At 53.4% G+C, this 70,710-nt stretch overlaps 7 protein-coding genes across 7 annotated transcripts; 4 read left to right on the top strand and 3 right to left on the bottom strand.

Moving 5' to 3' along the window:
- Window positions 1-3,994: 3,994 nt before the first annotated feature.
- Window positions 3,995-5,936, bottom strand: MIND_00119400 (Chromatin associated protein; the record flags this gene model as incomplete). Its single annotated transcript, XM_037358130.1, has 5 exons — window positions 3,995-4,258; window positions 4,305-4,829; window positions 5,157-5,268; window positions 5,317-5,418; window positions 5,512-5,936. 5 exons carry the CDS (start codon window positions 5,934-5,936, stop codon window positions 3,995-3,997), a joined length of 1,428 nt encoding a protein of 475 aa, XP_037226040.1.
- Window positions 5,937-30,705: 24,769 nt separating this feature from the next.
- MIND_00119300 (Chromatin associated protein) lies at window positions 30,706-31,948 on the top strand (the record flags this gene model as incomplete). Its single annotated transcript, XM_037358129.1, has 4 exons — window positions 30,706-31,034; window positions 31,128-31,229; window positions 31,278-31,389; window positions 31,733-31,948. 4 exons carry the CDS (start codon window positions 30,706-30,708, stop codon window positions 31,946-31,948), a joined length of 759 nt encoding a protein of 252 aa, XP_037226039.1.
- Window positions 31,949-31,989: 41 nt separating this feature from the next.
- MIND_00119200 (WD40 repeat-like protein) lies at window positions 31,990-32,534 on the top strand (the record flags this gene model as incomplete). The annotated part of the gene is made up of 3 exons (XM_037358128.1): window positions 31,990-32,159; window positions 32,206-32,266; window positions 32,319-32,534. The coding sequence occupies 3 exons, from the start codon at window positions 31,990-31,992 to the stop codon at window positions 32,532-32,534; spliced, it is 447 nt and encodes a 148-aa protein (XP_037226038.1).
- A 7,423-nt stretch (window positions 32,535-39,957) lies between these two features.
- Window positions 39,958-42,393, top strand: MIND_00118900 (Chromatin associated protein; the record flags this gene model as incomplete). The annotated part of the gene is made up of 7 exons (XM_037358127.1): window positions 39,958-40,360; window positions 40,409-40,826; window positions 40,938-41,045; window positions 41,093-41,204; window positions 41,608-41,786; window positions 41,834-42,125; window positions 42,178-42,393. 7 exons carry the CDS (start codon window positions 39,958-39,960, stop codon window positions 42,391-42,393), a joined length of 1,728 nt encoding a protein of 575 aa, XP_037226037.1.
- Window positions 42,394-42,902: 509 nt separating this feature from the next.
- Window positions 42,903-45,626, bottom strand: MIND_00118800 (uncharacterized protein; the record flags this gene model as incomplete). The annotated part of the gene is made up of 1 exon (XM_037358126.1): window positions 42,903-45,626. One exon carries the CDS (start codon window positions 45,624-45,626, stop codon window positions 42,903-42,905), a length of 2,724 nt encoding a protein of 907 aa, XP_037226036.1.
- A 5,558-nt stretch (window positions 45,627-51,184) lies between these two features.
- Window positions 51,185-51,577, top strand: MIND_00118700 (uncharacterized protein; the record flags this gene model as incomplete). The annotated part of the gene is made up of 2 exons (XM_037358125.1): window positions 51,185-51,477; window positions 51,529-51,577. 2 exons carry the CDS (start codon window positions 51,185-51,187, stop codon window positions 51,575-51,577), a joined length of 342 nt encoding a protein of 113 aa, XP_037226035.1.
- Window positions 51,578-53,583: 2,006 nt separating this feature from the next.
- Window positions 53,584-53,838, bottom strand: MIND_00118600 (uncharacterized protein; the record flags this gene model as incomplete). The annotated part of the gene is made up of 1 exon (XM_037358124.1): window positions 53,584-53,838. One exon carries the CDS (start codon window positions 53,836-53,838, stop codon window positions 53,584-53,586), a length of 255 nt encoding a protein of 84 aa, XP_037226034.1.
- Between the last annotated feature and the right edge of the window lie 16,872 nt (window positions 53,839-70,710).

The raw sequence follows: 70,710 nt of genomic DNA, 5'->3' as shown, positions 1-70,710 counted from the left end.
AGGATAAGGTATAAGCGTCTTAACTATTTCGTCAGGTGGAAAGGCTACGATGCTTCACACGACTCGTGGGTTCGGTTCGACCGTGTCTTTGCGCCAGACAAGATTGCGGACTTCTATCGGAGATACCCGGGTAAACCACGGCACATCGCCTCAGCAACCTTCGACTCGCTGCCCTTCCGTATTATGCGTCGGGACGCCGCATTCAAAGGGGGGGGTGATGTCAGGGGAACCCCCGCTTCGGCCTCCTTCGGACCCTCCGAACGCATCCGAGGCGCATCCGACCGGCGCCCCCTCGGACGCTCCGACCCACCCCGACCATCGTCCACGGCCTCCTTCGCCCGCACAATCACCGATCCGTCAAGACCCTCCCAACGATCACCTTGGGACAGAGCCTGCGACGCCGCTCAGGCCTTCTGCGCTCTACGTCGGCAGTTACGGACGACCAGTATATAGTTGGCGCCCTAGCAGGCGGACCCTTAGAGTTTCTTCTCTTTGGATCCTCCCCTGCTAGGTCGGTCCCTCCGTGTATTTCCCGTAGCTTTTATTCACGCTTTGGATCCTCCCCTGCTAGGCTTTCGTCGGAGTCTCCAGGGTTGCCCTTACACTGAGCTGAGTACACACCATAAGTAATCGTCTTCTCTGCTGTCGCCACTTTGATGGGTATCCAGTGCTTACGTTCCTTCCAGTGGACGACCGACAACAATGTTCCCTTTGCTTCCCCAAGATTTGCAACCCGGTCGAGCCACGGCTGATACCGACTTTTTTCCTTCCCCGAATCCATGTCTCTATTCCAAAACGCCAGATTCTCCTGGAGATTGACGGATTCGACAACGTAACGCTCATCTCGAGCCTCGTCCTTCGCCAACTTATCCACAAGCTGCCCCAACATCACATTCATCAAGCCTGTATTCATCCAGCGCTCAGACAATAGACGTGTCAAGTCTAACGTCGTTGTATTGGAGTCGGCAAATGTCAGGACAAGGCTCTGCCGCCAGGGAAGGACTGCAAAGAGCGAGCAAGCTCTCTGGATCTCGGCCTTTAACAAGATGCTGGTCTGCTTGGTGAGCCATTCCTCCCCCGCTTTCCAGTCCTTCTGCGCATCTGACATTTTGGCGAGGAGTGCCCAGATTGTTATGGTGTACAATGGCCATCGTTCCGTTGCTTGTTGGGGGTCGCAAATGGAAAGCTTCCCGTCAAGAATGGCCTGCGGCAAACCAGCTACGAGCTGGTTCACGAGTTCACGAGGAGGTGGAGATATGTGGAAGGCGAGTGCAGGCTCAGCCACGTTGGGTTGCTTGTTGGACCACCATGATGAGACTTTGGAGAAGACAATGCCGTTGGGTATTTTGGGTAGTGGGAAGCGGAGGAACGATTGCACGGGAAGTGTGTCCTTGGGAATGAACTTTTGAAGCTCGAGTGGGATTGCCTTTTGTGCACGGATGTACTTGTCGACAAGAGCTGGTAGCTCTTTAGAAGCTTGCTTGCCCCGCCCAATATATTCCCGAATAATCTCATTCTCAGACGTTGGAGACTCCTTATCCGTATCGGAAATCTCGTGGAGCGTGCGTGCACTACACACATAGCCAAATGAGGGGGTCGACGAGATGAAAATTTAAGGTGAGAGTACGTAATAGGGGTGCGGGTCAAGGCACCATTTGGAGTGAAAATAATCATAACAATAAAGTCAAAGGGCTGAGGTAGGCTGGGGTTCGAACGCACAAGATCTTACAAGATACACCAAGGACCAAAAGCGTAGTTTTTACCCAGTATTTCCCCCAAACCTTCCAAAAATTGCTCATTTTTACCCAGTATCAGACCTCAGAGTTGGCAGCAAATTTGAGCCATTTTTACCCAGTTTCCCCCTGGCATTTTGAAAAATTTTCCAACTTTTTACCCGGTCGGGCCTTCGGCATATAAGGGGGTTGTCGGGGGTCCTCTCCCAGGGTGCATGCGGCCTGTCACCGGCAGCCGGCAGTCGGCGTCCTTCCCGTCTCCCCATCGCAGAGTCATCCCATCGCCTAGCAGAAGCGGAATCAAGTGCAATGTACGCACCGCCACGCGATGGGCAGATGCTGATGCATACTTAGGCCTGGATGTGGATGGATGGACGCCGGCGATGCGCGGGGAAGGAGGGGTTCTGCCCGAGGCAAACGCGGACGCGGGACGGACGCCGGGCGGGGGGAGAGCGGCGTTGGCGCTCGGGGCAGTCAGAGAAGCAGCTACTTAGAAGCGGTAGGATCGATCGATCGATCGAGGGTGGGTAGCGCGGGGTGCGTGTGCCTTACTTACTAGCAGCACCACACGAAGGCTGAGCTACTTACCTTACCTCGCGGCGAGCGTATCGGACACGCCCAGCAGCGACCTGCGCGGGGCCCTGCCCCCGACGCGCGCGGACGTGCGCGCTGTCATCCCACGGCATCCCCGGAAGGCTATTCCCGGCGGCAGTGGGTGGCGTGGCGTGGGTACGCATCGCGTGGCGTCTGGTGCCAGCGTGGCGGTATAAGACCCGCGGGGCGTGGGCGTGGGCCTGCCCTGCCTTGCTTCCTCCGCCCACCTGCCCTCCGCTGACGTAGCACCTTCCCGACTTCGACGAGCGACTAGCGACGAGCGACGATACGCGTAGCAGCCACCGAGAGGATAACGAAGAGAGAAGCGACTAAGAGAGAATGGCAGCAGAGAGAATGTCAGGCGGGATATACAACGTGTGTCTCCTCTCCCTTCTTCCCCACCACCATAACCTGTCCCCAGCACCGCACGCTGCAGCCCTCAGGCCCCGCCGTGCCCCTCCCCGCGCCCGCCGGCGCCGGGCGTCGGGGCCGTGTCCACGAGCGCGCTGTCCCCGCACCTCGCCGAGCTCGTCTCCGGCTTCGTCGGTGGCGTCAGCGAGACAAGTTCGCGTTGATCTGCATCAGACGCTCTTTCCATTCCAGATAGGTCTTGGGCAGGGCAGTGCCTCCCACATAGATTGGAGCAGTAATCTCCGTATTGACTAACTCCTCAAGGAGCTGGATTAGGAACGCATCATATGCACAAGGCTTGGCATTGGGACTATAGCCTGCCTGTTCTGCTAGCAGTTCGAATGACTGGAAGAAGTCGGTCAGCGACATCTTATTTTGACGAGTGGTGGTCAGCTTCAGATGTGCTGCCTGTGTGATGTTTGTGTCCTTGAATGAGAGTTCCAGCTCCGTGATGAGATCGTCGAATGTATAGGTGGCCGCAAGCACACCATTCTTAAGGGTTCACTTTTTCCAATTGCGCACCCAGTCCAATCCAGGTGCACAACTGGATTTGGTTACAGAGTATGATGGAACTGCTCTTCATGCTGCTGCATTTCGGGGACACACAGAGACTGTGCAGCTCCTGCTTAACTCAGGTGCACAGGTGGATCTGGGTGCAGGGCGCCTGGGAACTGCTCTTCAGGCTGCTGAATATCAGGGATGCACAGAGACTGTCCAGCTCCCACTTAACTCAGATGTACAGGTGGATCAGGTTGCAGGGCCCTATGGAACTGCTCTTCAAGCTGCCGCATATTCTGGAGACACAGTGACTATACAGCTCTTGCTCACCTCAGGTGCACAGGTGGATCTAGTTGCTGGGAAGTACAGAACACCTTTGCTGGCCGCCTTATATTCTTTCAATTCCCCTTGGAGGCCCCTCAACACTACTAACATCTATCACATTATCTCCACTCTCCTCATTGCTGGTGCAAAAAGGAAATATCCAGTCATCTACAACCCAGTAACACAAAACACCATCTGGTCTCTTCTCTTGAGACCACATAAGGGAAACCATATCTTGACACCAGACACACCATTGATCTGCACTATATGTGATTTGGCCTGTGGTATGGCTTTCCCTGGCACTGCGACAACTCATCCTGATGTGTACAGTAATGATGATGATAATGATGATGATAATGTGGATTAGGGCTTGGAACTTATAGTGACCACATGTAAATGAAAAATTTATTTATACTGATGTTAGCATTATCCAGTCAAGTCAATTCCCAATCCAATACGGCATACACCAAATACCCTCCTCCTATGCATAGCTCCACACCCGCGCCAAGCTGTCCCCGCTCCCGGTGGCGAGCAGGTTCGCCGGCGGGGCTGAGGTCGATCGAGATGACCGAGTTCTTGTGCCCCTGGAGGAGCGCGTGCACCGCGCCCGCGCGGTCCCAGAACTGCACGCCGCGGTCCTTCGAGCCGGACACGATCCACTGCGCGTTGTGCGAGACGGCGACGGAGAGCACGTAGTCCTGGGTGGTCATTAGTATTTAAAGAGAAATAAAAAAGGGAATGGACCTTGTGCCCGAGGAAGTCCCGCGTGCAGACGGCGCGGCCCTCCGGCGCGACGCCTGCCTCCTTCTTCACCTTGCCCCCGCTGGAGAGGGCGGAGACGTCCCAGTATTTGAGCGTCTTGTCGAGGCTGCCGCTGATAACGCCCCGCCCGTCCGGCGTGAAAACAACACTGTACACGCTGTCCCGATGGCCCCTCAACCTCTCGAGCAACACGCCCGTATCCGCGCGTCCCATATTCTCACCACGTTGTCCAGCGACCCCGCGGCGACGTGCCGCCCGTCCGGCGACAGCGCGACGCTCGTGGACGCCCGCGTCCGGGCCCTCGCGCGCGCGCCGTCGCGCTGACGCCGGGCTCGTCGACGGCGAGGACGAGCGGCGGCCCGCCGTCCCATGTCCCACACGCGCGCGGTCCGGTCGCCCGAGCCGGACACGATCCGCCCGGCCGTCGCGCGAGAAGTCGAGCGAGTAGATCTCCTGTGTGTGCCCGGAGAATATCTGGGCGACGGTGCCCTTCGCGATGTCCCAGATCTGCGGGGCGGGGCGGGTTAGTCAAGACTCGGGTGCAAGCAAGACATAAATAAGGAAAGAAAACACGCCCGCGGGCCGCCCACGACATCGCCCGACACTGCTGCACCGAGCTCGGCCAAGCCTCCAATAACGAAGGCAAGCAAGGCGGACACGACGAATGCCGAAAGGAGGGAACGTCGCGGACAGGCCGGGCGCGGAGTCTGGAAGCGCCGGCCAGACCATCACGATTGAGTTGATGCAGAGGAAGAAGAACAATAGCGGAATGGGAAAAGGGAGGGAGAGGAAGTGCCAATGACAAGGAAAGAGATAATAGAAGAATTGACTCACCCGTATCTTCCGGTCCTCCGCCCCCGTCGCCAGAAATCGCCCGTCCGGGCTAAACCGCACGCTCCGAATGTAAAGGTCCCCAGCCGGCCCACTGACGTCGTCGACCAGCACACTGTCCACACATCAGCGCGCGGAATAATAAGGAAAGGCAGCCACGCACCTCGTCTTGCGGCCCGTCTTGACGTCAAATATCTGCGCCGAGCGGTTGCAGCCCGTCGCCAAATAGCGTCCGTCCGCGGAGAATTGGACACAACAGACAACTCTGTCCACTTATCAGCGACACATACGAAAGAAAGGAAAGGAGGAACGGAGGGAAAGGGTCCAAGAAAACAAATGTGGACAGCAAAGTACTCACGTCGCATGCGCAAACGTATGCAACAACTGCACGCTCTCCAGCCGCCTCGGCCTAATCCGCGGGTTCCACACCGCGAACCAGTCCGCGCCCTCCTTCTTCATGTCTGCGGGGAGGCTCGCGACGTCCAGCCCGTCGACCCACGCCGGGAACGGCTCGTCCTCGCGGTCCCGCTCGCGGTCGCCGCGCTCCTTGTCGGTCTCTTTCTCCCGTTCCGGCGCGGGCATCAACGCGAGCCCAGAAGTAGAAGCGGCCCCAGACCGGAGGAGCGGCATCGGCGGGAGCGGGAGGTGCGAGTGGTCGGGTAAGCGATGCGCCGATGTCGATGCTGCCGTCATCGGGCGCCCGGGGCTCTCGGCGCTGAGACCGGTAGGTGGTGGGGCGGTACGAGAGAGTGCGTGCGGGCTGTCGTGCTCTGACAGGCCCATAAGCGGGGGGAGCGAACGAATGATGACGTAGGGCATATTATGTAGCACACACCTTTGGTGAGCCTGAGTCGCTTGGCGTCGCGCTCGCCCCCGCGGTCCCTCTCCCACTGGTCCCTCTCCCTGTCGCCGTCCCGGGATCGCTCCGTGCGGTCAGCGGGGATACCCGGCTCGCCGAGCCCCGGCCCCGCGCTGCGAGACGCCTGCAGCTCCGCGCGGAGGTGCGCGATCTCCTCCTCGTAGCGCGTGCGCAACTTGCCGTGCTGCGCCTCCAGCTCGTACAGGGTTGACTACCCATGCAGTGAAACGCGGGAGATCCGGCAGTAGGTGGGGAATGTGGAAACCCAACAAACACCCAAAACAACCAGATCAAAGCGGGTGAGGTCGGGGCTCCATGCAAAGTATATGCATGCTGCAATCCATATGGAGGAAGTGATGATGGCAAAGCTGAGTGGAAACCATAGATAGATGGATGGTGGTGGTGATGTAGGTAATGTGGATGTAGATGTGAGTGTGGGTGTAGATGTGAGTGTGGGTGTAGATGTGAGTGTGGGTATAGGTGTAGGTGTGGATGTGGGTGTGGGTGTGGGTAGATAAGACCTGCTCACCATATCATAAGAGGAAGGACCTGCCCTCTCTAACCACCAACCCAATATGCAACTAAACCCCAAACCAAAACAACCTTCTCCTAATATGGTAACAGTCACAGTCACAGTCACATCGAATATATTTGTTGTTGTTGATATATTATTTGTTGTTTTTATTGTTGTGGTGGATAGCACTGAAGCCAGCATCAAGAGCATCAAACAATATGCCATATATAGCAATAATGTTCCAGATATGGGTCGCTCCATCAGGTGAGGGCGACGTTCCATATTAGGCAAGACGCGTCTGAGTCACAATCTTCCGGGGCTCAACCAACTTCTATATCATAGGTCGTCTCGGACCGACGGCGTTGACGTTTGACAGCTGACGTTGACGTTGACAGATGTTCCTCAATAGAATACCCCGCAGCCGCGATCGTGATTCGTAATCTCGCTGAGTCAGATCAAAAGCAGCGCAAGAGGTGAGGAAACCCGAGGGGAATTCACTGTCTATCTAGGTACAAAAGGCCCCCAATATATACATTTTGGCTCGTCACTCCGTCACGGTACTGCGGTCACTCCGCAGCGCCCTCGTCGCTACCACTGCCCCTCGTCGCTGGCGACGTTGCCTCGTCTCCTTGACGGCTTACACTATGCTTAGTGAGCCGCTGAGTAAGCCTTAGCAAGCCTTACTCATCCCACTAGCTTGCCTCCCGCCCTCTTGCTGCGCTTTGCTCTTCGAAGGCCACCACCCGCCGCGTCGCCCGCCCTTCATCTCCCCCAATGAAAAATCTTGAGTGTCCCCACTCAACTTCAGTATTGTTCCATATCTTCAATCTGAGAGAAATATTTTGTTGGCCATTTCTTGTCCGTCTGATATTCCAGTGTTGAAGATCCAAGTCCCAAAGTGCCTTTCAATATATACCCTTCCAAGGTTTTGCTCACCAAGACATTGTCCCATTCCTTGTGCTTTGTTAATATGTTCTTCCTGTTCCATAAGCTGTTGTCATGCTTGATTCTTTGGATCCTTCTTCACTTCCAGCCATTTCTCAATTCATCAACTATTTCATCTTCCAAGCCTATATCAGTCTTCCACAGGCTTTATAGTTTCCCCAGACTCTTCTTTCTCCTGCCACGTCGAGTCCTCTTGGGTTTCCTCCCAGAAATTTCAGGCTCCATAGTCCGTTTATGCACCTGTTCAATTGCCTCATGTTGCTTTTTGCTCAATAATGGAACAAATTTCTGGCTTGCTGCTGATTGATCATCCTTCTGCAAGCCCCTATCCCATTCATCCCGGTAAAAGTTCATTAGCCAAGCATGCTGAACACTTGTTAAGACTCCATCTCCTGGTAGTTCAAGCTGTCCTATCTTGTCTTCAATCCAGCTAATCTTCTCCTGTATTCTGCTGAACAGTTCTGCTGATTGGTCCTGTAGTGAGTTTAAGTCACTTTGGAGTTTTTCAAATGCATCACTGATGTCATCTCTGGTTGAGTACTTCAGTTCTGTGAGTAGCCCTTCAAGACCATATTTGATATTGTCTGAGTGCACCATTTGTTGCTCCACCTGGTGTTGCAGACTTTGAAGTGTAGTGCCATCATACTTCTGGACTTCCTCAATTCTATCCATGGCTTCCTTCATATCATCAACTTTAGCTCTGAGGTGAGAGTGAGAGTCCTCCAGATGTCCCAGTGTCTGATTGATGTTATCCTCCATTTGGATTGGTGTATTCTCCATTTTCATTCTTGAGACTTGGCTGGAGTTCATGTCTGCTATCACAGAATAAAGGCCATCTTCTAGGCTTCCCAATTGCCAGTGCTTATCCAAGTCTGCCTTCAAGTTCATGTCTGGCAGATTTTCCAGCTGTCCAACCAAATATTCAGTAGTCTCATCTCCCTGTGCAAAAACAGTCATCTCCTTCAACTCCTGTTGAGGCTTTCTATGTTCAAGTTGTAGTGCTGCCAGTGATGGTTGTCTTGTCCTCCAAACAACTTTAGGTAGCACATATGCAGCTGGTGGTGGTCCTGGATGATCTACCACATGGTCCACCTTTGGCAATTTTGACCCTGGTCCTAGTGATGAAAGTTTCCCTGAATTCCATTTCACTCTAGACTGATCTGTGAACTTCTGTGGATTCCTGACTTGGTCTCTTGTTACTTGCTTTATGATCTGGGGCCTGATGGTATCATGTCTTGATGGAGCTTCATCAACATCTTTTCTAGTTTCTGCCTTACCAGTGAGCTTCTCTGAATCATTATCATCTTCCTGCATGAATATGTTTCCCATTGCAGCAATCTTTTCAGCTGTCTTCACCAGTTCAGATAATGCAATATTATCTTCATGACGTCTCTGGTTTGTGGGAGGCTGTAGACCCTGCTCTTCCAGAACAAATTGTCCTATCTGCCTATCAAGTACTGCCTGATGCAATTCTTTTGCTGATCTAGTATCCAATGTGGCAAAGTAATACTTGCATGCTTCCCTATTTGTCAAGATAGATGGTTCCTGTTGCAGTTTGTTTACCAGCACCATGAACTGTCTTCCAAACCTGACTAGACGTCCTTCTTCATCAAGCCTGAGTCCTTGATGTTCTGCACATAGCTCCTCCAGTCCATGTAATGTTCCAATTTCTTGTGCTTTCAACTCTGGGTAGAGAGAATGGATCTCTGCCACAAATGCAGCATATGAATATGCAGCCCCATATGTCCTAAGTCCTCTCCAGAACAACCTTTTCCTAGTAGGCAGATAACTTGTCAGAAGCTCCTTCTTCTTCTGCTTATCCTTGATGCTGCCGAGTTCGAAAATGCTGACCATATTGTCAAGGAAATCCACCAGATCATCAATCAAATCAGTGGTAAATTTTGGGCATTGGTCCTCCCATGGCCTTGGAATCCGAAAGGGAGCTACAGCTGAAGAAGCTGGTACTGGAACTGCTGCACTAGATCCAGAGTAGAATTGTCCTTGTTTCAGACGAGGTATCTGTGAGCTTCCAGCCATAAACACAGAGATCATATTGTCCTTCATGTTGTCTTGTATATTATCTTCCATCTGATTGCCCATCAATGGAAAGTGATCTATAGGTAAGGGTTGCTGATCATGTCCAGCATTGATGACAGCAATGTTGTCACTGTGGGTAACCCTGCCAGCAGAGTCACATGGTATAAGGTGTGGTCCCAATTCTAGCTTGTCATTGTCTTCATTCTTGTGGATGAGCCCCTCGCGGTGGGCTCCAGATGAAACGCGGGAGATCCGGCAGTAGGTGGGGAATGTGGAAACCCAACAAACACCCAAAACAACCAGATCAAAGCGGGTGAGGTCGGGGCTCCATGCAAAGTATATGCATGCTGCAATCCATATGGAGGAAGTGATGATGGCAAAGCTGAGTGGAAACCATAGATAGATGGATGGTGGTGGTGATGTAGGTAATGTGGATGTAGATGTGAGTGTGGGTGTAGATGTGAGTGTGGGTGTAGATGTGAGTGTGGGTATAGGTGTAGGTGTGGATGTGGGTGTGGGTGTGGGTAGATAAGACCTGCTCACCATATCATAAGAGGAAGGACCTGCCCTCTCTAACCACCAACCCAATATGCAACTAAACCCCAAACCAAAACAACCTTCTCCTAATATGGTAACAGTCACAGTCACAGTCACATCGAATATATTTGTTGTTGTTGATATATTATTTGTTGTTTTTATTGTTGTGGTGGATAGCACTGAAGCCAGCATCAAGAGCATCAAACAATATGCCATATATAGCAATAATGTTCCAGATATGGGTCGCTCCATCAGGTGAGGGCGACGTTCCATATTAGGCAAGACGCGTCTGAGTCACAATCTTCCGGGGCTCAACCAACTTCTATATCATAGGTCGTCTCGGACCGACGGCGTTGACGTTTGACAGCTGACGTTGACGTTGACAGATGTTCCTCAATAGAATACCCCGCAGCCGCGATCGTGATTCGTAATCTCGCTGAGTCAGATCAAAAGCAGCGCAAGAGGTGAGGAAACCCGAGGGGAATTCACTGTCTATCTAGGTACAAAAGGCCCCCAATATATACATTTTGGCTCGTCACTCCGTCACGGTACTGCGGTCACTCCGCAGCGCCCTCGTCGCTACCACTGCCCCTCGTCGCTGGCGACGTTGCCTCATCTCCTTGACGGCTTACACTATGCTTAGTGAGCCGCTGAGTAAGCCTTAGCAAGCCTTACTCATCCCACTAGCTTGCCTCCCGCCCTCTTGCTGCGCTTTGCTCTTCGAAGGCCACCACCCGCCGCGTCGCCCGCCCTTCAGCAGTCAGCAAGGGAGGGAAGCGGGAAGGTCGAACTCGTTACTTACATAGTCGCGGCGTGATGCCACCGTGACGCGGACTGCCCGCCAGACCCGGAAGCGCCAGGTCATATCTTGAGTAACAGAGCGTCGTTCGAGTGCGTGCGGGCAGCGCTTGACCCACCAGCAGCGCGTCGGTGGTGGAAGCGGAAAAAGAAAAGCCATCATGGCGGGTGATTGATGTGAAGAGCGAAGATCGGCTATAGCCTATCACGGGCTTTTTTTTGCCCTCTTCTTCTCTCCCGCCATCCGTTGTCGGACACGCTGCGCGTTATCCCCCAGTGCCACGACCAATGCGCACGACGGCTTTGCCAGGCGTATACTGTTTAAGTACTAGTAGCTGCCGCGTGCGCGTGTCATGTACGCTCGCGGGGCGCCGTCCTCGCCCCAGCACTGTCATATGTCCCGCTGGAGGAAGACAAGGGTGAGCGACGCACTTGACATTCCACTCACTGATTTGCGCAAGGACTCCGACTCGCACGTCGTGAAGCACATCATCAATCCACGGGCTGTCATCGGCGCCGGAAGGGGTAGGCGTTTGTTCTCCGCTCCTTCCTTCCAGGGCAGCGATGTCCCGTTGTGCCGCCTCCGGCTTCGCGCCGAATAACGCGGCGGCGTTGAGCACGCATGCGTCGTTAGTCAACCTCCGAGCCCCTCCCGAACCGCCCGCAGCCCAAGCAGTTGTTCCCGCCGTTGGCCATCCATGGACGCCGAATAGCGTCCTAAATGCCCCGCCGCCAGTGTAATTGTGCCCGCCGTTGGCCATGGGCTGCAATGGCTGCAGTGGAAGCCCGGGGCGCCCCCGCTGCTCAAGCTGAGCGACCTCGATAGGGCGAATTTCACTATGGACGGCATCCGCGCTCGAGATGTTGGTGAGGCGCCGTTGAAGAGCGGGCGGCGGGCGTTGCCGGTGCTGGACCCTTGGGTGGACGCAGAAGAGGGCGAGGCTAGTGTGGAGGCGAGGCGAGCGAGATTCGAGTAGAGTACGCCAAGCCCCGGCGAGAAGTGTACAATGCGAGTGCGGCGTTCTACAGGATTCAGGAGCGGTGGTGCCGGTGCACAGGCTGGAAGCTACTGGTAAGCACAAGCCATGCTGAAAGATGCATTTGGCGCTAGCCAATAGCAAGCGCGCTCGGTGCCATTGAATGCCGCGGCGGACGGCTGGTACTCTGGAGGCTGACGGACATGGCCCACGACTTTCACAAGAGCCGGCCTTACCAAGCTGGGCGGATGACGAGCGGGATGCTATGCCCAAGCACAACAGGCGAGCGTGGGACAGCAACCGTCCGCCCGCCCGGCCGTCGCAGACCAACCACACCACACGGTCTTCTTCTCGTAGTTAGCGAAGTAAAAGTTGGAGGCCAGCCCCTCCGAGCCTGTCGGTCCGAGCAGCGCGACACGCGGGGCGATACTAGTAGTCGCACCTGTCGCACGGCACTCGTCATAGTCCACGCGTGTGTTCGCAAGTTTTTGCCACGGAGGCTGTTTGCGTGGAATGAAGGTGGGAGAGAAGAGAGAAGATCAAGGCTTACAACATCCAGAATCGCGGATCAGCGTCGGACACTTGTTAGACGCCCGATATTCCCAGTATCAGCCCAATCTATCATCGAGGAAGCGCCGACTCCCACGGCCACTGCATCTTACTCTTGACCACCATCATCGTCTCGCAGCTCACGATGTCTGTTGTCACTATCATGGGTATGTTCTGTGCTGGGTGGTGGACTGCGAGTAACTGCCGTAGGTGGTACTGGTGGGGTTGGAGGCTCAACTGGGGGACATGGAGGTGATGGCCATGGCCCTCAAATTAACATGAATCTAATGGGAGATAATACCCAGTGTGTATTAGTGTTTACATTGCTATATTAATCTAATATGAAATTCATAGCATACATGGTGCAGCAAATACACAGTGTAGGTGTAGCAAGTTTTATGTATCAATAATAATCTATTACAGTCCAAGAAGATATAGAGCTGATTCAATGGATCTCACCAATCAACTTCTTCCTCCGGCATCAGGCCATCTCTGAGATCCGGAAGGAGAATACTGGGGACTGGCTTTTGGAGCATCCAGAATTCTTGAAATGGAAATTAACAACAGGGAGCATACTTTGGTGTACAGGGATTCGTGAGTCTAAAAGACACATTTGGTTACAAAAACTAACTATTGTCAATAGCTGGCATGGGTAAAACAGTGCTTGCGTAATAGTTCTGAATTCTTATAACTATATACACTGAGTATTGTTTGCAGATCCAAAGTGGTAGACTATCTTACCCAGCTTCAGGAGCAGGAGAAGAATTCCAACATTGGAGTAGCTTCAGTCTATCTGAACTACAAAGAGACAGAACTACAGAATGAAAGGAATTTGCTGGCAGCTATCTGGGGACAGCTAACTATAAACAAGGATATGTCGCAGGCCAGAAACCTCCATAAATCCCACAGGAGCAAAGGCACACATCCTAGTTTGTCTGAGATCCAACAGCTTACCTCAGCACTGGTTGCTACCTTCACAACTGTCTATATTGTGGTAGATGCAATGGATGAATATCAACATGGTGAATACCATCCATTACTCACACAGTTTCTTCAGTTAGGAGGAAATGTGAATATTATGATAATGTCTAGGCCTCATCTTATTCTACCCTTGCAACTTTCTGTTGTCAGTCTGCAGTTGCAGGCAGATGAAAGAGACATGAGATCATATATCACAACACAGATTGATCATCATCAAATCCTTAAGGAGTTTCTATATGAGGATATCAATCTTAGAGAGGAGGTCATCAACAAGATGATTGTCAAGGCTAATGGCATGTAAGTCTGAACACATACTACTGTATAACAGGCTTAGATATATATGCAGGTTCTTGATGGTGCAACTACAACTCCAGCTTCTGAGTAATGCTCTGACAGTAGAAGCACTAGAGCAAGCTCTGGATGACTTGCCAGATGATCTAGGTATTGGATATGGCAGAACAATAGATTATATCAAGCTCCAATCAGAAAATCAAGCACAACTTGCGATGCTTGCTCTTGGATGGGTTTCACATGCAAAACGTCCACTGACAGTAACTGAACTGCAAACAGCACTTGCTATGACAACAAAGACTGCCAAATTACCCAATGCCAGGCAATTGATGAGAATTGGCCATATTATCAAGATATGCTGTGGGCTCATTATATATGACAAAGGATCAAATATTGTGCGTCTTGTACACTTTACTACACAGGCCTTCCTGGAGAAGATCAGATCTGCTGAGTTTCCAGATATGCATATCAGGATGACACATACCTTGTGTATCTATTTGCAATTAGTAGATAAGGCAAATGGGGACAATTATCTGTTTAATTATGCCCAAAATCTTCTGTTCCATGCAAAGGGTTCAGCAGAGGTGATTCTTCAGTCAGAGTTGGTTCAATGCATAGAACATATTCTAGTGGAGGATTACATAAATCTTTCGAGCAGCTGGTGGTCAGAACCATGGTACAAGTTAAGGGCTGCCAAATCAACACTAACTCCACTTTCTGTGACAGTAACAGGAAATCTACTCCAATTATCACAATATATTTTAAGTTGTATAATGGGTCAGGATATAGCAATTATTTTTGCAGCTCTACAGGGTTATGAAGAGGCGTGCAGACTACTATTTGCTAAAGACAGAGAAGATGCAGTAGATCTGGTTGATGACTATTATGGGACTGTGTTACATGCAGCGGCATTAGCAGACAACAAAGAAATTGTTTGGTTATGTATAGAAAGCAAGTGTCAAGTAAATAAGATTGGTGGGGTGTATGGAACCGCTCTTCAGACTGCTGCACATAGGGGAAACACAGAGACTGTGCAGCTTTTGCTCAGATCAGGTGCAGAGGTGGATCTGGTTGCAGGATGGTATGGAACTGCCTTGCTGGGTGCTGCACATCAGGGACACCTAGAGACTGTGCAACTCTTACTCAACTCAGGTGCACGGGTGGATTTGGTTGCAGGGCACTATGGAACTGCTCTTCAGGCTGCTGCACATCAGGGCCGCACAGAGACTGTGCAGCTCCTGCTTACCTCAGGTGCACAGGTGGATTTGGTTGCAGGGTACTATGGAACTGCTCTGCAGACTGCTGCATATTGGGGACATATGGAAACAATTCATCTCCTGCTCAACTCAGGTGCACAGGTGAATTTGGTTGCAGGGCACTATGGAACTGCTCTTCAGGCTGCTGCATATCAGGGACACACAGAGACTGTGCAGCTCCTGCTCAACTCAGGTGCACAGGTGAATTTGGTTGCAGGGCACTATGGAACTGCTCTTCAGGCTGCTGCACATCAGGGCCACACAGAGACTGTGCAGCTCCTGCTTACCTCAGGTGCACAGATGGATCTGGTTGCAGGGCACTATGGAACTGCTCTTCAAGCTGCTGCATTCTGGGGATACACAGAAACTGTTCAGCTCCTGCTCAACTTAGGTGCACAGGTGGATTTGATTAGTAGACAGTATGGAACTGCTCTCCAGGCTGCTGCATATAGTCGGGAAACAGAAACCATTCAGCTTCTCCTCACCTGTGGTGCACAAGTGAATTTGGTCGCTGGAACATACAGAACACCCCTGCTGGCTGCCCTACATTCCTTGGATTCTCCTTGGAGCCCTGACATCTATATCCATCCTACTATCTCTATTCTACTCAGTGCTGGTGCAAAAAAGACATATCCAGTCATTTACAACCCAGTGACACAAAACACTATCTGGTCCCTTCTTTTAAGACCACACTGGGGAAACCATATTTTGACCCCTGACAAACCTTTAATCTGCACTCTGTGTGAGTTGGCCTGTGGGATGGCTTTCTCCGACATTGCAACAAACCATCATAATGTCCATAATGATGATGATAATGGCCATAATAATGTGGATTAAACTTGATATGTAATGGAAAACTCATTTGTCACATCATGTAAATGAAAAAATTATTTATACTAGTGTTAGCATTGCCAAGTCAAACAGTGTCATTTACCCCCAATCCTATTAAGCATACACTAAACACCCCACCCCCTACGCATAGCTCCACACCCTTGTCAAACTGTTCCCGCTCCTGGTGGCCAGCAGGCACATCGGGGATTCGCGCAAAAACGGGGGCCCAAAGCAGGACTTATTTGTGGGAAGACCGGCGTCAAATGGGGTCAGCCGATTGGATTTAAATCAAGGCCGCGGATTTCCGCGCACGTGACTCAGAAATTACCTTATTTGGTAATTTCCAAGTCACGTGCACCCGAATCAGGGCCGTAACAATCAGCCCCAGTTATTTGGGCCTGTATCTGCCCCAAATAAGTCCAGCTTTGGGCCGCTTTTTCCCCCCCGAAACGCCGATGTGAGGTCCTGGCCCTCGCGCCCGCCATCCCGGCTCGTCAACAGCCACCCATTTCAGCTCATTCAATGCACAAGATATGGGCTATAGCCTAGAAGGGCAATGCATGAGATATGGGCTATTTTACAAAACAAGGCAGAAAAGCATCATATGACTAATCTTATACCATATATGGAAAGGCAAATCACCTTTTCTTCAGGCCGAAGACCCGCGATGTAATACTGTATACTTAACAGGCTATATTAAAGAAATCAAAAATAATATAGTTAGGGGTGATGTAAGATCAAGGAATCATCAAAATTACTGATCCCTTACAGAAATGGTTACACAGGTGATATATTACCTTAGGTTAACTAATATCATGACTAATAGTATATAATATGACTAGGAATAATAAAAACAAGGAGAAAAACAAGTAAGTAATGATTCTCTTATAATATTCCTGGGCTACAGCCCATATTCTGTGCATTGCCCTTCTGGGCTATAGCCCATATCTTGCGCATTGACATAGGTGCTCCAGCTGCAACAGCGAGGAGGAGCAGCGGCCCGCCGTCCATGTCCTAGACCCGCGCGGTCCGGTCCCCCGAGCCCGAGTCCAGCAGTGAAGGGCAAGGCTAGAGATAGCTAAGATCGGCGAGTGGAGAGACAGGGAAAGCAAGGAGATAGGGATAAATGGAGTAACAAAGAACTGGAAACGCACCCGTATCTTCCTGTCCTCTGCGCCCGTCACCAAGAACCGCCCGTCCGGGCTGAACCTGGGCTTATTACCCAAGTCTGTTGGCCGTCTGCAGAAATCAAGATTTCAAGAGAGGGAGGGAGAGGGAAGAAAATCAGAGCTCACCTGTGTATTGAGTGAATATATAGCTGCCTCTCTGCAAAAAATCAGCCTGATTCATGCACTCGATGCCTCGCAAATACGCATTGACGCAAGCCATTCAAGTTGATTAAAATTCCCTTTTTGGGTTTCAAGACACAAGTCCTTTTGGGGACACCTTCCGCATATGGGCTAAGGTAATTCAAGAAGCCTGATGGCCGCTGCCAGCTCTTCGCGGCCATCTTTCCTTTTCTCTTCTGCCAAGATCTGGTGTCCCGCCTCTGCTCAGCAACCACAACGACCCAGACGCAGGACGACGCAATGCCGAGCCTGCGTCCGCCCGGGCTTGCACCATCAACCTCACAACTGGGCAACAGCATAACTCTTGCATGTCGCCCCAGGCCGCGGCTCACTCCCGCCCTCTCTTGCCGCTACGCTGCCACTCGCAGCTCGACATGCTACCACGGTGCACAATCAACACGACCACAGTCCACTACTGCCGCCCACAGCCTATCAGCCGGTTCCGTGACTAGACAAGGTGCGTTGCCGCTGCTCTCACACTACCCCGCTGACATTACATTGCAGACTGGTGGCTTGAACTGACTTCTGGACCTTTTGCACGCGTCGCACAGGTCCTCTCACCCTCTCCGACCCTCTCATCTGCCTCAAGAGCATCGATTTGTATTCCGAGCCCGAGTTGCTCACTGAAGTTGATGGTCCTGTCGCCTCAACTTGAAGCCCAATGCCTGCCTCGGTGTGGCACACTGCCCTCGAGCCCACCATCCCATCCTGCTGGACTCGATCCCGTCACCCTCTGACTTGAATTTGTCAGCGACCCAAGTCCGGATCAGGGACTTGCGTCCAACAGGCGTGGGTGATGAGCCTGAACCTGACGCTCCGAATGTAGAGATCGCCGGCTGGCCTGCTCATGTTGTCCACGAGCACACTTCTCGGTGTTAACTACCTTTAGATCAGCGAGCGAGGCAAGGAGGGAAGACTGGCCATGCACCCTTGTTCTCGTACTTGTCCCTTTGGGCGTACGCAGTCGTGTGGTCCACGACGAGGCGCTCGTATTCGGCACTGACACGGCCGCGACCCCGGTGGGCGCGGGGGAGCAGCACGGCGGGGCCCGAGGACGCGACATCCAGTGATGACCTGTCATGCGCCCCGTCCCGCCCGACCCCCGACGCGGCGCCGCCGCCTTCCGACACGTGCCCCGCCATCAAACCATCAAAAAACGAAAAAGTTGCGCACGGACCAGGGAGTGCTCGAGGTACAAACGGCTTATTAATACGAGCATTTTTGAAGCAACAGCGAATATAGTTCGTTAACTCACCACCGAGTAATAAATGTTATTAACTCACTCGCGGCGAGTAATAAATGTTGCTAACTCATTGATGCTTGAAAAAAAACTGAGTATATGAAATCAATTGTCCTCTGCTATGTTTAATAGATGGTCCAATGCATCTCCAAGGCCCTCCATCTCTTCCTTATCTGTTTCATCACCCTCATCCTCCTTGTTTGCTACTTCACCATCTCCATTGGACTCTTGCTCTCTCTCTGACTCCTCTGGCAGTCCAACATTCTCTGCACGTATCTCCCACACCACATCTTCAGGAACTCGTCTTTCATCGGAAACTCCTCGGCCAGGAAGTATGGTTCCAGTAAATCCTCTGAGCTTGCTGAGTTTCTGAAGCCGGCCTAAGTGCACTGCTGAGAACCGGCCCTGCAGCATTCGGTAGAGTTGGACTTGTGCAGCTCGTGCTGGTTTGCGCTCCGCCTGCAGTCGTCGTTCGTGAAAGACGAGAAATCTCTCCTCCTCTCTGATATATGTCACCAGCCTCCAGATCTCGTTGTTCAACCGATCCCTCTCCTCCTCCGCCCGAAGTAATTTGAAGTAATGGTCCATAGCTTCACGGGCCCCTGGCTGTGCCCATGGTGCATCTCGTATGTCTTCCCGAGCCAGCCGAAGAAGATCGAAGTCGGCTAGAAAGGCGTAATCCATGACCTCTTCCTCAGACAAATGGGGCCGGCCAAGTGGGTCCGCCGCCTTGTTATATCGATCGACGGCATTGTTGACAGCTCTTGAACGAGCTTGAAGAGCTTTTGCGATATGTTTTCGAAGCTTATAGCCTAGCAATAGTCAGCCTTGATAATACCAGCTGGAAAAAGACTCACCTGTTCCCGCCATATTAATTCGGCCAAGTTCCAGAAGTCGGGCAATGACTAGTCCTTGAACGTGGTCTAGAGCTCTCTGGTACCGCCTATTGGTAACCAGAGTAGCCGCTGAAACCCATTCCGCACATTCAGGAGTCCAACGAACGTCTATCTCCAACCGACGTTCCAAATCCTCCACCACCTCTAGGCACTTGTCTCGATTCTCCGTCGCATGTCGGCGCTGTCGTTCAATCTCCGTTGTATTTTTGACCGCGGCTCGGTAGTTCTCCGTCCCCTCCGGATGAACAATCACGAATTGTTGGGACAAACACTTCTGAAATCGTTCTCTTGAGTTTCAAATCAGTATAAGATCCCACCAAAAGTTCCCTCACTTACTCAGCATCCTGCAGATTTACCAGCTTTTGGTAATACTCCATCTGCAAAGTCTCTTCCTCAGGTTCCTTCAAGAGCTTCTTCAACATCTCCGCCTCCGCCTCCAACCAAGATGGGAAGACATCTCGAGTAGCCACTCCAAGAACCTTCATCGTTTTCTCAAGGCCAGCTTCGGTGTCGAGGATTTCTAATGCGTGCCGGTACTTGCTAACTAAAGTTGAAGCTAGGGCAAAGAGTCAGTCAATGACGGCAGTATGTAAAGGAAACGCACAGAGATTCGCGTAGGCCTCAAAGATATCCGAGTGAGCCATGTACTCCACGATTTCCTGTTGCCGGTGAAAACGAGACATATATCTGGTTGGTCCAGACAGCGCGTTTGAACGAGAGAAGTAAGATTCACACTCTTCAAACGGCTCCAATCCCACGCCCTTCGTATACAGCGGTAGTCGTCGGCATTGACAACATCGGTTGTGTCCGTAGCCATGAAACGCGCCAACAACCGTGTCAAACTTGTGCTGCTTGGCAAGTGGACCCACAATTGGGTGTGTGTACGCCCATTTGAGGAACTTGCAGCCAATGTCGTAGCCTGCCACAAGTCTCTCGAGTATTTTCAGTACCTCGGCTGTGATCGCGAGGCCATACTTTGCACTAGTAAGTAGTTCAGTTAATGAGGCAGGTTGAGTTAACAATTATTACTCACAGCTCCCCACTTCGACCATGTCGCCCACAAAAATTCCAAAGCTGTGTCTGCACAGCGCCACAAATATCCCCTCCTCCTCATATAGGCCCCAGGCCTTGTTAACCACATCCTCCTTCATGTTTTGCCACCCCTCACCACATCCATCCCCTTCTTCGTCGAAATCGGGATCTGGTACAAATCCCTTCATTAACTCGTCGAGACAGTCCTTGCCATAGCGATCGACTAGGTCGCGTGGAAGATAATAGTCCCTCGGAGGCCGCCTGTTGTCTGGTGCCTCTCTTGATGCCCCAGGTACTTGGACACCATCTTCATTCTCCACTTGCTCCCTTCGATCGAATCGCTTTAAAGCGTTGTTGCCATCCATTGTGATGAAGATGCCTGGAATAGCCAACTCGGGCTCACCCTCTACCCGATACATGCAGCAGGGGCATGCGTTCTTCACTCGCCAATTAGGAGTATCCCGCTTCAACTCAGCGGCGACCCGGAGGCGAATGAGCTCTTTCGTTCGAAGAAAGAGGTCGTAGGCCACAGTGAATTGCTTCACAAGATAAGGATGGGGGGGATTCCGTGAAGGTCGCATGTAGAACGAATGAATGCTTGTTTACCCAGGCGGGGACAGCGGAGGTGAGTGGCGTGGAAGAGGTTGAGTAGACGAGTTGTGAACCCAACGGCCGGGCAGATTGGCGAGGCAGGGTATATTCCCTGTCGTACAAGGGACGACGCAATGTACTGGTCGCCGACTATGTAATTGATATCCGTTTTGGAGGAGCCTGTATTTTATTTAGTTAACTCAATCTACATAGTGAAGGCAAAATGCTCACGAAAGACATCGACAACGTGAATTTTAGTCCACTTGAGGACTTGCTTGTCTGTTGGAAGCTGGTATGGGGCGTCGAGGCCGTTCTGCTGGATGAATAGGCCATAGTCCTCCTCGGCGTCAGCAATTGCCTCCATTTGAGGTGTGAAGTGGTCGATAATTTGTTGCGACCGGTGCCGTTGGACTCGACGACGCCTGGGTTGATGGGGACGGCTGGCACTAGATGAGTACTGGGCATTGTGAGCAGGAATGTCGCTCACTTGTGAGTTTCCGACAGGAGAGAGTACATCTCCCTGGCCTCGTCTCCCAGAGCACCCATGGATTCTTCCCCTCCCGCTCCTATTTCTATCCTGGAAGCTCCAGATAGAACGTTGTGCTCGTAGTCGTCGTCGACTTGCATTGGCTCGATGTCGTCCGGAATGTCGTAGCGGCTCTGCTCAGCCATAAGCTCAGCATGAGTTAGGTCTACGAACAAATCAGCATTGCTTGTCTTCTCAAGAATGAACACGACTTACTGGCTCGACGACGACGCGTTCAGCCGCCTCGTAGGCCCTCTGAAGACTGGTGGCCTTCCCGCCAGTAAGGGAAGCCGCGAGAGGCTTGGGTGTCAAGCGACTGGTCGAGCCAATTGATATGCGCAGCTTCCGCGAGGAAGAAGAGCATCCATTGCTGGGTCTTTTTTGGGGGGGCATGGTTAAACGAGAGAGACACGCAGCACGTGAATCGCGTCGCGGAACACGTGCACGTCTCTCTCTCTTGTTGATACATTGATCACACTCGACCCCGACAGTCCCCAACCCGCTTAGAGGTGAGCCACCTCTTATATCATATATACTACTTCCCCAGGTGCCTCCTTTGAGCTCAGACTGGGCTTGGGATGGCACGCTGACGGGTATTACACATCACCATTGAGCTCAAATTGGGCTCTGGTCGAGATGCAATCCTCCCTCGGTTCCTCTTTTTCTCGATGTTCTAACCGTAACTTTACAGGCTAGCAATGCTTTGGACTCCCACCAGAACGGTGAGAGCCATCTCGCCCAAGCACATTCAGAGCTAATGACGGCTGCAGGCCAGAAGTGGGGCCATATTCGCTGAATTCTACCAGTCTTCCACATTTTCCATCCGAGAATCCCTTGTCACCGCCGTCAACCACGAGTCTGATGCACAGTCTGACCATGAACCCGAGGATGACGACCATGAAGACCACTTCCCCCCCCCCTCGAAGGTCCATCCGACCCTCCCCCCCTTGTGCACCCCCCCCCGACCATCTTGCTGAAGATCTAGATGATATACCACCTGACCCGCCAAACGTTTGAAGCGAATCGACATTCACAGCCCACCCCCTCCCAAAGGCCCACTCTCTCGCTCCCACCGACGTTGACGACGACAGCGAGATGAAGAGGTGGCTGTCAATGGCCATAAACCACGATCCGCCGCGTATTCCAAGCGAATTCATGCAGCCTTGGCCATCAATACCGCCCTTAACACCTTGTCAGGGCTACCGGTGGCCAAGGCTGCATATATTGCCCTGCCGGAGTCTGCGAACGAGGCGTATGGGGCTAAGAAGCTGCGAAGTGTAGATGCACTTGTCAAGAACGGCTTCCAGCTTGTTGAATGGAATGGGCGGTTCGTGGTTATTTCGCTCGTTAACTTTTCTTTTTGTTAACTCATCCCAGGGATGCTCGTCCACTCGTAGACGACAGCGGTCGCATTTTCGCAGTGCTTGCTGGCCAGCCTGCTACCCCTGAGTATGCTGCAGCCGTCAATCGAGCACACGAAGCCATGAACTCTGCAGCAGCGGCAGCCCAGTTCCCCCCCTCAATGTGCAAACATCGACGCGGTCTGTTCGCTGCAGTTACTGTTGGCCTCTCCTATGGCCAAGGGCAAACAACACCGGCGTGGCTTTCCCGAGAGTACTCCGACACAGGTGAAGAACTGCTGGCGAACCCGGACATTCAACGAATGGCAACATTCGCAAGTGGTGCGTGGTCGGTGCCGGTCAAACGGGTTAACTGATTGAAAGCTTAGCGGCTTTTTCATTTTGGGCACCGAGGCTATATGGCTACTATCACCACTATAGCCAAAAGTTAGGACATCTTCGACGTCCATTCAGCAAGTCGGTCTTTTCTTGCGCGGCCTTTAACTTCGGACCCAACGCTTGGACATTCAAGCACCGAGATGTGCTGAACCTCCCCTTCGGTTGGTGCGTGATTCAGGCGCTGGGTCGTTTCGATTCCACCAAGGGAGGCCACCTTGTTCTCTGGGATTTAAAGCTGGTGATTGAGTTCCCGGCTGGCGCCTTGGTTCTCATTCCTTCAGCCACCCTCACTCACTCAAATGTTCCTGTGCCAAAAGGCGACTCCCGGTCATCCTTTACACAGTTCACAGCGGGAGGCTTGTTTCGCTTCGTGGACAATGGCTTTCGAACAGAGAAGGAGTTTCAAGAGGCGGATCCTGTGGGTTTTGAGGCGTCTCTGTCCAGAAAGGAGGAGCGGTGGAAGATGGGATTGGAGCTTTGGAGTACAATAGATGAACTAGCTAGCTATGGTAAACAGAATAAAATGCCTGCCTTATAACAATGTCGGACATCAGAGCAAGTTAATGAAATATAAACACTTGATGTAGATCTTCTTCATCAATCTTATCTAGATGAAAAAAACTCCCTTATCCTTTGTACCTGTATACACAGAAAAGCTGTAGAAGGTTATATACTGTATTCTATACATCCCAGCTCAATATTAGCCTTTAAGCTGCACAATTGCTGACAGAAGATGCGAATTCATGATTTTGGTGTGGTGGACATCTCTGACAGGGACTCTTGGTGGATAGAGCCAGAATTGAACAAGGGGATTCCAAGCATCATAAAGCACTTACTGCCAAAGTTTCATAACATTTGGTTCAGTCATGGGAGAATAATATTAAGCTTAGTTAACTCATCTTGATCAATGTTCTTGCTATATTTTTACAACGGCTTCTCTGATTGTCCTGAAAATTTGCCAGTATATAGATGCATATGTTTGGCATTGTTTTCATTTTTTTCCCTTATAGCCTATTTCTTGCCCAATATCAGACCCACTGACTTGAAATCATACAGTTGTGTAACATATAGCGCTATTGACATGCGACAATATTTTCAGATTTTTAGCAATTGCAGAAGGGCCACAATTCGTTGACCTTGTCTTGAGGGTAAACACGAATTCAGTCCATTCCGTTTCCCGGTCGGTCACACTTGACGGTAACACACCTTGTTTCTTGTCTTCAACCGCCATCCTCTGTAATGGCACCAACACCTGGCAAGGCCGGCACTAGCACTGAGGCACCACCCCCTGCGAAGCACGGCCGTGGTCGACCGAAACTTCCTCCAGATGTCAGGGCGGCCAACCTCAAGCTTTCTCAAGAAAAATATCGGAAGAAGTGAGTCATTTTTTTTCATCGACTATACTTCGTCACTCACGATGAATTTCAGTAACGAGGAGCTCTGCCGCTCACGCGCACGGGTGGGGATGTCGGGGTGAGCGCGCTGAGACCCCGCCTTCCGCCTTCCGTACTTATCGCGTCGTTCTAGGCTTCGCGCTCGACGAGAGGCTGCGGGTGGAGAAGAGTTGGATGAGGCCAGAGCGAGGGCTGTCAAGCATACACAGGATTATGTGGAACGGTGCGTGGCTACATTTCATCTCACCTTGAGCCTAAACAGCCGTGCAGTCAAAAGGCGATGAAGGCGGCCGGTACTTCATCGAAAACCAACGCCGCCAAAGCGGTGAAAGTGGGGGGCAAACGTAAACGCGAGGTTAGCGACGAGGAGGACAGTGCCCAGGAGAGTGAGGAGAGTGAGGAGAGTGAGGAGGGTGAGGGGAGTGAATCCGGGGATGGTGAGGGCGAGGAGGGCGGTAATGACGCGGAGGCTGGCCCGCGCTACAACCTTCGCACCCGCGACAGCGCTGGCTATACCGCTGAGGATTACCAGCGATCGTTTGGTCCGCTCGCCGACGAGATGGCCGCCTTCGTTCGCAAACGTGTGCACGAGGCCGAGAAAACTGCTGCGGAAGAAAAAGCTGCTCGAGCAGCTGCAGCTCAAGAAGCTGCTACATCCCTCAACAACGCTATTACCCCCCGTCGCTGTATCTTCCCTCAACAACGCTGCTTCGTCCATTGCTCCCACCACTGTATCTTCCTCCAATGTTGCCCCCACCATGTCCTCGAAATCAACTGCTTCCCCATCGAAATCTGCTTCTATTGCTCCCACTGCAGCCTCGGAATTAAGCATTCCCGCTGCACCGTCAAAATCAACGGTGACGGCCCTAACCCCAGCAACCATTGATGTGACGGCAGCCGCGAGCGATGTGCCTACCATGCCAGAAATCATGCATCGACACCTCATGTTCGCCCGAGTGCATCGTTTCTTGTTTCTTCGACGACCCGGGGCGCCTTTCGATATGCCCATCATCAAAGCCTATGCACTAGACGAGAAGAGCGAGGCCAAAGAGTGCTCGCAGGTTAGCCACAATAACTGCAAGGGCAGCTCCTATCCAACCCCGGACGACGAACTCTACAACGTTGTCGCGAAGCATCATTTGGTCAAGCGCAACAGCTACATCATACAATTTCGACATCTCTCACCGCTTTGCCACTCGTGTGTGAACTGGTACACCTGGTTGTATGAGGAAGTCGAGAAAAGGTGGCGAGTTCATGATTGGATCCAAGACGCCGTCGACCAAGGGTCCAAGGGGGAACTGCTCTTCAGGCTGCTGCATATTGGGGACATATAGGAATTATTCAGCTTTTACTCAACTCAGGTGCACAGGTAGATCTGGTTTCAGGGTATTATGGAACTCCTCTTCAGGCTGCTGCATTTAAGAGATGTTCAGAAGCTGTTAAGCTCCTGCTCAACTTAGGTGCTCAGGTGAATTTGGTTGCTGGAAAGTATAGAACACCTCTATTGGCTGCCTTACATTCTCAGAATTCTTATCGGTGACAAGCTTTCTCACTGGTGTGAGAAAGAACAAGAAAAGCAAGAGCCCTTCAAACTGCTCTAACTGCAACCAAAGGCTACAGCACAACCAGAGAGGGAGAAGAAGAGGAAGACTTTGGACTCTGAGGAAACTTTGCTGGGGGAAAACTATGATATGGAAACTAAACTAAAGACAGGCTTATATAGACTACTGACTAGGAGCTAGGAGAAGGAACAGGAACAGGAACTAGAAGGAACCATATAGGAACTAAGGAACACATAAAGGGAGAGATCAGGAACAACTACCAAATATGAACAAACAAGCACAAACAAGCAACAACAAGCTGAAGGCTTGTCATCGGCACCCTAACATCTATCCTACTATTTCCATTCTCCTCAATGCTGGTGCATTGAAAGCATATCCAGCTCTCTACAACCCAGTAACACAAAACACCATTTGGTCTCTTCTTTTGCGACCATGGAGGGGAAACCATATCTTGACACCTTTCAAACCATTGATTTGTACCCTGTCTGACTTAACCTGCCAGAGGGCTTTCTCTGGCGCTATACACAATAATGATTGATGATCATGCTCAGGCTTATGCCAATGGTATTGTGGACTAGAGTTGGATGTGCACCTTAATTTTTTTTTTCATTATGTCATGTAGATAAAAAGGCATTATACAACTTAGGAGTTTTGAAATAAAAAAAAAACAGATCTGTGAGCAAGGAGTGGGAGGCGGGTACCATGCTAGATATTAAGCTCATTGGTAGGCAAGGTGCTGCTGAGGCCCATAATCTGTTCAAGCAAATGTGTGTCTCTACCTTATCAGGGGAACCCCTCTTTCGGCCCGTCGGACTTGCCCCGACTCCGGTTTCGACTCCGGTGATTGCATCACCACCTCTATCAGGCACATCGCCGCCCCCGCCTGGCGATCCCCCTGGGACCTGGCCTGCAACATGGCGCAGGCATACTGCACGGAGCAACGATCAACCTGGGCGCGTCAAGAGCGCAGTATATAGTTCCGCTACCTAGCAGGCGGACCTTTAGAGTTTCTTCTCTTTGGATCCTCCCCTGCTAGGTCAGCCTCATTTGTATTTGCTTACTTCTATTCACCTCTGGGATCCTCCCCTGCTAGGACCTTGACCTTAGGCCTCCAGAGTTGCCCTTACACACCTGTTGAGCCCACAACTAACTGTAAGTTATCAGTGGTAAAGTGTGAGGATAACTGATAAGGTCCAGACTTCTCAGAATTGCCTAAGTAGTGAATAATGCATAGAAAGGGGCTGGATAATTCTGAACTCCAAGGCAAATTTCTGCCAAGTCAAATAGCTAGGGGGTAAATAATATGATACAGACCATTGAGACCAAGTTCCCTAAAGTCACATTATGTAACATGTGACGCAGCGTCTGGAAAAGGGACTTCTCGTTAATAGCCACTATTTGGTAAATATGATATACTATAATATAAAGTGATACACATGACAAATTTCTGTCAGGGGAACCTCCCTTTTGGCCCCTCGGAGACGCCTCCAATTCCGGTCCGATTCCGATTCCGGTCCGGCCCTCCATCTCGCCTGCACAATCACCGATCCGTCAACGCCCTCCCAATGGTCGCCCTGGGACCTTGCCTGCGACGCCGCCCAAGCCTTGTGCCCGACAGCGGCAGCTATGGACAAGCAGTATATAGTCAGCTCCCTAGCAGGCGGACCCTTAGAGTTTCTTCTCTTTGGATCCTCCCCTGCTAGGTCAGCTTCATTTGTATTTGCTTACCAATGTTCACGCTTTGGATCCTCCCCTGCTAGGACCTTGATCTCAGGCCTCCGGGGTTGCCCTTACAATTTCCCAAAAAGGAACTTTTCTGCCATTTCACAATGTAATCATTAAAAAATGTCACAGATCATCACAACATGAAACTTGTGTATTTTGTCTATACAAACAACTTTTATCAAGTAACCTATATTGGCAGCTGAATAGTCAAGTAACCCAGTATTACCACTTTAACAGGCCCTTTTGGTTTGGTTCGCCCTGCTTGCTTGCACCTTTGCTTGGGGGCCCAACAATTTGTCTGTTCTGTTCAACTTTGTCAGGGGAACCCCTGCTTTGGACTCCTTTGGACCCTCCGAACACATCCGAGGCGCATCTAACTGGCGCCCCCTCGGACACTCCGACCCACCCCGAATCACCTTGGAACAGAGCCTGCGACATTGCTCAGGCCTTCTGTGCTCTACGGCGTCGTCGGCAGTTATGGACGAGCAGTATATAGTTGGTGCCCTAGCAGGCGGGCCCTTAGAGTTTCTTCTCTTTGGATCCTCCCCTGCTAGGCTTTTGTCGGAGTCTCTTACAAACTTCCAGACACATATTTCTTGGAAGAAGCCTTGTACACCCCGACCTGAAGCCTGGTATCAGGCCTGTCAACCATGAGTTTTTTTATGACTCTATCGGTCTAGATAACCTGCTATAAAATGCCCCTTGTTTTCTTCTCCTCGTCTTTCTGTTTTTGGTCGATTTTATTTCTACTTCTTATGCCTCAAATACCAAGACTGTGCCCCTGGATTTGGGTGCAATCAGCTTTGGCATAAATAAGTCCTACTTTGGCCCGCCAGCTTTGTGGGAAACCCCGATGTGATGTCTAGCTGACAACTATGGCTTGCTCGTGATAGTGCTATTCATAGCACCAGCCCGTGTCCGGGGTGTGCGCCGGCTGGCCATCAGGAAGCGACCCGCGCGCAAGTTGTATTGCTGCATCAGGATGAGATCATATTCGGGCGGGGAGCCATACTGCCTGTCGGTCACGGTGCGTCGATTGGCGCTGGAACTGGCTGGCGCGGGGAACGGGGCTAGGCGGAGAGGTTGGCGATCGGCCGCGGCGAGCGCTTGCGATAGGGTGTCTTAGCATGCGCGATAGCGGCGTACAAAAACTCGCGATAGCGGTGTCTTAGCACTCCGTGCAGGCGCGGGCCGGAGCGCTGGACCGGATCTTGAGGCTTGGCGTGGCGTGGGCCGGGGCTTAGGCAGGACGGACATCGACATCGATATCCAGGGGCGCCGGGGTGATATCATCCCCCGCTATACCCCACCGCCTCCCGTCCCGTGCGTCGTCTGCGTCCAGCGTCAAAGTAGGACTGGGGCCGGGGGCCAGTCAGGACGCCGCGCGCGGCTGGGGACTTGACTGCCCGCCGGCGTGCCGCGTGCGGGCTTCTTCAATTATCTATTAATATGGAGCGGGGGTAAGCGGGGAGGAGGTTCGAACTCCCAGGGTGCATTCGGGCTGTCGCCGGCAGTCGGCAGTCGGCGTTCTTCGCCAGCGCGGAATCAAATGGTAAGTGCAATGTACGCACAGCCTCGAGCTCCGCGATGGGCAGATGCTGATGCATACTTAGGCCTGGATGTAGATGGATGGACGCCGGCGCCGGTGCGGGGAGGTTCTCGTCGCCGGCGATGCGCGGGGAAGGAGGGGTTCTGCCCGAAGGAGAAGAGACGCGGGACGGACGCCGGCGGGGGGAGAGCGGCGCTCGGGGCAGTCGGAGAACCCAGTAGGATCGATCGATCGATCGAGGGTGGTTAGCGCGGGGGAGCATCGTGTGCCTTGCAAGTGCGAGGCAGCACAGGAAGGCTGAGTTACTGACCGCGCGGTGAGCGTATCGGACAGCTGCAGCGGACTGCAGGGCCCAGTCCCCGACGCGCGCGGACGTGCGTGCTGTCATCCCACGGCATCCCCGGAAGGCTATTCCCGGCGGCAAGTGGTTGGCGTGGGTACGCATCGCGTGGCGTGGCTGGTGCCAGCGTGGCGGTATAAGACCCGCGGGGGCGTGGGCGTGGGCCTGCCTTGCTTCCTCCGCCCACCTGCCCTGCCCTGACGTAGCACCCGACTTCGAGCCAGCGACTAGCGACGAGCGTAGCAGACACCGAGAGAGACCGAGCAGAAGAGAACAGAATGTCAGAGAGAATGTCGGGCGGGATATATAACGTGCGTCCCCTCTCCCTTCTCCCTCCCCTCCCCACCACCACCGCTGACCTTATCCCCAGCACCGCACGCTGCAGCCCTCGGGCCCCGCCGTGCCCCTCCCCGCGCCCACCGGCGTCGGGGCCGTGTCCACGAGCGCGCTGTCCCCGCACCTCGCCGAGCTCGTGTCCGGCTTCGTCGGCGGCGTCAGCGCCGAGTACGAGCGCCTCGTCGCGGACCGCGCGACCGCGTACGCCCTCCGCGACGAGTACGAGAACAAGGGTGCGTCCCTTGTGCCTTTCCCTGTCTCACTGCGAATACTCACTGTTACGCGCAGTCAACACCCAAATCAACGAACTCAATATCATCCGACAAGCCCTCTACGAGCTGGAGGCGCAGCACGGCAAGCTGCGCACGCGCTACGAGGAGGAAATCGCCCACCTCCGCGCGGAGCTGCAGGCGTCTCGCAGCGCGGGGCCGGGGCTCGGCGGGCCGGGTATCCCCGCTGACCGCACGGAGCGATCCCGGGACGGCGACAGGGAGAGGGACCAGCGGGAGAGGGACCGCGGGGGCGAGCGCGACGCCAAGCGGCTCAGACTGACCAAAGGTGTGTCCTAATATGCCCTACGTCATCATTCGTTCGTTCCCCCCGCTTATGGGCCTGTCAGAGCACGACAGCCCGCACGCACTCTCTCTCGTACCGCCCCACCACCTACCGGTCTCAGCGCCGAGAGCCCCGGGCGCCCGATGACGGCAGCGGCATCGACTTCGGCGCATAGACTGCCCGACCACTCCCATCTGCCCCTCCCGCCGATGCCGCTCCTCCGCTCCGCTCCCTCTACTTCTACCTCTGCACTTGCCTTAATTCCCGCACCCGAGCGCGAGACCGACAAGGAGCGCGGCGAGCGCGACCGCGAGGAGGAGCCGTTCCCGGCGTGGGTCGACGGGCTGGACATAGCAAGTCTGCCGGCGGACATGAAGAAGGAGGGCGCGGACTGGTTCGCGGTGTGGAACCCGCGCATCCGGCCGCGGCGGCTGGAGAGCGTGCAGTTGTTGCATACGTTTGCGCATGCGACGTGAGTACTTTGCTGTTCACATTTGTTTTCTTGGACCCTTTCCCTCCGTTCCTCCTTTCCTTTCTTTCGTATGTGTCGCTGATAAGCGGACAGAGTTGTCTGTTGTGTCCAATTCTCCGCGGACGGACGCTATTTGGCGACGGGCTGCAACCGCTCGGCGCAGATATTTGACGTCAAGACGGGCCGCAAGACGAGGTGCGTGGCTGCCTTTCCTTATTATTCCGCGCGCTGATGTGTGGACAGTGTGCTGGTCGACGACGTCAGTGGGCCGGCTGGGGACCTTTACATTCGGAGCGTGCGGTTTAGCCCGGATGGGCGATTCTTGGCGACGGGGGCGGAGGACCGGAAGATACGGGTGAGTGCTCCTTTCTGTTTTTTCTCCTCCTGCTAGGGTTATTCCTTGGTTCATCGTCGTTGCTCCTCGACGTCTCTTCTCGCCTCCGTTTAATTGTGACGGCCAGTCCACGGGCTTGGCCGCACTTACGCCTTGTCTGCGGCGACTCTGCGCGGCAGCATACCTTGTCCCGTCCCATTCACACTCATTGTTCATTTGCTGAACAACCCGGGCATATCCATTTCGTCTGCCCGCTCCATTCACCCTTTCCCCGTATCTCTACGCGTTGATCCCAACCATTCTACTCCCTCCTCTTCTGTGTCATCATATTTTTTTAAACTCGTTGTACTGATCAACGCACCAGATCTGGGACATCACGAAGGGCACCGTCGCCCAAATATTCTCGGGGCACACCCAGGAGATCTACTCGCTCGACTTCTCGCGCGACGGCCGGGCGCATCGTGTCCGGCTCGGGAGACCGGACCGCGCGCGTGTGGGACATGGACGGCGGGCCGCCGCTCATCCTCGCCGTCGACGAGCCCGCGCCCTCGCCGGCCGCCAGCCGCGACGGAACACGTGACGGCCAGGACGCAGGTGTCACGAGTGTGGCGCTGTCCCCGGATGGAAGGTACGTCGCCGCCGGGGTCGCTGGACAATGTCGTCCGGATCTGGGACGCGGACAGCGGTGTGCTGCTGGAACGCCTCCGCGGGCACCGGGACAGCGTGTACAGCGTGGTGTTCACCCCCGACGGGCGCGGCGTGATCAGCGGGAGCCTCGACAAGACGCTCAAGTACTGGGACGTGTCCGCGCTCGCGAGCGGGGGGCAAGGTGAAGAGGGAGGCGGGCGTCGCGCCGGAGGGCCGTGCCGTCTGCACGCGGGACTTCCTCGGGCACAAGGTGTGTCTCCCTATTCCATTTTATCTCCCAAAAAATATTAATAAACGTCGAGGACTACGTGCTATCCGTTGCTGTCTCGCACGACGCGCAGTGGATCGTGTCCGGCTCGAAGGACCGCGGCGTGCAGTTCTGGGACCGCGCGGGCGCGGTGCACGCGCTCCTCCAGGGGCACAAGAACTCGGTCATCTCGATCGACCTCAGCCCCGCGGCGAACCTGCTCGCCACCGGGAGCGGGGACAGTCTGGCGCGGGTGTGGAGCTATGCGTAGGGGGTGGGTGCGAGGGTGTGCTTAGTAATAGGATTGGGAATTGACTTGACTGGATAATGCTAAGATCAGTATAAATAAATTTTTCATTTACATGTGGTCACTAGAAGTTCCAAGCCCTAATCCACATTCTTATTGCTATCATCATCTTTGCCATCATCATACACATCATAATAATTTGTCACGGGGCCAGAGAAAGCCATACCACAGGCCAAATCACACATGGTGCAGATTAAAGGTTTGTCTGGTGTCAAGATATGGTTTCCCCAGTGTGGTCTCAAGAGAAGAGACCAGATGGTGTTTTGTGTTACTGGGTTGTAGATGACTGGATATTTCCTTTTTGCACCAGCGTTGAGGAGAGTGGAGATGATGTGATAGATGTTAGTAGTTTTGAGGGGCCTCCAAGGGGAATTGAAAGAATATAAGGCAGCCAGCAAAGGTGTTCTGTACTTTCCAGCAACTAGATCCACCTGTGCACCTGAGTTCAGCAAGAGCTGCACAGTCTCTGTATGTCCCTCATATGCAGCAGCATGAAGAGCAGTTCCATAGTATCCTGCAATCAGATCCACCTGTGCACCTGAGTTAAGCAGGAGCTTGACAGTTTCTGTAAATCCAAGAGATGCAGCAGCCTGAAGAGCAGTTCCATAGTAACCTGCAACCAGATTTACCTGTGCACCTAAGTTGAGCAAGAGCTGGACAGTCTCTATGTTTCCCCTGGATGCAGCAACCTGAAGAGCAGTTCCATATTTACCTGCAATCAGATCCACCTGTGCACCTGTGTTGAGCAAGAGGTGGACGATCTCTATGTTTCCCCTAAATACAGCAGCTTGAAGAGCAGTTCCATAGGGCCCTGCAACCAAATCCACCTGTGCACCGGAGTTGAGTAGGAGCTGAGCAGTTTCTGTAGGTCCCCCACATGCAGCAGCCTGAAGAGCAGTTCCAAAGTGTCCTGAGACCAGATCCACCTGTGCACCAGAGCTAAGTAGAAGCTGCACAGGTTCTGTGTTTCCCCTAAATGCAGCAACCTGAAGAGCAGTTCCATAGTACCCTGCAACCAAATTCACCTGTGCACCTGAGCTGAGCAAGAGCTGCACAGTCTCTGTGTGTCCCTGATATCCAGCAGCCTGAAGAGCAGGTCCTTTCAGGAGCTGGACAGTCTCTGTATGTCCCTTATTTGCAGCAGCCAGAAGAGCAGTTCCATAGTTTCCTGCAATCAGATCCACATGTGCACCAGAGTTGAGTAAGAGCTGCACAATCTCTGTGTGTCCCTCCTGGGCAGCAGCCTGCAGAGCAGTTCCAAAGTATCCAGCAACCAGATTAGCCTGTGCACCTGAGTTAAGTAGGAGCTGCACAGTCTCTGTGTTTCCACGAGATGCAGCAGCCTGAACAGCAGTTCCATGGTATCCTGCAACAAGATCCACCTGTGCATCTGCATTGAGTAGGAGCTGCACAGTCTCTGTGCTCCCACAATATGCAGCAGCCTGAAGAGCAGTTCCATGGTACCCTGCAACCAGATCCACATGTGAACCTAAGTTGAGCAGAAGCTGAACAATGGGTGTCCTCCCATAAAATGCAGCAGCCTGAAGAGCAGTTCCATAGGGCCCTGCAACCAAATCCACCTGTGCACCTGAGTTGAGTAGGAGCTGCACAGTTTCTGTATTTCCCATAGATGCAGCAGCCTGCAGAGCAGTTCCATATTCCCCTGCAACCAAATCCACCTGTGCACCTGAGCTAAGTAGGAGCTGCACAGGTTCTGTATTTCCCATAGATGCAGCAGCCTGCAGAGCAGTTCCATATTCCCCTGCAACCAAATCCACCTGTGCACCTGAGTCGAGTAGGAGCTGCACAGTTTCTGTATTTCCCATAGATGCAGCAGCCTGCAGAGCAGTTCCATAGTGTCCTGCAACCAAATCCACCTGTGCACCTGAGTTGATCAGGAGCTGGACAGTTTCTATATGTCCCCCAAATGCAGCAGCCTGAAGAGCAGTCCCATAAGGACCTGCAACCAGATCCACCTGTGCACCTGAGTTGAGCAGGACCTTCACAGTCTCTATCTGTCCCCTGTTAGCAGCTGCCTGAAGAGCAGTTCCATACTCCCCTGCAACCAAATCCATCTGTGCACCTGACTTGAGCAGGTGCTGTACAGTCTCTGTGTGTCCCTCATTGGCAGCAGCTTGAAGAGCAGTTCCATACCTTCCACCAATCTTGTTTACTTCACAATTGTTTTCTATACATAATTGAAGAATTCCTTTGTTGCCCACCAATGCAGCTGCATGTAACACAGTCCCATAAAAGTCATCCACCAGATTTACTGCTCCTTGTCTCTCCTTAGCAAACAGTACTTTGCACACCTCTTCATGACCCCGTAGAGCTGCAAAAATAATTGCTATATCCTGACCTCTTATACAACTTAAAATATATTGTGATAACTGGAGTAGATTTCCTGTTACTGTAACAGACAGAGGAGTTAATGTTGATGTTGTGACCCTTAAGTTGTCCCATGGCTCTGACCACCAGCCATACTTTTCAATATACATGTAATTCCTCACTAGAATATGTTCTATGCATTGAATCAACTCTGACTGAAGAACTACCTCTCCCCGACCCTTTGCATGAAACAGAATATTCTGGGCATATTCAAGCAGAGGATTATCAATATTTGGCTCATCTACTAATTGCAAATAGATACACAAGGTATGTGTGATCCTGACATGCATATCTGGGAACTCAGCAGATCTGATCTTCTCCAGGAAGGCCTGAGTAGTAAAGTGTACCAGACGCACAATATTTGATCCTTTGTCATATGTAATGAGCCCACAGCATATCTTAATAATATGACCAATTCTAATCAATTGCTTAGAATTAGGCAATTCGGTAGTTTTTGTTGACATAGCAAGTGCTGTCTGCAGTTCAATGACCCTTAGTGGACGGTTTGCATGTGAAATCCATCCCAGAGCAAGTATTGCAAGTTCTGTTTGATTTTCTGGTTGGAGCTTAATATAATCTATGGTTCTGCCATATCCAATACCCAGATCATCTGGCAAGTCATCCAAAGCTTGTTCCAGTGCCTCTATTGTTAGAGCGGTACTCAGAAGCTGGAGTTGTAGTTGTACCATCAAGAACCTGTATATAAATAAGCCTGCTATATCATAATAAATGTCCAGACTTACATGCCATTAGCCTTAACAATCATCTTATTAATCACTTTTTCTTGAAGATTAATATCGTCATATAGAAACTCCTTAAGGATTTGATGACGGTCAATCTGTGCTGTGATATATGATCTCATATCTCTTTCATCTGCCTGTAACTGCAGATTAACAACAGAATATTGTGAGGGTAGACCAAGATGAGGCCTAGACATTATCATAATATTCACATTTCCTCCCAACTGAAGAAACTGTATGAGTAATGGATGGTATTCACCATGTTGATATTCATCCATTGCATCAACCACAATATAGACAGTTGTGAAGGTAGCAACCAGTGCTGAGGTAAGCTGTTGGATCTCAGACAAACTAGGATGTGTGCCTTTGCTCCTGTGGGATTTATGGAGGTTTCTGGCCTGCAACATATCCTTGTTTATGGTTAGCTGTCCCCAGATAGCTGCCAGCAAATTCCTTTCATTCTGTAGTTCTGTCTCTTTGTAGTTCAGATAGACTGAAGCCACTCCAATGTTGGAATTCTTCTCCTGCTCCTGAAGCTGCATAAGATAGTCTACCACTTTGGATCTGCAAACAAAACTCAGTACATATAAGTTGTAAGAACCCAGAACTATTACACAAGCACTGTTTTACCCATGCCAGCTATCAACAATAGTTAGTTTTTGTAACCAAATATGTCTTTTAGACTCACGAATCCCTGTGCACCAAAGTATGCTCCCTGTTCCTGCTTTCCATCTCAAGAATTCTGGATGCTCCAAAAGCCAGTCCCCAGTATTCTTCTTCCGGATCTCAGAGATGGCCTGATGACGGAGGAAGAAGTTGATTGGTGAGATCCATTGAATTAGGGACATATCTTCTTGGACTGCAATAGATTATTATTGATGCATAAAACTTGCTGCACCTACACTCAGTGCTGGCTCCATGTATGCTATAGATTCATATCAGAATGATATACAATGCGAAGCACCATACACACTGGGTATCTCCCATTAGATTCATGTTGATTTGAGGGCCATGCCCATCACCTCCATGTCCTCCACCAGAGCCTCCACCTCCCCCAGTACCACCTACAGCAGTTACTTGCAGCCCACTAGCAAGGGCAGACCCTACCTGCGACATTGACGACGGACATTGCAAGCTGCGAAAGGATGGTGGTAGTCAAGAGCAAGATGCACTGGCCGTGGGAGGCGGCCAAGAGGCGGCGCTTCCTCGATGATAGATTGGGCTGATGATGGGAATGTCGGGCGTCTAACAAGTGTCCGAGGCTGATCGATGTGGTAAGCCTTGATCTTCTCTCTTGACACTCCGCGCGAACCGCCTCCGTGGCAAAAACTTGCGAACACACGCGTGGACCATGACAAGTGCTGTGCGACAAGTGCGACTATCGCCCCGCCTGTTGCGCTGTTCGGACCGACAGGCCTTCCAGGGCCTACTTCTCGGACTAATATGAGGACACCGATACTAGTCGGCTGCCAGTTGACCCGCTGCGGCACCCGCTCCGACGGTCAGACAGACAGAACCCTGCACTGGCACGCAGCACTTCACCGTTCAACCCGCGGAGGACCGCTGAAGCTGGTTGAGCGGCCGTCCCACCTCTCCTTCAAGTTTGCCCTCTTTGCTGGTATAGTCCACCATCACGCCGCCAGCGCGCACGCGCACGACGAGAAACGGTGGCATTCGGCTGACCAACCACAACCCACCGTCTTATTCACATTCACTCCCCGCCTTCAACCCGCTCCCGGCGCCGTCCGGACGTCCCCCCGCCACAAGTGCCGCCAGCAGCAGCGCTGTCTCCGACTCTTCGGGCCGGCGCCCGACTCTTCTAGTATACGACGCCATGTTGACGCGGGAGGCCGGAGAAGGAGACGGGCGCGGGGACCGGGCTGGTGGTCCGCTCATGGGCGGCATCTGTCCCCCCTGTTGGGCCGCTCGCGGCATTCGAGTTTTACTCCCCACATCTCCTGCGACTTGTATTCCACCGTCACGCCGCCAGCGCGCACGCGCATGACGAGAAAGGAGGGACCGCGATCATAGCACTGGCGGGACAACATCGTAACGCGCGCCCGTCGGTCTCGCTCGCTCAAACTCGGGCAGCGCCAGCGCGAAAGTGAGAGGCTGAAGCCCCAAAATCTGCGTTCATAGGCGGTACCTTGTTCCGTGCTTACTCACAGCTTCCAGCCTGTTGCACCACCGCTGGGGACTGCACTCCGAGTCGCACTGTCGTATATTTCTCGGCGGGCCTTGACACACTCTACCCGAACCCCGCTCGCCTCGCCTCCACACCAGGCCTCCCTCCCTCCCTCCCTCTTCCGCGTCCACTCAAGGGTCCAGCCCCGGCTCCACCGTCGCGTCCGCGAGCAACATCGCGTACAAATACCGCATCGGCGCCACGCGGAAGCCGTCCACAGTCAGATTCGCCGCGTCGGGCCCGGGGCCGCCCAGCGTGAGCAGCACGCGCGCCGCGGGCGGCCACCGCGGCCACCGGCGCACCACAGCCCGGGCCCGTTGGCGCCGACAACTGCATCAGCGGGGGGTCTGTTGGGGTCGAGGGTGTTGACAAAGTTGACTATGACATCTGTCAGCGCAGCGTACTAGTATCGAGCGGAGGGGTGTGTGTACTCAGCGCGTTGTTCGGCGCGAAGCCGGCCCCGGCCGGAGGCGGCCGGGACATCGGGCGCCGGCGGGAGCCACAGCGGGACGTCGCTGCCGTGGAAGGCGCCGAGGACGGCCGCGCTTTTGCCGCGCTTGCTGACTGGCGCAGTGTTATGTCAGCAGGCCTCATATGGCAACGACGGACACACGCACGGAAGCTCCACGTGTTCTGCGTGCGCGCGGCGTGGAACCGGCGCGCGCCGACGAAGAGGTAGTCGCCCTGGAACGCAGCGAGGCGCTTGAATTCGGGCATAGACACGAGGCGTTCCCGGTGCCGAAGGGCGAGCCCTGGCGCGGGTATCAGCAGACCAGCTGGGGACGAAATGCATATCGGCGCACCTGGACTGGGTCGTCCGGATAGAGCTGTCCGAGCCGCAGGATCTGGGGGGAGATAACTGCGCTTAAATCAGCCGCCTGAAGCGATGTCAAACCATGCTTGGACTGGAGATCCTCGAGGAATTCGCTGTTGGTGCTGCGGGTGATATCGACGAGGACTCGGAGAGGTGCGCGAGAACGAGAACATCATGTTGGTGCTGCCCAGGGAGAAGAACCTGCAGCGGGCGTCAAACCAACGGCTGGAACGGTGGTGCTTACTCCGTCCCCTCGTCGTCCGCGTTACCCGACACAAACAGCAGCTGCGTGCAATGACGCCATCATGATGCCGTGAAAGCACAGCGGGCGCGACGCACCTTCGCATAGTCTCCCCTCGACACGGACCTCGCCGTCGATGGACGGGCGCCAGACGGTCTGCAGGCTGCGCTAGCCGCGCACATCCGGCGGTCGACCGCGGCGCCGAATGCGGCAAAGGCAAACGGGACGCGGCGCAGACAGTCGGGCCTGTCGTCTGCGAGCGTGCAGTTGTTGGCCGCAACGAGCGCGTCGCTTAAACGGCGGCCCTGGCGGGTGGGAGTCACAACGCTGCCAAGGAAAGAGCGGAGAACGGACGCCTACCCCTTCCGGCGCCGCTGACAGCCCTTTTAGACCTGTGTGGATTGTGTGTGTGGATTGACGATGTGCTTCATGACGACCGCAAGTCGGAGTCGTTGCGCAAAGGAGTGAGTGGAATGTCGAGTGCGTCGCTCACCCATGTCTCTTTAGCAAAACATATGACGGTGCTGGGGCGACGACGATGCCCCGCGAGCGTAAACGACACGCGCGCGCGGCAGCCACTAGTACTTGAACAGCACACTCGCCTGGGGAAGCCGTCTTGCGCATTGGCCGTGGCGCTGGCGGATGACGCGCAGCGTGGAGGGCGGGAGAGAAGAAAAGGGCAAAAAACCCGTGATGGCCGATCTTCGCTCTTCACATCAGTCACAGGACGTCACCATGATGACTTTTCCTCATCTACCACCAACGCGTTGCTGGTGGGTCAAACGCTGCCCGCACGGACTCGAACGACGCTCTGTAGCTCAAGATATGGCCCGGCGCTTCCGGGGTCTGGCGGGCAGTCTGCGTGGCATCACGCCGCGACTAAGACTTAAGTATGTGCTGCATGCATGCTCTTGTGGGGGAAGGACGCGTCTTATAGTGCCGACGCGTTACTATAAGAGAGAACAAGCGAGAATGTCGGGGATATATAACGTGCGTCTGCCCCATTCTTCCCAACCACCATGACCGCTGACGTGTCCCAGCGCCGTGCCCCTTCCCCGTCTCCGGCTTCGTCGGCGGCGTCAGCGCAAAGTACGAGCGCCTCGTCGCACGGCGTGTGGCCAGCCTTCCCTCGTTCCCTTGCTGACGGAATGGCAGTGAACACGCAGATAAACGAGCTGAATATCATACGCCAGGCGCTGTACGAGCTGGAGGTGCAGCACGGGAAGCTGCGCACGCGCTACGAGGAGGAGATCGCACACCTCCGCGCGGAGCTGCAGGTGTCGCGCAGCGCGGGGCCGGGGCTCGGCGGGCCGGGAATTCCCGCCGACCGCGAGCGGGACCGCGGCGAGCGCTCTCGGGACGGCGACAGGGACAGGGACCGCGGGGGCGAGCGCGATGCCAAGCGGCTCAGACTGACCAAAGGTGCGTAATACGTTATCATCAGTCGTTCCCCGCGCTTATGGGTGTCAGAGCACGACAGCCCGCATGGCCGCGCAGCCTTACCGCCGTCCAGCGCCGACAGCCCCGGGCGCCCGATGACGGCAGCGGCGTCAACGTCGGCCCATCGTCTACCGGACCACTCGCATCTGCCCCTCCCGCCGATGCCCGTCCTCCGGTCCGCGCCTGCTTCTACCTCTACTTCCGGCCTTGCCCTGATGCCCGCGCTGGAGCGCGACGCGGGCCGGGAGAAGGACGCCGACAAAGAACGCGACCGCGAGCGCGAGGACGAGCCGTTCCCGGCGTGGGTCGACGGGCTGGACGTCGCCAGTCTGCCGGCGGACATGAAGAAGGAGGGCGCGGACTGGTTCGCGGTGTGCCAGTGGAACCCGCGCATCAGGCCGAGACGGCTGGAGAGCGTGCAGCTGCTGCATACGTTCGCGCATGCGACGTGAGTGCCCTTCTTTTATTTTGCTCCCTGGCTTTCCTTCCCTTTTCCTTGCGTCGCTCTCTTTTGCATCCTCCCTTCCTTTTCGTTTCCTTCGTGTGTGTTGATGATAAGCGAACAGCGTCGTCTGCTGCGTGCAGTTCTCCGCGGATGGGCGCTATTTGGCGAGGGGTGTAATCGGTCGGCGCAGATATTTGACGTCAAGACGGGTCGCAAGACCAGGTGCGTCGCGCCGTGTTCGTTGTCCTCGCGTGCCGATAGGTCGCTAGTGTGCTGGTCGACGACGTCAGCGGCCCCGCGGGCGACCTTTACATCCGGAGCGTAAGGTTCAGCCCGGATGGGCGCTTTTTGGCGACGGGGGCGGAGGACCGGAAGATCAGGGTGCGTGTCTGTTTTCTGTCCCTGCATTCCTGCTCCCGCGTCATGCTTGCCTTTCTTTCTATCCTCTCTTCTGCTCCCTGCCCATTCTTCTCTCGTTCTCGCCGTGCCTCCATGTGATTGTGATGGCCGGCACACGAGGTTGGCGGAGCTCGCGCCTTGTCTGCGCGACAGCATACCCTGTCCCGTCTGGCTACTTCCTCTGTCCCCGCTGCTACTAATTCTCTCGCCGTTTACCCTCATTACTCATTACGCTAACACACATCTCTTTTGTTTGCCCCCTCATTCACCCCTCGCCCATCCGCTGCCCTTCCCCCGTATTCGCACGCCTTGATCCCAACGATCCCGCCCTGTCCTCTTCTCTGTCGACATATTTTTTACCTCGTCGTACTGATCAACTCACCAGATCTGGGACATCACCAAAGGCACTGTCGCCCAAATCTTCTCCGGGCACACCCAGGAGATCTATTCCCTCGACTTCTCGCGCGACGGGCGGCGCATCGTCTCGGGCTCGGGCGACCGGACCGCGCGCGTGTGGGACATGGACGGCGGGCCGCCGCTCGTCCTCGCCGTCGACGAGCCGGCGTCAGCCGCGACGGCGCGCGCGAGGGCCCGGACGCGGGCGTCACGAGCGTCGCGCTGTCCCCGGACGGGCGGCACGTCGCCGCGGGGTCGCTGGACAACGTCGTGCGCATCTGGGACGCGGACAGCGGCGTCCTGCTCGAGCGCCTCCGCGGGCACCGCGACAGCGTGTACAGCGTCGTCTTCACCCCCGACGGGCGCGGCGTGATCAGCGGGAGCCTCGACAGGACGCTCAAGCACTGGGACGTGTCCGCGCTCGCGGGCGGGGGCAAGGTGAAGAGGGAGGCGGGCGCCGCGCCGGAGGGCCGCGCGGTCTGCACGCGGGACTTCCTCGGGCACAAGGTGTGTCTCCCTATTCCATTTTGTCTCCCAAAAAATATTAATGAACGTCGAGGACTACGTGCTCTCCGTCGCGGTCTCGCACGACGCGCAGTGGATCGTGTCCGGCTCGAAGGACCGCGGCGTGCAGTTCTGGGACCGCGCGGGCGCGGTGCACGCGCTCCTCCAGGGGCACAAGAACTCGGTCATCTCGATCGACCTCAGCCCCGCGGCGAACCTGCTCGCCACCGGGAGCGGGGACAGTCTGGCGCGGGTGTGGAGCTATGCGTAGGGGTATTTAGTGTGTGCTTAATAATAGGATTGGGATGAATGAATTGACTTGATAATGCTCAGATTAGGATAAATAAATTTTCATTCACATGATATAGGTTCCAGCTACCTATGAGACTCACCCCGAGGAATGGGAACAAGACTGGAGGATTTTTTAAAATTTTAATTAAGGTAATAATGACCCCAAAAAGGGCCACCTTTATTTATTGGGAAAAATGGATTTAAAAAAGACCCAATAAGTAGAACAGCAATCTTATCAGAAAAAAAGGAATCAACATTGTTATACAAAAAAGCCTCTTATGCCCAGATATCTTCCATTTTTCCCACATATGCACCCTTTTTCTCCTACAATCTGAGAAATATTTTTCTGGTCAGATTTCCTTTCTATCTAGTTGACATTATTTAAAACTTTTTTTCTAATCAATAAAGGTCACTATTTTTTCAACCATTATTACCTTCATTAAAATTTTAAAAAATCCTCCCGTTTTCATCTCAGTTGTCGGGGTGACTCTAATCCACGTTATTATTACCATCAGCATCATTCTTATCATCATCATAGTACAAGTGAGGATGATCTGGTGTAGTGCCAGAGACAGCCATCCCACAGGCCAAATCACACATGGTGCAGATCAATGGTTTGTCAGGGGTCCAGATATGGTTTCCCTTATGTGGTCTCAAGAGAAGAGACCAGATGGTATTTTGTGTTACTGGGTTGTAGATGACTGGATATTTGCTTTTTGCACCAGCAATGAGGAGAGTGGAGATAATGTGATAGATGTTAGTAGTGTTGAGGGGCCTCCAAGGGGAATTGAAAGAATATAAGGCGGCCAGCAAAGGTGTTCTGTACTTTCCAGCAACTAGATCCACCTGTGCACCTGAGTTGAGCAGGAGCTGCACAGTCTCTGTATGTCCCTCATATGCAGCAGCATGAAGAGCAGTTCCATAGTACCCTGCAACCTGATCCACCTGTGCACCTGAGTCAAGCAGGAGCTTGATAGTTTCTGTAAATCCAAGAGATGCAGCAGCCTGAAGAGCAGTTCCATAGTAACCTGCAACCAGATTTACCTGTGCACCTGAGTTGAGTAAGAGCTGCACAGTCTCTGTGTTTCCCCTGGATGCAGCAGCCTGAAGAGCAGTTCCATACTCCCCTGTAACTAGATGTACATTTGCACCTGCATTGAGCAAGAGCTGCACAGTGTCTATATGTCCCCCAAATGCAGCAGCCTGAAGAGCAGTTCCAAAGTGTCCTGAGACCAGATCCACCTGTGCACCTGAGTTGAGTAAGAGCTGCACAGTCCCTATGTGTCCCTCATATGCAGCAGCTTGAAGAGCGGTTCCATACTCCCCTGTAACCAGATCTACCTGTGCACCTGAGTTAAGCAGGAGCTGGACAGTCTCTGTGTGTCCCTGATATGCAGCAGCCTGAAGAGCAGTTCCAAAGTGTCCTGAGACCAGATCCACCTGTGCACCTGAGTTGAGTAAGAGCTGCACAGTCCCTATGTGTCCCTCATATGCAGCAGCTTGAAGAGCGGTTCCATACTCACCTGTAACCAGATCTACCTGTGCACCTGAGTTAAGCAGGAGCTGGACAGTCTCTGTGTGTCCCTGATATGCAGCAGCCTGAAGAGCAGTTCCAAAGTGTCCTGAGACCAGATCCACCTGTGCACCTGCATTGAGCAAGAGCTGCACAGTTTCTATATGTCCCCCAAATGCAGCAGCCTGAAGAGCAGTTCCATAGTACCCTGCAACCAGATCCACCTGTGCACCTGTGTTGAGTAGGAGCTGGACAGTTGCTGTGTTCAAGTTTCCCCCGGATGCAGCAGCCTGAAGAGCAGTTCCAAAGTGTCCTGAGACCAGATCCACCTGTGCACCTGCATTGAGCAAGAGCTGCACAGTTTCTATATGTCCCCCAAATGCAGCAGCCTGAAGAGCAGTTCCATAGTACCCTGCAACCAGATCCACCTGTGCACCTGTGTTGAGTAGGAGCTGGACAGTTGCTGTGTTCAAGTTTCCCCCGGATGCAGCAGCCTGAAGAGCAGTTCCAAAGTGTCCTGAGACCAGATCCACCTGTGCACCTGAGCTAAGTAGGAGCTGCACAGGTTCTGTGTTTCCCCTAAATGCAGCAGCCTGAAGAGCAGTTCCAAAGTGTCCTGAGACCAGATCCACCTGTGCACCTGAGTTGAGTAAGAGCTGCACAGTCCCTATGTGTCCCTCATATGCAGCAGCCTGAAGAGCAGTTCCAAAGTGTCCTGAGACCAGATCCACCTGTGCACCTGAGTTGAGTAAGAGCTGCACAGTCCCTATGTGTCCCTCATATGCAGCAGCTTGAAGAGCGGTTCCATAGTGTCCTGCAACCAGATCTACCTGTGCACCTGAGTTAAGTAGGAGCTGAACAGTTTCTGTAGGTGCCCAATATGCAGCAGCCTGAAGAGCAGTTCCATAGTACCCTGCAACCTGATCCACCTGTGCACCTGAGTTGAGTAAGAGTTGCACAGTCTCTGTGCCTCCCTGATATGCAGCAGCCTGAAGAGCAGTGCCAAAATGTCCTCCAACTAGATCCACATATGCATCTGAGTTAAGTAGAAGCTGCACAGTTTCTATGTGTCCCACAGTTGCAGCGGCCTGCAGAGCAGTTCCAGAGTATCCTGCAACTAAATTCACATTTGCACCTGAGATGAGCAGGAGCTCCACTATGCCTGTGCGTCCCCAATATGCAGCAGCCTGAAGAGCAGTTTCATCATACCCTGCAACCAGATCTACCTGTGCACCTGTGTTAAGCAAGAGCTGCACTGTCTCTGTGTGTCCCTGAGCTGCAGCAGCCTGAAGAGCAGTTCCATAGTACCCTGCAACCAAATTCACCTGTGCACCTGAGCTGAGTAGGAGCTGAACAGTTTCTGTAGGTCCCCCATATGCAGCAGCCTGAAGAGCAGTTCCAAAGTGTCCTGAGACCAGATCCACCTGTGCACCGGAGCTAAGTAGAAGCTGCACAGGTTCTGTGTTTCCCCTAAATGCAGCAGCCTGAAGAGCAGTTCCAAAGTGTCCTGAGACCAGATCCACCTGTGCACCTGAGTTGAGTAAGAGCTGCACAGTCCCTATGTGTCCCTCATATGCAGCAGCCTGAAGAGCAGTTCCAAAGTGTCCTGAGACCAGATCCACCTGTGCACCTGAGTTGAGTAAGAGCTGCACAGTCCCTATGTGTCCCTCATATGCAGCAGCCTTGAAGAGCGGTTCCATAGTGTCCTGCAACCAGATCTACCTGTGCACCTGAGTTAAGTAGGAGCTGAACAGTTTCTGTAGGTGCCCAATATGCAGCAGCCTGAAGAGCAGTTCCATAGGGCCCTGCAACCAAATCCACCTGTGCACCTGAGTTGAGTAGGAGCTGCACAGTTTCTGTATTTCCCATAGATGCAGCAGCCTGCAGAGCAGTTCCATAGTGTCCTGCAACCAAATCCACCTGTGCACCTGAGTTGAGTAAGAGCTGCACAGTCCCTATGTGTCCCTCATATGCAGCAGCTTGAAGAGCGGTTCCATACTCCCCTGTAACCAGATCTACCTGTGCACCTGAGTTGAGCAAGAGTTGCACAGTCTCTGTGTGTCCCTGATATCCAGCAGCCTGAAGAGCAGTCCCATAAGGCCCTGCAACCAGATCCACCTGTGCTCCTGAGTTGAGTAAGAGTTGCACAGTCTCTGTGTTTCCCCCATGTGCTGCAGTCTCAAGGGCAGTTCCATAATACCCACCAATCTTATTTACTTCACAATTGTTTTCTATACATAATTGAAGAATTCCTTTGTTGCCCCCCAATGCAGCAGCTGCATGTAACACAGTCCCATAAAAGGCATCCACCAGATTTACTGCTCCTTGTCTGTCCTTAGCAAACAGTAGTTTGCACACCTCTTCATGACCCTGTAGAGCTGCAAAAATAATTGCTATATCCTGACCTCTTATACAACTTAAAATATATTGTGATAACTGGAGTAGATTTCCTGTTACTGTAACAGACAGAGGAGTTAATGTTGATGTTGCAACCCCTAAGTTGTCCCATGGCTCTGACCACCAGCCATACTTTTCAATATGCATGTAATTCCTCACTAGAATATGTTCTATGCATTGAATCAACTCTGACTGAAGAACTACCTCTCCCCGACCCTTTGCATGAAACAGAATATTCTGGGCATATTCAAGCAGAGGATTATCACTATTTAGCTCATCTACTAATTGCAAATAGATACACAAGATATGTGTGATCCTGACATGCATATTGGGGAACTCAGCAGATCTGACTTTCTCAAGGAAGGCCTGTGTAGTAAAGTGTACAAGACGCACAATGTCTGATCCTTTGTCATATGTAATGAGCCCACAGCATATCTTGATAATATGACCAATTCTAATCAATTGCTTAGAATTAGGCAATTGGGTAGTTTTTGTTGTCATGGCAAGTGCTGTTTGCAGTTCAGTTACTGTCAGTGGACGTTTTGCATGTGAAACCCATCCAAGAGCAAGCATTGCAAGTTGTGCTTGATTTTCTGATTGGAGCTTGATATAATCGATGGTTCTGCCATATCCAATACCCAGATCATCTGGCAAGTCATCTAGAGCTTGTTCTAGGGCCTCTACTGTCAGAGCATTACTCAGAAGCTGTAGTTGTAGTTGTACCATCAAGAACCTGTATATAAATAAGCCTGCTATATCATAATAAATGTCCACACTTACATGCCATTAGCCTTGACAATCATCTTATTAATCACCTCTTCTCTAAGATTGATATTCTCATATAGAAACTCCTTCAGGATTTGATGATGATCAATCTGTGTTGTGATATATAATCTCATGTCTCTTTCATCTGCCTGCAACTGCAGACTGACAACAGACATTTGTGAGGGTAGAATAAGGTGAGGCCTAGACATTATCATAATATTCACATTTCCTCCTAACTGGAGAAACTGTATGAGTAATGGATGGTATTCACCATGTTGATATTCATCCATTGCATCCACCACAATATAGACAGTTTTGAAGGTAGCAACCAGTGCTGAGGTAAGCTGTTGGATCTCAGACAAACTAGGATGTGTGCCTTTGCTCCTGTGGGATTTATGGAGGTTTCTGGCCTGCAACATATCCTTGTTTATGGTTAGCTGTCCCCAGATAGCTGCCAGCAAATTCCTTTCATTCTGTAGTTCTGTCTCTTTGTAGTTCAGATAGACTGAAGCCACTCCAATGTTGGAATTCTTCTCCTGCTCCTGAAGCTGCATAAGATAGTCTACAACTTTGGATCTGCAAACAATACTCAGTATATATGGTTGTGAAAACTCAGGACTATTACGCAAGCACTGTTTTACCCATGCCAGCTATCAACAATAGTTAGTTTTTTGTATTCAAATGTGTCATTTAGACTCACGAATCCCTGTATACCAAAGTATGCTCCCTGTTGTTGATTTCCATTTCAAGAATTCTGGATGCTCCAAAAGCCAGTCACCAGTATTCTTCTTCCGGATTTCAGAGATGGCCTGATGACGGAGGAAGAAGTTGATTGGTGAGATCCATTGAATTAGGGACATATCTTCTTGGACTGTGATAGATGATTGTCATATTTATATTTAACACTTGCTTACACCTACACTCTGTATTTGCTGCACTATGTATGCTATGAATTTCATATTAGATTAATGTAGCAATGTAAACACCAATACACACTGTGTATTATCTCCCATTACATGGATTTGAGGGCCATGGCCATCACCTCCATGTCCTCCACCAGAGCCTCCACCTCCACCAGTACCACCTACAGCAGTTACTTGCAGCCCAGCAGCGAGGGTAGACCCTACCTGTGACATTGACAACAGACATTGCAAGCTGTGAGGGGATGCTGGTGGTCAAGAGCAAGAATCGCAAGATGCATGGCCGTGGGAGGCGGCGCTTCCTCTCTGATAGATTGCCAGGTTGATGCTGGGAATGTCGGTCATCTCACAAGTGTCCGACGCTGATCCGGCGCGATTCCGGATGTTGATCTTCCCTCTTGACTCCCACCTTCACTCCACGCAAACGGCCTCCGTGGCCAAAACTTGCGAACACATTCGTGGACTATGACGAGTGCTGTGCGACAGGCGCGACGCTCGCCCCGCCTGTCGGCCTGCTCGGACCGACAGGCTCAGGGGCTGGCCTCCAACTTCTACTTCTCTGACAAAGGCTGGACCCGCTGCGGCACTCGCTCCGACGGTGCTACCAGCACTCATACGACAGACACCCCGCACTGGCACGCAAGTGCTTCACCGCTCCACCCGCGGAACCGTCGAGAGCTGGTCGAGCGGCGGTCCCATCTCTCCTTCCTCGAGCTCTTTGCTGGTATATTGCGCTGTCATGCCGCCAGCGCGCCCGCGGACGACGACACAAAGGGTGGATTGGAGCGGTGGAGATGAAACAGACCAAAACCGTACAGGTAAGCTAATCCTCCATCTTTCGCTTGCCGCTCAAACGCGTGCAGTGAGCGCAGACCCGGCGATGAACGAGCGCTGGGTGCGACCAGAAGCAACCGGAGGGGCGCCAATGTATACGCCAGTGAGGGCGAAAAGTGCGTCATCTGTCATCATCGGCGGTACTCTGCATTTACAACAGCCTAGCATGTTAACGTTCGGCTTCGCCCGGGTGGTGCTGCAGCACCTGGTCCATGTTGTGCCCGAGGGTGCACGGATACACAGGCCCGGATTGGCAGTGTCTCAGGATGAGAACTGTCATGGCTTGCGTCGGCGCCGAGTGCTGCCGAGGTGGCTCGAATGCTGAATGCCGCGAGAGGCCAGCAGAGGGCCAGATGCCGTCCACGAGCGAACCACCAGCCCGGTCTCCGGCGACTCCCCGCGCCCGTCTCCTTCTCCCGCCTCCCGCGTCAACCCGGCGTCTCGGGAAGAGTTGGAGACGGCGCTGTTGCTGGCGGCGCTTGTGGCGGGGACGTCCGGACGGCGCCGGGAGCGGGTTGAAGACGGCGTGTGAATGTGGAGAAGAAGACCGTGTAGTGTGGTCGGTAAGCTGGGTGTGCTAGCAAGGCTACGGGTGTCGCGGCCGGGTGGCCGGTTGCCGTCCTATGCTCGCTTCTTGTGCTTGCACACCACATCCCGCTCGTCATCCGTCATCCGCCCCGCTTGGCAAGGCCCGGTTCTTGTGCAAGTCATGCGTTAAATGGCAGTGGGCGCGTTTGCCCAGGGTAGGCCGGCGTGGCGCTATCGTTGCGGGTGAATGTGGTGTTCCTCAACGTGGCTTGTGCTTACTCGTTCATAGCTTCGCGGGGACTCCTACATAACGCGCGGCACTCGCATCGTATATTTCTCGGGTCTTGACTCCAACCGAATCTCGCTCACCTGGCCTCCACACTCGCTCTCTCTCTCTCTTCCGCGTCCACTCAAGGGTCCAGCACCGGCAACGCCCGCCGCCCGCTTTTCAACGGCGTCTGCGTCGACATCTCGTACAGATATTGCATCGGCTCCGCGCGGAAGCACTGCCTCCATTGCAGCCTATGGCCAACTGCCCGGGCGGGCACAGTTCGGGTCGAGGGTGTTGACGAAGTTGACTAGCAACGTCAGCGAGACATCCAGGCAAAGGTATGCATACTCGGTTGTTCGGCGCGAAGGCGTTTCAGATGTTCACCCACTGGAAGATTCTTGCGTTCTGGAGCTCCGCGCGGGACTGCATTTGCCGTCCGCACCAAGGTCCAATGCGAAGTAACTAGTATCCATTGTCTGAGACGGTGCTGTCCCAGTTCCGCACCTCCCATTTCACCGGGCGCGAATGGGAGTTATGGGTAAATGGGGCGGAGTGGGAGGAGTGTTGGATGCGGAGATCAAGTTAAACTTCAAGGCGTGGGGGAGATGGACGGGAAAGGCCAATGCTCAACAAAACAAAGTAAGTGTGCAACAGCGCATATTTTATTGACATTTGCCAGTCATTTCTTCGCTCATCTGCTCCCGCAGTGGGCTACGCATGTCTTTCTCTCCCACGACGAGCTTGCCGGGCCTCCGACGAGCCGTCAACTCGTTCAGCCGTTCTTCCAATCAAAACCCCGTGCGTTCGTCATGCCGCGCATCGGAGGCCGGTTCATTGAGGACGCCCGAAAGTGACTTCTCTCATTGAGGTTCGGCGATCAGGTTCATCCCAATTTTCCGCTCAAGGTTGGCTAAAAGCGGCCGAAAACCGGACCGAACCGGGTATTGAGTCATTGCCATCAGCGCTCACCCTTGACTAACTGTTGTTCAAGTCCGTAGCCTCGCGGAGCGAGCGGTGTTCGTTTGCCTACCGTCGTGTCAAGTGCCATCCTAGCGTCGCCCACATGTTTCATTTCGTATTCAACTTAACGGTTGCACCGTTAACGTTCCTGCACGCGCCCCCCCCCACTGGGTCCATCGGTTGGCCCATAGATTTGCTGTGAGTAGTTACAGTATCGGCCATTGAATATGGCTAACTCATCCAACAGTAAGTATTAAACAAGTATTAAACAACTACAGTGCGCTCGCCGTGACTAGAAGAGCGATAAATGTTTGGACCAACTGCCTCGTCGCCAAGACTCCTTCATCCGCCAATCACAGCAAACGAGTCGATTTAAACGCGGCAAGTACTAGTGTGTATGTGTCCCGGTCTTAGCCCCTTAGCTAATCAGCACGCCGCGGCCAGCACTCGTTGCGCCGCTAGGTATAAAAAGGCAACGGTGGCCAGTTCTTCCCTCAGTTTTACAGTCTACCAAACAGCAGGCAAGTGCACTTCCGCCTGGTCTTTACCCCTGCTTACCCCCAGGCCATGGACAGACCGAAACATGTACGCTTTCTCGAAGTTCTCTGCTCTGCTCGCGTTGGCCCTCGCGGCGACGTCCGCTGGTGCGCTCGAGATTCGCGGGTATCAGGACGCACAGTGCGGCCGCCTGGTTGTCGCCCATTACCGCGAACCGGGCTCCATTTCGGAGTGCATCAACCTCGGCTCCGGCAAAAACAGCGCCTCGTGGGACAACCTCAATCCGACCGGGGGCGAATTCCTCTACACGGGCGTGGGCTGCACCGGGGACTCCTACATCCTCCGCGGTGGCTCTGGCTGCCTCGCCCCGCCGTCCGGGTGCGTGTTGTCTCACATAATGCTGATTTTCGGGGACTGACTTGCTCTTAGGAGCACCTGGCGGAGCGTCCGCGTGTCCGTCAGCAACCCGAATCCCTAGTGTACATGTGTGTTTGGCCAAAGAAGCCTGAGCCGTCAAATAGGATTGTGAATGATCAAGTGGTCCTGTGTGCATTGAGGAGCGTGTTTACGTTCAAGTTTCCATCTCGTGACCGTCCCGAGTGAAGGTGTGCTGCAGTACCCTGTTGGCAGCCCGCAGCGGATTGTACTGCCAGTGGGTTGCCCGAGTCGCGTTGCTCCGAGCGGTGCCTTGGGAATACTTATGTTCTCAAGAAGCCTCATCCCAGAAGCAAAAAGATGGGCATAGCTTACCGGCCGTCGTTGCCTGCAGTGATTATACTCTTCTTCCGAGTCGCTCCCAGCCAAACATATGTGCTCAGCTTGGCGATATCCTGGCGGCCCTAGGCCACGCTTCCACGTCTTTCAACTCCGCCGCTGTGACGGCGCTGTCCCGCCACTCGATAACGCCATGCTTCGACTACCCGGAGAGATGACCCTTTCACCTGGTTTCCGAGCTGTTCAAGATAATTTGTTTTATTTGGACGTCCTTACATCAACACCACTCTGGTCACCCACTTGAACAACTTGCTAAGCTCTCCTTCAAGCGCACTCCGAGTCGCACCCTCCAGCGCCTTAGCAGCTGCGCGCTGCTCGGCGTTTGTCTCCATCAGGCTTTTTACATCCTCTGGAATCAGCCCATATTGCCCTGCATACTCCGGATTGACAGCCTGCCAGGGAAGCCACAACTTTCTAGCACCGATGCCAGTGCCCAGCCAAATCCAGCCAGACAGGAGACTGACGATCGCGAGTGTCGGACAGAACGTGGCCCAGCGATGCATGCACCCAAGCTCCTCCATTATACTCTGCTCGAGACTGGCCAATGGCGTAGTAGAGTCCGCATCCCTCACGGGAGATGATATTTTGACATTCATAAATATGCCTGTGAGCTTGGTAAACGCCGAGAGCGATATTTCGACTGAGTCAAGGAACTCCTAGTTGCGTTGTTAGTGCGTCTAACTATGACCGACGGAAAACGTGCCTCATATCCCTGCTTAATTGCTGCCGAGTCTTCAAGTTCATGGAAAAGTTGGATATATTCGAGGTTTGGTGCAGCTGCCGCGAGTGCAGGAAATAGTGTTTTATCCCACCTCGAGCCTGAGAACAAGGCGGTAAACGACACCAGCAGAGCGAAGGATGCATTAGTTGAGCGGATACCCAGGCCTCTCTCCAGATTAGACGTGAATGACAGCGCTAGATTTATTACAGGGGAGCTCTGGAGCCAGCACGCGGCCAACAGAGGCGGACCATAAAACTTCTTGAGATTGGGCAAATGGGGGCGTCCAATGAAAGTGAGATCGCAATTCAAGATACGAAGGACTGCAATCGTGCTGGAGAAGATATTCAGGATGCGTAATGTCGCAGAGTGACGTTCGACATATTCCGCCAACCCGCGTACATATGGCATATTGCAAGAGCGAAGCTGGGGGAACAGCAATGCGGCCTCCTTCGAAATAAGGGCTGTGAACTCTACCGAATCTCCACACCACAGATTCTCGAGGAGAAGGCAGTTTTTGATGGCGTGAAGAACGAGCTGACGGAACGCAGCCAGTTTCGTCGTCGTGTCAAAATGGATGCTAAAGGACATTGTGAGAGCGTTTTGGAAGGCGGCAAGAAAGCTGACACTGTGAGGCTCTTGACGAATCTTGCGAGATTGGCGTGTCCCGCAAGCATCTGAAGGCAGCGGATCGTGCGAGCGGCGTCGTCGGTGTCGATAGTGATATTCGAATAGAGAGCTCGCTGGCTCGCCAAGTGGAGTCGTTTACTCGCTAAGCAGACAGAGTAGATGTCCGAAGGTTTCAAGTCCCGCGCGACGTATTCGAGGAGCTCGAGTGGCAGAGTGTCCATGGTTGTCAAGAGCAAGCCTGTCACTCAGTGTCACAGCGTGTCCGCCAAGATCAAGCACGTGCTCGCAGGCTGGTCCGTGCGCGACATTCCTTCCTTTCGAAGTTCCTCCTCCAACTAAATTGAACACTTCCTCATCTTCCTCTAGGTGTCCCATTGCACATCAAGTGGTTTCCTGAGCCACAGAAGCCACGTGAGCGCGTTTATTGTCGCAAAGGCAAGCGTTGCAACTTCTATTTCGGTGAGCGGGAGTCGTTGGACTCGGCGCGCGATGCACTGCAGAATAAACCAGAGGCCCTGGCAGAGTGCAATCCCCTTGGAAAAGAGGTCCCCCTTGCTCTTGTCCTCGAGTGTGGCCTCGGATGTGGCGCGGATGGCCGCAGCGACGCCTGGCTGCATCAGGAATGGACAACTTTGCAATCATGCACTACGTAGATTGGATAGCCGTGGTAGCACGGTAGACAAGTCCCCTGATCTCGGGCGCTTGGTAGCACCCTGTCAGGTTCTGGTAGCAACTAGTAGCAGCTAAGCACAACACTAGTAGCAATTGGTAGTTGATAATAGCTTTGCATTTTATGCTGAATTCCGCTTACAGACAAAAGATAGAGCATAATAATTCAATTATAATTAGTACAGAATACATTGTTGGTAGGATGAATGGCCCGGCACCCCACGAACACCAAGCTCAGGCATGTACGAGAGCTGGAAACCACATACGCGCCAAGCGCTGCAACGCACGCTCGTCCCGGGCTGTCGGCAGTGCTGCCAAGCAGCGCCAGCAAGCTCGTCGCACAGGCTCAGCCTGGGAGCGAGAAGGCCAGTAGGCGTCGCAGGGTGTCAGCGGGGGGGGCATTGGGGATAGAGGGTGGTGGCGGGGGGCATCGAAGGAGTGTGGACGGCAGTCTTCGTCGTCTGGGGGAACGGCACGGTCAATATGGCTGAAAGTCGGTGAGCACATGCGGGCAACGGCGCCGAAGGTACGTACCGAAAATCGTACGAGTTCGCCCACGAGAAAAAGAGCTACAGCGGTTAAATCGCAAAATGGGCCCAAAATGGAGGACACGCACCAACACTTCTCTTGTCGAGTGCCGAGGGAGACGGGAAGCAGTAAAGCGGATTATGGGGGGGCAAGTTGCTGCTTGTGCCAGGGCACAGGGTAGAGGGTGTCGGGCAGGAGCATGCCACGTCTGAGTGGGGGGGAAGAAAGAAGGGCAAAATGTGACGAAATGGCGCCACTTTCTTTTATGACTCGGCCAAGATCCGGATCCATCAATCACGTCATTTTGACATGTGATCATGGACTTAACAGATTTTGTGTCTCTCTCAGGCACTTGAAGATGCTGCTAAGATATAATGAACATGCTTAGAAGGCTGCCTGTTCCTGTGCAGACTATTTCCCGGATACATTGAGAGAAAGTGATATGAATATTGGGCCGGATCAATACACCAGAAAACCTGCCAAGCTATCAACGGCTACTATGCAACCAAGTCATTTTCTGTAGATCTATCAGCATCTACCCCGCTTCTGATGATTGCTACTGGGGCTACTGAGGCTACAGAGTCTCCAGTGCTATAAGAGCTTACCAGGTAGCAAAAACCCTTTTCCTGATGTGCCAGAGCTGCTTCTGCGTGACGATCGGATGGCCGTCCGCGTCGATGAATCCGCCCATGACGATGAAAAATCCGTGTGTCAACGAAATATTGTGCGCTGAATCACCTGTCAGACTGGCGAAGGGGCTAAACTTAGGCTTACTCCGCGAGAAGAAGCGTTAATCTATTCCCATAGGCAAGTTTCTCTGCGACAACTATACCCAGGCCCTCAAAATCCTCGCTGACGAACGTGGTGTTCAAGCTCTTATGGAAGATGAAGGGATCACTGCAGAAGACTTCCATCTTGCCTTGAAGGAGGAGAAAGAGTACCTCGTGGCATTGAAAGACGGTCTCAAACCAACCGAAACTGGCCCGACACGCTATGTTCGAGCACTCAAGAAGCTCGAGTCATCAATGCAAGTCTTTTCTTTATGGCTCATCAAGATATTGATTTGTTTAGTTCTAACTTGAATGCCTGTCGAAGCGCTGCTCGACGAGCTCGCTCGGATGATGCCGCTTATGTAGGCAATGGCACGGGTAGGCCATACCCGTGCGAGTATGCGGGTTTTACCCGTGCGGGTACGGGGTACGGGTCAGTGCAGCCCTTACCCGTCGCTTCCTGACTCAGCTGGTTCCCCTCGTGATTTGGTGGTCAAGAGGTTTTCCGTTTGATTCTGCATTTGTGTTCCATTTTTACCGCACATTTCTGGCGTACTTTGGACACTAATCACAGTCTCGTCACCATGCCTTCTTGACTCCCTGCGCCACCCGTGGGTAAACCCATACCCGTACCCGCGGGTATGGGTACTGTGGCTGTGCGGGTAAGGGTACGGGTAGGCCCTCGGATACCCGTGGCTATACCCGTGCCATTCCCTACGCGGCTTATGTACCTGCCAGTGGACGACCTAAGGCGGAAATCGAGGCTCGATAAGCGGATGAGCAGTTTGAGCACGATCGGAAAACGGTGATGGAAATAGAGTTGGAGCTGAGCATTGAGGAGCGATGGAAGCCGGAGGATATGCAATATCGGGAGGCAGAGAAGGAGATGGCAAAACTGCAGCATAATCAAGCACTTGATAGGCTGGAGCTTTTGATCGTCCAGCGCTTGCTCGAGTTGACGAAGATGAACCAGTCGGGGCTTGATATGTGGCTGTTATTGATGGGCGGATTGTGGCTGACAGTCTTGACAGCATATAAGATGCGCAGTGATTGACCAAGGGGGCCTTTTTTGTGCTTCAGGATACACAAGGCCCTTATAAGGGCCCAGGACCCTTGCCAAGGGGCCGATGGAAGGGGCCCTTAGACCAAAAAAAGGAAAGAGAGCAAAAATCATAATAAATATATTTACTCGACATAATCATCATCGTCTGATAGATATAATGCACCGTCATCTGGATTCTCATCCTCCTCTGCATCTGCCAGGTCATTCAGGTACTCCACCTCAGCTTGTGCATCGAGCTCAACATGGCTAGGGCGTGGTGGAGGAGTTGCACCCTTGAACAGCTTCTCAAGTGTCATTTTGCCCCACTTGGCAGCGGCAGTTGCAATCGCCTCTGACTGTAGCGCCTCTGGAGATGGTAGATCATCCACCTGACCCTCGTCTGCTGCCCGTGCCTCACCAATCCATCAGGCCATTTCTGTTCTCCAGCCCTCAGCTCCGCGAACAAGCTCTCGGCCATGCTCAGTTTCATCTTCGTCGTCTTGGTCTCCAAGTAAGTCAGAATAGGTTGGAACAACCAATAAACGGGATTCGACAGCATGGTTCCGGCGTTTTCGGGATGGTACAGTACGGACCAAACCTTTTGCGATATGTTCTCGCCGAATTTGTTCACCAATCTGACCAAGTATCAACCGTCAAAGCAGCCAAGCTGAAGTAAACCATACCCGTGCTTTTTTTTTCAAGCTTTTCGAGTTTGGTCCGGGCCCGCCGGTCATCAAGATGTATCTTCAGATTAGAGAAGAGACGCTCCGCACCTGCAGTGTTCATTACTACACGGAGCATGTGAGTCGCAAAGTTGCAATATTCGGTCATGCCAATACTGCTATCCCGCATGAGGTCATACACCTTGAATGGACACTTCCCCTGGAGATTGAGATGAGGACGAATCATCAGCAAGTAATTTGATGTGCGACGCAAGATGGTGTAAAGAGGTCCGGTCGCTCAGCGGCGTAGATGTCTCGCCCTTTCTTGCTGCCGCTGTCTGCATCGGTGACCAGGTAGGTGATAATGCAGCCATACTTGGCTTCAATGCGAGCAACGGTTTCGCGGAAGAATGTAGCCATGCCTTCGCCATCTTTACGCCGAAGCCGTCGTGTCCTTAAGCTCAAGTGTCATGACAGCCCCGCGGTCGTTACTGACGACACCGGTAATGCCTTTGCGAAAACGTCGCCAGCCATCCGTCCTACGATTAATCAGCAACTGAGGCACAGTTTCCGAGGAAGACTGACTGTATACCACAGTGTCGACCTGAGAGTGCTGTTGTCGTCTTCTTATCCACCGTGTCCATCGCTTCGTTTAAGAGGCGTCCGCCAATCAATCTGGCCGATGGTAGAACATCGACGGCGTGGGAACGAAACAGAGCGAAGAGCTGGAGCATGTCCGGTTTTTCGGAAAATGTCCTCCGGCAAGTTGTTTGCGATGACAACCCGTGTAGCTTGCATCTGAATGACCTCCTTCTCAAAGGCGCTAAAGGGGAGATTGATGCCCTTGTAGACGAATGGATCTATGGGACCGCGAACGTCGTCCACCGCGCTCTTCTTCTGCAGAGGCCTGGAAGCCTCTGACAACTCTGAGGTTGCAGCACGCTTCTGTCAGGGGAACCCCCGCTTCGGCCTCCTTCGGACCCTCCGAACGCATCCGAGGCGCATCCGACCGGCGCCCCCTCGGACGCTCCGACCCACCCCGACCATCGTCCACGGCCTCCTTCGCCCGCACAATCACCGATCCGTCAAGACCCTCCCAACGATCACCTTGGGACAGAGCCTGCGACGCCGCTCAGGCCTTCTGCGCTCTACGTCGGCAGTTACGGACGACCAGTATATAGTTGGCGCCCTAGCAGGCGGACCCTTAGAGTTTCTTCTCTTTGGATCCTCCCCTGCTAGGTCGGTCCCTCCGTGTATTTCCCGTAGCTTTTATTCACGCTTTGGATCCTCCCCTGCTAGGCTTTCGTCGGAGTCTCCAGGGTTGCCCTTACAGCAGAAGAAACTCTCTACGGGATTAACCGGTCAAGATTGCCAGGTTTGGTGCTGACTCAGGCTCGGAGTACGAGTCCGTACCCCCCCTCACCGCCCCTGCCACTTGACCCCTCCTCCTCTGCTCTTGTCGTCTTTACGCCCGCTATGTCTACCGGAGCTGCTCCGGACGCTGACGCGCATGGACGCACTTGAGGCGAAACTAGACAACCTCACCAATCTCCTCACCCACCTTGCTTCCCAGGCTTCCGCTGCCGCACCACCTCCGGCAGCTCCCGAACCGCCTTGGCATCTCCGAATGCCCCCGACGCGGACGCGTTATTTGGTGACATTACTGTCGCCTCAAAACTGGTCTTACGACCAAACCCCCCGTTTGCGTTTAACGGAGATCGCAAACGCGGCCGCGCCTTCCTATACGCGGTCAAAACCTACGCTCGGCTTGCCCCGGAGGCCTTCGTAGTTAACGGAGAGCCGAGCGAAGAAAAGGCCGTCCGCTACGCCATGTCCTATATGGCGGAGGGACCTGCTCAGCAATGGGCAGAGCGTCATGGGAGCAAAAACCCCTTCCCCTTCCCTCGGTGGAGCCAGTTCCTCTCCGAAGTTTCGCCTTCGGTTCGTCGAGGAGAACGAACAGGACCTCGCGCTCGCTAAGTTGGAAAGCGCGGGTTATCACATGGGAACGCGGGATGTCTACGGATATACCGACGACTTCGAGGACTTGATGGACCTCGCTGGCTTCGAAGACGCGTTGGTTAAGGTAACCAAGTACCGCCACGGACTTGACCCCTTGATCAACAACGGCATCACCTCTTCGAACGACCCCCCAGACCTCCGTGACTATCTAGGCTGGCGCACTCGGGCTTTCCGACAATATGAAGCCCTGGTGCGAGCGAAGCTCATTAAGGGAACGGCTACCCCGCGGACCGCCGGGGAGCTCCGCGCGGCGCCTTCCCCATCACTCGTTCGGCAACTCCGTTCCCCATCCGCCCGGTGGCCGCACCTGCGCCACCCGCGGCCCGCGCCCCGTCCCGGTACCTCCGGCTCCCGTCCCTATGGAGTTGGATCGTACTAGGGCTCGGGCGCCCCTCGTCGAGCCTGCTTCAGATGCGGCGACCCCAATCACTTGGCTCGGGACTGTCCGCTCCCCGCCGATGTTCGCCATATGGACATCCTCGACGAGGTGATCCAGCAACTTGGCGATGAGATGCTAGGAGAGCTACTTGCGCGGTTGTCCGACACCGCGGCCTTAGCAGAAGCGCATTCGGAGGCTCCGGCAGAGGATTTTGTCCCCGCGACGAGTGACTGGTGTGCCCTCGTTCGCGTCCATAAATCGTTTCACTTGTTTGTATGATGAATCAACTCCCTTGCCTTACAACGAGCCTGAAACGAAAGACGCACCCCCTGCCCCCTCCGAAGCCCCCCGTTCGGATACGCCGACTTGCCTGGGAGAAAAAGCTACCTGGCAGTTATACCATCTCTGCCGCTCCTGGCGTTAACTCGCTGCACCTCCCCCTTGAACTTGAGTCCACTGCGAACGCTCAAGCTCTCCCTCTCGGGTCTGGTCGACTGCGGAGCCACTTCGGACTTTATCGACACAGAATACGTCAACCGAAACAACGTGCCAGTCCGAAATCTCTCAGTACCCATACCGGTCTACAATGTCGACGGCACCCCCAATGATGCTGGGTCTATTCGCCAAATCGCGGACCTGGTCCTACGATACAACGGACACTCCGAACGCGTTCAGCTGGCTGTAACCCACCTTGGGAAACAGGACTTGATACTCGGGTACTCCTGGCTCAAAAAGCATAACCCCGAGATCAACTGGGAAACAAAGGAGGTGAAAATGAGCCGCTGCCCCCGAAGCTGCTCCACCTGCCGCGACGAGGAACGGACCGAGCGCGCTGAGGTTCGCCGCCTCCGACTCCTTAAATCGCGCTTACTTGCGGGCGCCTTCCCCACCGTTTGCGCTATCGATATCGCTGGCCCAGACGATGCCGACGACGAACTCGGAGCTCCTTCGGACCCTCCGGAGCGCTCACCAGACCTTGACGACGACGAGCATCTTGAAGACGGCGACCGCATCTTCTACACCTCCTTTCGCCCAATCGAGGAGATTCGCGCTGGGAGCACCGTGTCTCAACGCCTTGCAGAGGCCTTCGCCCGTAACTCGGCCCCCCCGCCTTCGGAGATTCCGGACTGGGCCAAGGAGTTCCAAGACGTCTTTGACAAGGAGTCCTTCGACACATTACCAGAGCGGAGGGCTTGGGACCACGCTATCGAACTCGTCCCCGACGCGAAGCCCGCTAATTGCAAGGTGTATCCGATCTCCCCCCTTGAACAGCGCGAACTTGACGAGTTCATCGAGGAGGGACTTGCCACAGGCCGTATCCGCCCTTCGAAATCTCCGATGGCTTCCCCCGTCTTCTTCGTTAAGAAAAAGGACGGAGGACTTCGGTTTGTCCAGGACTACCGCGCCCTCAACGCAATGACGATTAAGAACCGGTACCCCCTCCCGTTGATTAATGACCTTATCAACAGGCTTAAGGGCGCCCGTTACTTCACCAAACTCGGCGTTCGCTGGGGCTTTAATAACGTCCGGATTAAAGAAGGAGACGAGTGGAAGGCGGCCTTTCGGACCAACCGAGGGTTGTTCGAACCTTTGGTGATGTATTTTGGCCTGACGAACTCCCCCGCGACTTTCCAAACGATGATGAATGACATTTTCCAGGATCTCATTCTCTCAGGAGACGTCATGATCTACCTCGACGATATCCTTATCGCGCATTCGGACCTCCGTAAGCACCGCGAGATCGTCCGGAGGGTCCTTCGGCGACTCCGAATGCACAAGCTGTACCTTCGCAAGGAGAAGTGCGACTTGAGAAATCGTCAATCGAGTACCTGGGGGTTATCATCTCTCACAACCACGTCGAAATGGATCCCGTTAAGGTTGCCGGAGTCTCCGCATGGCCTCCGCCCGAGAACAAGAAGGACGTCCAGCAGTTCCTGGGGTTTGCTAACTTCTACCGCAGGTTCATTCGGGATTTCTCGGCCCTAGCGCAACCCCTCTTCGCTCACCAAGAAAGACCAGAAATGGACCTGGGGAGACGCCGAAGCCGCCGCCTTTCAAGCTATCAAAGACGCGGTCGTCTCAGAGCCCGTCTTAGCGATCCCGGACGACTCCCGGCCTTTCCGACTTGAAGCAGACAGCTCAGATTATGCGACGGGGGCGGTTCTTTCACAACAATCCGCCCCGGACGGGAAGTGGCACCCTGTAGCGTTCTATTCCAAAAGCTTAAATGATGTCCAGCGCAACTACGAGATTCACGACAAGGAGATGCTCGCGATCATCCGCGCACTCGAGGAGTATCGGCATTTCCTCGAGGGCGCCCGCGCATCCGGTCGAGATCTGGACTGACCATAAGAATTTGGAGTATTTCCGAAAGGCACAGCACCTTAACCGTCGGCAAGCCCGATGGTCGTTGTACCTTTCCAGGTTTGACTTTACGCTGCACCACGTCCCAGGTCGCCAGATGGGCCGTCCCGATGCTCTCTCTCGCCCGGCCCGACCACGGTATCTCCGACGACAACTCGGATGTCACCCTCTTACGCCCCGAACTGTTCCACGTTCGCGCGCTTGAGGCCGTCACCGTCTCTGGGCCTGGCTCCGAACTTGTCCGCGACATCAAGGAAGCGCTATCCGGTGAGCCTGACCTAGAGGAGCCCGTCGCGCTTGCGGCCCGGCAACTCTTGAAGGTCCGAGGTCAAGTTCGGGGCCCCGCTCATCACGTTCGGACGAGTGGGCCGTCTCCGGCGACCTCCTGTACTTCCGCGGCAAGGTTGTAGTCCCTAAAGACAAGGACCTAAGGAGGCGCATCATCGAGCTCTGCCACGATACGCGAGTCGCCGGACACGCCGGGCGGTTCAAGACCTTAGAGTTGGTTTCGCGCAACTACTGGTGGCCGCAGATGTCTCGCCATATCGGACGCTACGTCGCGACCTGCGACTTATGCTGCCGCACGAAGGCCCTCCGAAGGCTTCCGCATGGAGAGCTCCATCCGACCGAAGTCCCGCCCGAACGTTGGCACACTGTCACTGTAGACTTCATTGTCGAGCTGCCCGAGGCCCATGGGTATGACGCGGTTATGGTAGTGGTCGACGCCCTCGGAAAGCGCGCCCACTTCACTGAGTGCCATACGACAATAGACGCGGTCGGAGCTGCCCGCTTGTACTATCGGAACGTCTGGAGGCACCACGGAACCCCGAGAAGTACATTTCGGACCGTGGCTCGCAGTTCATCGCTGACTTCACGCGCGAACTCTGGCGCTTAATTGGCGTCAAACCGGCTACCTCCACGGCTTACCACCCGCAAACCGACGGACAAACCGAGCGTTAACCAAGAGCTCGAGCAGTACATCCGGATCTTCACCAACTACCAACAAGACGACTGGGACGAGCTTATCCCTGCCGCTGAGTTCGCCTATAACAACCACGTTCACTCCTCCACTCAACAGGTACCCTTTATGACGGACACTGGCCGGCTTCCCGAATGGGTTTCGAGCCAGGCGCCCGCTCAGAGTTGGAGTCGGTAAACGAGTTTCGCGATCGGATAGCTAACGGCGTCTCCGAGGCAAAGGCCGCACTCGTTAAAGCCAAAGACGAGTATAAACGGTACTACGATCGGAAACGTTCGGACGCTCCGAAGATTCAAGTTGGTGATAAGGTTTGGTTGGACGCCTCTGACATTAGAACGACTCGGCCCTCCGAGAAGTTCTCCCACAAGCGCCTTGGACCGTTCAAGGTGCTCGCAGAGGTTAGCAAAGGTGCCTACAAGCTAGACCTCCCCCCGCGTTACTCCAAGCTCCACCCCGTCTTCCCCGTTGTTAAGCTCGAGCCCGCTCAGGACGACCCCTTCGACGGACGACCCGGCTACGACGAACCGCCCCCCGAACTAGAGGACGGAGTTCCCGAATGGGAAGTCGAGGAAATCTTGGATGCCAGGATAAGGTATAAGCGTCTTAACTATTTCGTCAGGTGGAAAGGCTACGATGCTTCACACGACTCGTGGGTTCGGTTCGACCGTGTCTTTGCGCCAGACAAGATTGCGGACTTCTATCGGAGATACCCGGGTAAACCACGGCACATCGCCTCAGCAACCTTCGACTCGCTGCCCTTCCGTATTATGCGTCGGGACGCCGCATTCAAAGGGGGGGGTGATGTCAGGGGAACCCCCGCTTCGGCCTCCTTCGGACCCTCCGAACGCATCCGGGCGCATCCGACCGGCGCCCCCTCGGACGCTCCGACCCACCCCGACCATCGTCCCACGGCCTCCTTCGCCCGCACAATCACCGATCCGTCAAGACCCTCCCAACGATCACCTTGGGACAGAGCCTGCGACGCCGCTCCAGGCCTTCTGCGCTCTACGTCGGCAGTTACGGACGACCAGTATATAGTTGGCGCCCTAGCAGGCGGACCCTTAGAGTTTCTTCTCTTTGGATCCTCCCCTGCTAGGTCGGTCCCTCCGTGTATTTCCCGTAGCTTTTATTCACGCTTTGGATCCTCCCCTGCTAGGCTTTCGTCGGAGTCTCCAGGGTTGCCCTTACAGCTTCCGAGTTTTGACTGGCGGCGCGTTGCCGGTCTTCTTTCGATTGTCCACAGATTTGGCAAGTGCAAGGGCCTCTTCCGGACAGTGGGGACATGGCTGATTGTCGTTGTGTTGTCCTCCCAAGATATGCGCAAGGCGAGCAGGTTTTTCCCCAAGAATGCCGTTCCCCATACTTTTCACAGCTATTTGACAAGATTAGACATCATTTGAGAGTTCTAACAGTGGCGCACCTTCCTCCCGAAGTGTCCTTTGGGCTTCAGCGGCTTCCAGCGCATCCATCCCTGACACATCAACCGGATGTAGTCGCTCATATGCCTCCACCATTCCCTTGCAGTAGTTTCGATATTGGGCTTTTTTTTTTTTTTTTTTTTTGTATCCCGTTTATTTGGCCTTCGCCCTAAGGCATGGTAGCCATCATCGTACACAAAGCATGTATCTAACCTCGCCATCGCACAACCTGTTTTCTGCGGCATTATGCCCTCGGCCCAACGTCTGGTCTGTCGGGCGGGCGCGCTCCCAGAGCGCGAATAGTAAGTGTAACTGTGGGTATGTAGAGTAAAGTGAGTGTAAGTAGCCGTCTTTGCGGCACTGCTGTATGTTAGTATTAAATGTAGAGAGAGAGAGAGAGAGAGAAATGGTATAGTAACGGCCCACCGTGCTCCAAGGGGGGACATCCTGGTTCACTGCGCGCTTTTGTCATGTCGCCGGTCATCCTTTTTGGCTGCCCGCGTCTTCGCCTTGGTGATGTCGCCATGCACCGCACGGAATCTGCCTGTTTTTGCGATGAACTTGAAGAGGTGGGGGTACAGCTTGGGCGTGCCCAGTAGTTTCTTTATTTCCCTTGTAAGTGGACCTCCCGCGCATTGTAGTTGGGTGCGCGCCGCCTCATGCGCGTTGCAGTGGAGGAGGAAGTGAGCCACGCTTTCGTCCGCTTGTCGGCAGCAAGGGCATATTGGTGATTCGGCCCGATTTATGCGTCGTAGGTGTTTGGCAAGCGTGCAGTGTCCCGTCTGCAGCTGTAATAAAATGGTCGCATGGCTTCGCGGTATGGCTCTTGTGGTTTGTTTGATGAACGAGCCGCGGTTGAGCTTTGAGTCGTATTGCATGGTCTTGTGGTAGCGCGTTGAGCCCCTCCACAGATTGTCCGCTCTCTCGCGAAGCTCCGCGTTGATTTCCTGCCGCACCGCCGACTTGCTGATTGGGAGTTGTCCTCTAAGTTCCGCTGGCAGCGATTCCTTGGCAGAAGAGCTCTTGCAGTAGTTTCGATATTGGGCTTTATTGGCCTTCTCGTGGGAGCGATAGAAGAATTGCCCGAGGCCTTCCGATGTGGCCGATGGGTACGACATGCGGAGAGAATCGATGCAATGGCAGAAGGAAGATGACGCGGTGGAGGAAAATTTTTTGATCTCCGGAACTAATTACGTGTGTGATATGACATGAGATTGATCCGATCAATGGGCCCTTGCAAGGCCCATCGCACCATCGGGACAAAGCCTCAGGCCCTTGTGCAAGGGCCCCAAGGGCCCTTACAGCGAAAGGGCCCCCTGCCCCCTTGGTAGATCACTGAAGATGCGAACCCATCTGGCGAAGGCCCTTCAAACTAGGTCACGAACAATTCGCGGGTTGATTGAAACCTACAACCAGCTGGCGCTGCTGCAAGACCCACCAAAAGCCAAAGTTGCGTGGACAGATGTTGCGACCACATCATTTCTCACCGACTTCGACCTCCTTTGAGATAGCACAAGTGCTGTACAGCATCAGCGATGGGCCCGACCTGTATACTGTGAACTTATGCATCGATATTTCAAAATAGAGGGCACGGGAGGAAATTAAACGGCTTAGTATGGAGATATGTCGAGTTCTGACATAGATGCGAGATGAGGTGGCGTTCCTGCAGGAAAAGGAGAGAGAGCTTCCGAAACCCGTTGGGCAAGACATCGGAACAAGTTTTCGAGGACGGTCTTCTAGCGGTACAGCTTGCCGAGTATATATCTCAGCGACACTGTTTTGATGACATGCATCGTCTGTTAGAGACTCAGGACATGCACCCAATTTTGCGAGCAAAACCTGGGCCACTGCCCACCGTGCGTTGCGCGCAAAAACTGGGGGAGACTATAGCAGGATTGTGACATCCTCTGTGACAATTGATATATCTTGTATATCTTTTTGAAGTTGAAAGATATGACTAATCTAACTACATAAATAAATCAACAAATCACTATTTTTTCAGGCCGAAGACCCGGATAAACATCAGGGTGGCTATGTGACCCATAAAAGGGATATTGATTGAAATAGAGGTCAAATTGATAGTTCATCATATAATAGATATAATTATTGATCTCCATCAAAAATCGTTCCACATTGATCAATTTATCTTGATGCCATCAGCAGACATTAGATAACCTACCAAAACAATGAAATACTAATAAAATAATCTTTTTGTTTAATGTAACACGAGTGACAAAATGACCTCCATGCTTTGTCATGGGGGACTGCCCAATTTTGCGCGCAATGCCCGTAAGCAACTGCCCAGGTTTTGCGAGCAAATTTGAGTGAATGGGCTGAGAGACTGACGCACGTGATCGTTCTCATACTTCTAATCTACATAGCTGATCGGACACTCATCTGGAACCTGGGCGACGAGAGAGCCCCTACTGCTTCTCTCGTCGCACCAGGTATGACTCCTATTCTCTGTTTACTTACCCATGTATTAATGACCACTTCTCTCATCGCACCAGACCAAATACATCACAATCTGCCTATATATTCTCACAGGTTATGGGCCCCGGCTGAAATCTGCGCAACTCAAACTCGATTCAGCCTTGTACAAACTCCTAGTACTCACACACACAACTAACACCAACTTGCCACCGAAAACCTTCCTTATCCCCAGCCCAACACAACACTACCACATTTCCATATCAGCATCTATTCATGTCGTCAGCAGACAGCGAGAAAGAATGGCGGGCTCTCAAGCTCACCCCTATAACTGAGAACAGCGATGGCTCCAACAACTATGCAGAGTTCCGAACAAAGTCCAAACGCAAACTAGATGCAGCTGATTACTGGAAATACATCGACGGCGAAGACTATAACCCACCAGTAATTCCGAAACTCGTCCCAAGTCAAACGTTCACTGGCCTTGATGCAAATGGAGACGAAACCACTATAACGACACGCGGCAACGAAGTTGAAGTGAATGTTGCCAAGAAGACTGCTGAAGCTTGGTTGGTTCAAGACAAAAGAGCGCTCTCCATCATTGTCGAAGCAACCCCTATGGTGAAACTCTACGCAGTGGAGGACTGCACATCAGCAAGAGAGGCTTGGATTGCGCTGAAAGAAGCGTACGAACCCACCAACACGCTTACAGCAATCACATTGAAGAGCGAAATCTCGTCGTTCATGTGCGGGACAAAGAATCCAATTGCCTGGAAGGTGACGATGCAGGAGAAGTATTTGCAGCTCCGACGAGCAGACCCCGATATGATGCCCGACCATGAATTTGCCAAGTGCTTGGTGACGAATATGTTGCAAGACAAGAAATGGCAATATTGTTGAGACTCTCTCTTGCAAGAAATGACGAACAGCGCGAAGCTGGGGAAGCCCATGAGCTCAGCAACAGTCGTCGGAGCCGTAGTGGTAGTATTTAGCCTAAATCCAGTAGGTGTACCTAGGAAATGCATTGCCTAGAATACTAGGTACAGCCAGAGACTATGTACACCTAGAGCTTTAGCCTAGTAATCCTCCCTAGGCCAAAGCATTATTTTAATAGGAATACATATTATTACTCTTTATCTGGTATTCTATTACCTAAGCTAGTGCACCCATTTATATAATGTTTTTAATGTGGAACCATTTTTGATTGCCATCAGTACTTTTGATGGCTATATTACAATACATCATTTTTGTCCAAATTAGGATTGTTATTGACATAGGCCTTCCCAACTATATACCGGGTCATCGGCCTGAAGAAAAGGAGTTTAAAGTATTATATATGTATTAATATTAATATTATAGGTATTATATAACCATTTATTCCATCATTGATGCTATATTGATCCAGACACCTTGAGATGATTCTAGCCTAGATCACTGGGTACACCTAGGCTAGGTACATTTAGTATCCTAGGCAATGCATTTCCTAGGTGCACCTAAAGCCAGGAGGCTAATTCTTACAGCTATGGGTGAGTCGTCACCCGCTTGCGGCAAGAGGAGTCAAATAAGAAGGTTCCGATTCCGACGTCGGGGTCAAGCGTAGAATCCGAAAGCAGCGCTGTACCAAGTGCCTCATTAGCACAACCAGCCAATCAAGCACAACGAAGATTTGACCGCACGCACCAACAAAATGACCGTCGGCCCGCACCTTACGATCGTCATTGTCGAGGTCCAACTGGCCCGACTGGTCCGGCAGCTCAGAATCATCTTATTTTCTGCGAAAACCCCAAGTGCGCAAAATCCGATTGGCCACTTGCAGGCTGATTGCGTGGCTTATAAAGGAGGAAAGGAGGGTCAGTATCCCGCAAATTACCGGGGGTCCAAAGACATTCACCTTCCGCCCGACCAAAGAATAGCTGAGCGAAGGCGCCAAGCTCGAATAGGCCATCAGACGAGACAGCATGGGGGAGATCGCTTCGTGGGCATGGTGGAGACAACAATCGACAGCGAAGAGGAAGCACTCGAGATTCTTGGAAACGAGACCATAGGCGTGGACTACGCTTTCTTCGCGGGACCGTTGGAGATAGAAGGAGAGAGCGAGGATGAAGAGGTGTCACGGTTCGGGTCGGGCTGTCCGGGCCCGAACGGGCCCGCAGGGGCCCGCATACCGCCGTCCTCTTCGACAATCCCCCATTCTTCCAACCCCTTCCCTTCACCCCTGCGGCCCTACACAGTGCCCATCCGATCCGCCCTGGGACCTGGCGCCCATCCGATCTATCCCTAATATCGTAGCGTATAAAAACCGTACTTACAAGATGTAGTCGCTAGGCTAATATCGTCTATTCTCCGGGCGAATACCCATCCCTCGTGCTCCCCAGACCCCTTGAAGTCGGACCCCCCGACGCCCCGATACGGCCCGAGCCCGACGTTGACAGAATATTAGCCTACCCCACGAACACAAGAAGCGCGACAAATGTCTACCGAGCACGACAGTATGATGGGCACCCCCGCAAACCAGGGGGACGAACGTGCCCGATTCATGGCCCTGGGCCATAACGAACAACAGGAGTTCCTGTTCGCCCATCTGTTCCGAACGAGTCAGGAGATGGAGCAACTCAAAGCGGAAAACACTGCCCTGACGAATCGACAAGTGGTCCTCGAGGCCGAGCTGTCCCGAGTAAACGGGGAATACGCAGCTGTACAGCAGGGAGTCATGCAGAGCTACGATCTGCTCTGCCAAGCCAGAGAGGACTTGGCTCATCGGCCCCATGGGGGAAATACACGAGTAACCGTCTCTCCCCCTAAGGAGTTCACGGGCGATGCCAGCGAAGTAGACACCTTCCTGGCTGATTGTTGGTTGGCCTTCGAAGCCAACCCGAATGTTTACAACGACGAGGTGCGAAAGATTTCGTACACACTCTTATATATCAAAGGCGGGAACGCGGTCACGTGGAAAGAAAACGTCTCCCAAGCCATGAAGCTCCGTACCGCCGCAGCCTATACTACGTACGAAGGCTTCGAGAAAGCCTTCATCGCGGCCTTCCGCGGAGAAGCTCACGCCGAAATCGCGCAGCAGAAGATGGAAACCTTTGTCCAGACCAAAGACATGGACGCGACTAGCTACTTCACGGTCCTCGACTCTCTCAACAAAGTCGCGCACTACGACGACGTTAACCTTATTCGCGTCGCCAAGAACTGTATGCTCCGGGGCGTTACGAACGCGGTCTACCGAAAGGACACGCTCCCCGATACCTACGAGGCCTGGAAGGCAGAGGCCATCAAGCAAGACGGCGCACTCCGCCGCTACCGCATTTTCGACGAAAGCCACAAGGTTAACCACCCTCGGGCCAAAACGCCCCCGACGGCGCCCGCCCCCGCCAAGAGCGGGCTCAGCAACCGCAACCCGTTCAACGGTTGGGCCCGAAACGCAGCGATCAGCGCCACTGGACCGACTGTGGCCGCACCCCGAGGAAACGGGGCAACCACGGTCGCCGGACCCTCGACGGGACCCGCACCTATGGAGATCGACCGGGCCCAGGCCCCTGCTACCGCCCGCAGCACTCGCTGCTACAACTGCGGCCAAGAAGGACACATCAGTCGGATGTGCCCGAACCGGGCCGCATCGGCAAACCAGATCCGCGCTATCTTCTCAGAGTTTGTCAAAGATAACGCAGATAAAGCGGATTTTGGCGATCGTCGCGAGTGAAGCCTACGCCCTCGCCGACGTATACCACAAGTGTCTCTAGTTACAACCCGCATAATCGATATTCCGTGTTGCCAATCCAGAGATACGTGGGACCAGACGTAGAAACCAACCCCGAACAACAAACCCCGCAACCCACCGTTTCCACCCGCAGAAAAAACCCGCATAAAACCATACGAGACACCCCGAGGCCCGCTTGGAAGAGTTGGCCCGCGGCCAGCGCCGAGAGGCTTGTTGTGCAAATTCGAGATCAGCCCGAGAAGGCTCGTTCGAAACTACAACAGTGGATACACCCGGCCCGACGAGCCGAGAACGGGCCCGAACTGGAAGAGTTCATACGAACGGGGTACGCCCCCGACGTAGCCGAAGCTTTGCGACAACTACAAGATGCTCCCCCCTTTCGGAAAAGTGAAGGCACCACGGCTACGCGGGTAGCCGTCACCCTTCAAGGGGTCAACGACCTCCGCGGGTACTCGGTTGACGCCCTCCTCGATAGTGGAGCCACCTCCGAGTTCATGCACAAGCG

The sequence above is a fragment of the Mycena indigotica genome (assembly GCF_014461135.1).
Source record: "Mycena indigotica strain 171206Taipei chromosome Unknown Mind.scaff0001, whole genome shotgun sequence".
NCBI classification, from domain to species: domain Eukaryota; kingdom Fungi; phylum Basidiomycota; class Agaricomycetes; order Agaricales; family Mycenaceae; genus Mycena; species Mycena indigotica.
The sequence above is the reverse complement of the archived record's forward strand: the minus strand, read 5'-3'. Positions and strand labels throughout refer to the sequence as shown.